The sequence below is a fragment of the Lactuca saligna genome, chromosome 4, assembly GCF_052625555.1.
Source record: "Lactuca saligna cultivar CGN05327 chromosome 4, ASM5262555v1, whole genome shotgun sequence".
Lineage (NCBI taxonomy): Eukaryota > Viridiplantae > Streptophyta > Magnoliopsida > Asterales > Asteraceae > Lactuca > Lactuca saligna.
The window spans coordinates 87977447-88049535 of NC_136420.1; the positions used below are offsets into that span (position 1 = coordinate 87977447).

Consider the following 72089-nt stretch of genomic DNA (forward strand, 5'->3'; position numbering starts at 1 on the left):
GTTTTAAAGGGAAAAATCTCAATTCGCTAGTTATATAATTGGTTTGACACTAAATTTAAATATTTTTCGTACTTGTTGAAGAATATAATTCGTTATCCTATTTAAAATTGAATTTTGGCTTTGACAATGATTGATTGAAGCCCTTTATTGTACTAATTTACATTATTGATATTTGAGGTTTTATATATTTTATTTTGTAATAAAATTTGTTACATAAATAGTTATCATAATATAAAATTGTTAAATTTATTAGTATTAATTTTAGTAAAAATTATTACCATAAATGATTAAAAAAATGTAATTATATGTAAGAACCAATAAATCAATAATACGTGAGGATAGCTTTATTGGTCTGTAATTACATAATTATATATATTTGTTAAACACTCAAAAATTATTTTAACAACTTATCAAAACATAATATTTTTGAACTAAAAGTTTGTAGTTCAGCGGTATCAGATCTATTGGAAAGATGATCATTCCTTTAAGTGGTGGAGGGTTCAAATATTGTTGTGAATATAGATGTAGAATTAAAAGTACGATTAATAGGTTTGTTTGTTTGCCATTCTAAAAAAACACACATGATACTTTTGAAAAAAAAGAAAACATAAGTTGATTTAAATGAGCAATTCCACACGCCCCTTAATATATGAACAACATTCCACATTTATTTAGGATTATTTTCAAAAGAAATATGAGATTCATATATTTTTTTTAACAACCTTAAGTTCATAGGTGATACAAATCAAGATAACATTCGTGATAACTCACAGTATCCTTAAAAAGTATACGGGTTTTATTATGTAACACAAAACATAATGAAAAAAATGTTTCTTTAAATCAAGTATAAATGAATTAATGTGGAACTTATTTGCCTGAAATGAATATTGTTTTCTAACTTAAAAACCCAATTAATCTAATCAAAATTTAATTAGAACGCAACTCCAAGCAATGGCCTCCTTTACCGGCTTCAAAACGGAGCTCACTTTCAAAATCCTTCAAATTTTCAAAACCAAAACCTCAATTTCTTGCTATAAAAACATAAAAAGTATCATATAAAATCAATTTCTTGATGAATTTATATCACATATATATGCATACATACCTTTACCATGGAGAACATGAAGGTGTTTCATAAATGGTATCACTAATCAAAAATGTTGTGCATCGGTCCATTATCAGCAGAATTTTATCCTGAGGACCTAAAATTGCTTAGTGTTAGGTGTTGTTTCTTTATAATAAAATGCACTAATTGGGACAAATAAACATTGACTTTTTATTCAAAATCACCACAAGATAGAAGGTTAAAATGATCATTTACTCTCATTCAAACGTTTCATTTAGTCCAGAAGAAGACAATCATTGTTCATACGGACTTAATGGACAAGAAAAGGAAATAAGAGCTTAATATGGTAGGCTATATATGATGTTTTTTTCTTACTTAATATAGAAAGAACGACCTAATTAATATAAAAAGAATGACCTAACAGAGAAAGCAAAAGAAATAAGGTTTTCACCATTAATTCCTAGCTTTTTACAATTTTGTCATCATTTATTTTTTCCTTCCATTTCCTTAAGTTTGTCGTAATTTTCTCAAATATTTTTTAAACATCATTCATCCAAAGCTCCAAAGATTACTTAATGGGGAAGAAAGACACAAGCCTCAGTCAAATCTATGAGGACTAAATGCACAAAATGGCAAGGTATTTCATTTATCTTTATATCATAACATCATTGCACTTTCAATTTTTTTTTCTTAAAAGGGCATTATACTTTACAAAACCTACCTAATTATAGGTGTGAAATTTGTTTTGTATTTAGATGGTGTTGCTATAATTAGGTAGATTTTGAAATAAAATACTATAAAGGAGAAGGTGAAGTAGGATGTTATAATAAACAAATAAATTAAACTATATTGTTGTTTCTTGCATTTAACCTTAGCTTGATATATGAAATCAATCCACTAGAGTATTTAGTGAATGAGAAATATCTCTTTAAATCAAACATATTAAAATAGGTTTAGGAGTAACAAGTTGATACCTTATATAAAGCAAAGTCAAAACCCTATTGTCACAAGAGGGTCATAATCATACTCTTCACCCGCCTTAACAAATCTACCTTTTACGCGTTTCCTAGTATCAGCTCTAGCTTTACGAGAAGCGTATCGTATTTGTTTACCAAACCTACATGTCACAAGTGTAAATGATTATATAAAAATGTAATCTCTATAGAAGAACTGCAAGTTTCCATTAAAAGTTAAGTTGTTTTCTTTTTTACCTATATGGTAATTGAGTATTTCTATTTTACTTAATGCAAAAAAGAATGATTTATTGGAGAAGGCTTTCCCATTATGTATTAACTCCCAACCTTTATATAAAAATTTCCTTCCATTTTCATTTATTTGTGTATTATAACTTCCTACTCTATTTATTTGTATTACAACGTTGTACTTTTATATTTTCCCTTGTTAAAGCGTTGTATTTTGAAAAATCTACCCAACTATCACATTGTAATTTCAAACTTTTTCTTATTAGGATATTATGCTTTGAAAAAAATACCAAACTACAACATTCAAAATCCCTTTGTATTTGAATGAGATTGCTATAATAAGGTAGATTTTTCTAAAGTACAATGTTGCAATACGAAGACATTTATATAATACAAATAAATGAAAGTGTGTTGCTATTTCATTAATCTAGCAGGTTAAATGCAAGAAATAGCAATGAACTTTCATTATTTGTTTATTATTGTATCCCACTTTCATTTCTTCCTATTAAAACATTGTACTTTGAAAAATCCACCCGTTATAGCAATGTTATTCAAATACAAAGCAAATTTAACTCGTGATTGGTCAAATATTTCAAAATATAATGTCTTAATAACAAAATATTGAAAATACAATGCTACCATTGGGTATAATTTTCAAAATACAATGATGTAATAAAAAGAAATGAAAGTAAGATATTGTAGTACACATATATGAAAAGTAAGTTGATATTTCTTGCATTTAGTAGCATCTAAAGAAAAAGAAAAAGAAACTAGAAGAAGAACATACATTCGTGTTTTCTTTTTCTCATTATATCTCATCTTAGCTTTGTCCCTTGCTTGTGGGCTTGATTCAAAATTCGACTCCAACAATGATTCACGCGTGAGGAACATCGGTGATAAGCCACAATCTTGATAATCTATAGCACTACTTTCTCCAGTAATGTTTGATAATGAAAGGGGCATATTAGGGAATCCAAGGTTCACAACACTTTGATTACAACTTGGATTCATAAGCATGTTGCCACCACCACTTACCGCCTGCAACACATTAGCGGATGCCGCCACTTGTGATGCTGGAAAAGTGGTACAATCTTGTTGTCCGGATGATGTTGCCTAACAACATTTCAAGCAAGTGAATATGATATAGAAGTTAAATGAAAGGTACACAAAAAATGTGAAAGTAGAAGAGAACCTCAAGTGTGTTCTCTATATGACTGTTTGATTCGGTAACTGATAAGTTTTTCTCCATTACAAGGCAATCCCCACCTCCACCCTCAGAAGGATATCTGGTTTGAGCTTGAGGAATATCATTAAACATCTCATAACCACCATCAAAACTCAACGAAACATCGCCCAAATCAACATTGTCACATAAAACTTCACCTTCATTAAGTCCAAGATTGTTCAAATCGGATCCATCCTACGTTTTTCAAGACAAATTTAAAGTGATTCATGATTTTTGCATCTTAAAGATGAATGAAAGGGGTAAGTAGAATACCTTATTCAGGTTTGATCCATCTGAGAAGAAAGGGTTTGGATCTTTTTGATCACAAGATGGCAAGTAGGTCAAATGTGGTGGGATTATTGAAGATGGATTAATGATCCAAGGCTCAAACTTCACTGCTGATGCTAATTCATTAAGAGTAGATGCCACTAATCCCATTTGATCCTCGTTTTGATCACTCACAAGATTTTCATTGAGGTTTAAACTGCTCATAGGATGGAACTGAGGGTCAATACTTGGACCTCCATCACGAATTGTAGACAAAATCTTCAGAAATGCATCATGTGAAGGACACCCGGTGTAGGCATTGAGTTCCTCAATGCTATATCCTTGCACAGATGAGCATCCATTCTCATTCATATCACAAACTTGACAAAATAACATTTTATCGAACAGATGGTGGGCAATAGCCGGCTGCAAGTTACAGTTATCACAGAGGAAGGAACGAGGGTGCCTGCATGATAATGAATTAGCAGAGTGCACGCGGTTGTCGCATTGGAAGCATAATTTTGCTGCATCGGATTTACAATACACCAATGCCCTCGCTACCCTACAGAGATCACAGAAAGCTTCCATATTAAAGTAAAACCCTTCGTTTTTCTTGAACTTTTTTAGATCAAATTACTTGTAATCGTCTGTAGAAATTCAGCCTATCCAGTATCGATTATCAAACCAAAGATCTCAAATATTTAGCACCAAATGTGACAAGAACTAATGAATCTTGAACAGGTGGAGATATTAGAGCTTACTGATGTTGTCGATAATTTATTGGACTGAATTTCCACCGATTATTTAATAAATTACACTTGAGAAATGATGATTTATCATCTCTAAACAGATCTTCCAAGAAAAGGAATATGATCAAAAAAGTTAATTATAAATTATAATCATAAAAATGGGTTCTTTTTGGTTGCGGAAAGTAAATTATTTGATTTTGATTTGAAGAAAATACAACACAAGAGATTTTGATTGAAGAAGAGATGGAAGAAGGGTCGATGAGAGCGTATGTTGTTCATATTTATATACAAAACCTCCGAGTTAATGGGATGACACGTGGACGGTGTGGGTCCAAAGAGTGACATGACAGCAGGTGATGTGGCATTTGAAAAGATCTGCCATTTTACTCGCTCTTCCCAGCCACTAATTATATCTGAGTGGCATAAAGCGTAAATAATTGTGAGTTTAAGGGCATTGTGAATTAAGAAAAATTAGCCACAAAGGAACTGACACGTCGTCCGAGTCATGCGCAGAGAATAGTGTTCTGTTACGCCTGAAGGTCGAGATCATCGAAAATTCACCATGTCTCGGTGACATGGATACTCTCATCGGCTGACGTGGTGTCATGTTTCTGATGTGGATTTTGTTCTATTTCTCATATTTCATCCTAATATTTCTTAAAATTTATGATTAAATTCATGATTATAATTTTTATAAATAATATGTAATCTTCAATCTATGAAATCGGTAGCATTATCATCATATCATCATCAATCTGTGACATGTAAACACGATCAGGATAATTTTATCATTCATAATAGTAATATTTTTATATTGATTACTCTTTATGTTAAAATATAATCTGAAAACATAAATACATAATAACGTAACATATAATCTTAGACTAGTGTGTATATCTCATTATCTTTTATTTTAGAACAAATTATTTAAATCACTGTGATTTGTAAAAATTTCATGTATGGTCTCTATCTTTTTCTTTTTTACGCTTGGATCGTTTCTATAGTTTGTTTTTATTGAGTTTTTTTATCTCTAACCAACATGAATGACTTTTTTGCTTTTTATATTTTCTTTTTTAGTTTTTTATGAATAAAATAATTAATAAATTTGTGGGCCCACTCCCAAATAGAACATTAAGCCTTTGGACCTCCGCTCAGCACTGTCGGATCTTCGTTCACCACCCCAGGATCTCCGCCCAACACAATCAGATCACCTACCACCAAAATGATGTCGGAACACTAGGGATGAACATGGGTCGGTTTGAATTGGTTTTTTACTAAAACGAAACCAAACCGTAGAAATTCGGTTTTTAAAACCATGTAGGTTCGGTTTTTGCATGGGTCGGTTTTTCGGTTTTCCGGGTTAGGTTTATGGGTTTTCGGTTTTAAACCGTGGGTTTAAGAGCGCCATTTTTTTTTTCAAACCTAGTGAAAATACATTGCGATAAATAGTATTGTATCTACTTTAAATATACTAAATATACTAAAATATAGATTACGAATTCTAGTATTATAAGAGCATAAAAGTATTCAAAAGATCAAAGTTTAACGCCATTAACAGTTTGTTGAAAATAAACATAAAATATTAAAGAGATAAAGTCTAATGTTTAAAACTAAAAGTTTAAATCATAATATAAATAATATATATGTCGGTCGGTTCGGTTTTTATGGACGGTTTTATACGTCAAAACCGAACCAAACCGTTATTTTTCGGTTTTTGTAAAATTCAAACCTAAACCGTCGGTTATTGCTTTGGTTTCGGTTATGTCGGTTTTTTCAGTTTTTCGGTTTTCGGTTTGGTTTTTGCTCATCCCTACGGAACACCATATCAACTCTGAAACCCAGTGTAAAACCATGGACCACCGGATCTACGTTGTAACCAACAGATTAACCTCGAAACCAACATATCGACGTCTCTTTCTTCCCGTTAGAAATCATCTTCGCCGCCATCTACTCCATCGGTAAGGGTTAAAGGAGGCGGTGGTTCTCTCTACTCTGTCTTCCTCCCTTCTGGAACCGGAACTGAAAGGTCGCCACCCACCACCCACCATTAATGCCCTACTCTGGCATCGTTGTTTATCCGGTTTCCTGATCTATAAAGTCAGAGAAGCTTAAGCAAAAGGCGGTCGCCACCTACATTGTGCTAACACCACCAATCTACAGTCAACAGTACCGATTTGAAACACTAGACACCAGATCGTGCTTTTCAGATCTAAAACATTTGATGTAGATTTGTTTTTTATTTTCATTATGGGTTAGGTTGGTAGCAGTGGTGACATTTAATGACAGTGGTGGCCGTGGTGGTGTTTGCAAACAAAATCCAGATATGTTGGCGGTTTTCAATGGTAGTAGCGGCGGTTCGATGACATATCGATGACACAAGTGGTTGCCGGAGGTTGTCGGTGGTTACTGGTTGTGACCACTAATTGTTGTTGGGTGGCACTAGTAGTGGTGGGAGTGTGTTGAACTAGGTTCCATAAATTGATAACTTAATCTACTTTTTTTTTTAATTTATAAATAACAAATAAAAAACTAAAAAAGAAAACATAAATAGCAAAAAAATCATTTCATGTTGGTCAGTGACGAAAACGCAACGAAAACAAATTATAAGGACGGTCTTAAAAAAAAAAAAAAAAAAAAAAAAGACCAAAGTTGAAATTTCTCCAAACCATTTTATTATTATTTATGCTAAAATATCATCATCAATATCCTCAACAAATGTAATTTTATTATTATTTAAATCTTTTTGTTATTTCATTTAAAATTGATTCGATTTTTCTGCGATTTATAGTTCTTGTACATGCTCAAATTTTATTTTGTGGTTTTTTATGTAATTTTTTGTTAAATTTGTAATTTTCTACAAGTTATTTGAAATTTGTTGTGTTATGTATGTTTCGATAAATTAGAGCAAGTCCAACCTTAACATCAAATAAAACGCTAAACTAGTATAACTTTAACACTAAATTTCGTCTTCACTCCTACCGCATGGTATAATCTTCCCCTCAAAAACATATATTTTATATATTAATAATAAAATAATACTTTTATGTATAAACAATATAATATTGAAGCAAAACGAAATGGTTGAAGAACAAACAAAGTAATTCTTTTATATATAAACAATATAATATTGATTATAAATTTTGCCGGTCCCATCATTTTAATGGGTTACTGTTTAAAATCACAATTTTACCGTTTGTTTTTGGAGCTCTTTTGGCCAGCAAATCACCATTTTGCCGGTCCATTATGGGGGTGGCCGTCTTAGGATGTATGGGTAGTGCTGCCACATTGGTGCTTTAATTGTGAAGGCAATCTGCACGTTCAGTTCAAATCCATTTGGAGTCCAAGGTAAAGTAAATAAATAATGCCAGTAAAAAATTTTAAAATTTTAAAAGTAAAGGAGGATGGTACCATCGGAATTTTTTATTATGTAAAGGAAAAGGCCATTAAACACACCCCACTACCCAAAGAACCTAACAAGTAACAAACTAATAATAATATCAATATCAATATTTTTTATATTTAAAACTTTTTTAGAGACAAAATCATTAATAATAATATCAATATCAATATTTTTCCACATATCTTTCTTGATGTACATAACATAGTCAAAACATTTAATATATTTCTTGTAACATTGAGAATTTTAAATAGTTTTTTAATAATTTCAACTTTGAAAAAAAAAATCATTGACGCTACAGTAATAAGTATAGTTAAAATTCAATATGCAATAAAAAAAATTTAGATAGCAATCTTTTTTTTAACAAGCTCTAAGATTTCAAATGCAGATATAAACACATTTGGCAAAGTAATTTGCAGCACTTTGAGTTCTGAAAACAAATATTTTAAATCTACATCACTTATGAAAATTTTGTTCTACAACATTACTATAGCTTTTTTAAAGGTCAATATGACTTTAATTTTTTGAATCATACAAAAAACCAAAAAAATTTCAATAGTTAATTGTTTAAATCTAGTTTCTAATGAAGCAATTGTAATAAAAATATTATGTTGTTCTTTTTTTTATAATTTAAATAGAATATAAGATAATAATAATAAACAATTACAATAATAAATAAAAAATCACAATATCATTACTTCAATTAACATTTAACTTATCTAATAACAATATTCTCAATTCCTTCAAAATATAATAAGTCTAAATGTTACACTAGCTAGTAACACTCCAAACATAAAGCTATCTAACTAAATTCTTGTTGGAGAAGAAACCTGAAACTTGATTGCAGATGACATTTACGTAACTATCCTCTTGTTAATCTAAGTTATGAATAATTTTCTATCATATAACCATATATGACACAAAATTAACAACTTATAAAAATAGCAATAACAAACATGAACATAAAAAAGTATAGATCACTAGTTACCGAATTGAAAGTAATTACCATTGTTATGACCGACCAAAAGAATTGATGCTAGCTAGAAATAGCATATAGCAATTATAGCACATCAGCTTATGAATTTAAAAGATTTTGTTAAGCTGAAATTTTGGTACATACTAAGACTATATGAAATAACCAATATAGATCGAGAAGGTTTACCTAATTAAGGTCACTTACGCATCATGAATCACATTAAAGAGTACAATGTGCCTATCCATCGGAGATCAAATAACCATGTTAAGATCAACCAAACAATAGTGATAAAACAAATAAATAAATAAATAACAAAAAAACAAAGAAACAAAGAAACAAAGAAAAAAAAAACAGAAAACAAAAAACAAAAAATAAAACATGTCGGATTTTTATTTTACATTTGGTACCACCATATTCCCTAGTTCAAACCACAATATCTATAACCATTTTTAAAATATTAAAACTAGCCAAGGACACTAATTCTATCTTTGGGTTACATGTTTATTGTTTCTTTTGACCTGTAAATCTCACTTGATGTTCCTATGTATGTTGTTGCATGTTACAAGTTTGTAACAAGCCAAATATTCACCATTACCACTGCTTATATCTTTTAACCAAAAAACAAAGTGTATAAACATTGATAAAAATCCAATATAACTATGTGCTAAAAATAAAAATTAGCATGCATTATAATAAAAATCGGTAGAAATAACACGATAAACTCTTATAATTATTAAAATAAACAAGTATGTAACAATGTACCGTGAAGTTGAAACATTTGAAGACAAAATCTAAAGGCAATATCTAGTAAAATATTGCATTTTAGGCATCACAAATAAAATGTTACCGAAATATGATCGAGAAAAAGATGAGTTTATTGTAGGGCTGACAATTTTCGACACGACCCGCAACAGGACCCGCGACACGACACGAAATAAATGAGTTTGAGTTGAGTTTTTCAACCCGCCAACCCGTTTATTAAACGGGTCATATATGAGTTTCTCAAAAAATAAACGGGTTGACCCGCCAACCCATTTATATTCTTAATAAAAAAATTAATATATTTTTAAATGTATTTATGTATCAAGTATTAATATTTAATAAGTATTATATAATATATACCATTGATTCATAGACCATTTGACTATTTCGACATTATGACTCGTGCTGGATGGTCTAAGGTCATAAGTCATAACCAATAAGGCTAAGTCTGTAACATGTTTCTATGAATGTTTTTAATTTTCATTTGAATGTTTAAGGCTTAAATGTCTAAAATTCTGACCCACGAACCCAAATCTGACCTACGAACCCGCCAACCTGTAAACCTGTATAAATAAATGGGTTGGCGGATCATATATGAGTTTATGTTCCAAACTCGTGACCCGCCAACCCGTGATCTGTATATTTAAATAGGTCGTGTTTGGGTTGACATATTTTGACTCGCCAACCCACGACACGCCAACCCGAACACGACACAATTGTCAGGCCTAGTTTGTTGTAAAAAGAGTTAAAGATGGATTAATATATGTAAATACACATATTTTATTGTGAAATGTACAAACTGTAACATCTCAAAGAAAGAAAAAACGATAAAATTTTTCACTTTTCAAACACCCAAACATACACCAAATTGTTCCAAATCAACAACAGTAAAATATTCTTAACATCAAAGTAAAATCAAATTTTTATGTGGAATAAAATCAAGGGGAATGTTGCACAATCATATCGGGTCCTTCCCTTTCGAGCCAGAAGTACTTGAAATATAACTGTAAACACAAAGCTTAGTAAGTTTCCCAGAATACCACATACCATTCAATACATCAGGCCTCACCTATCATATCGGTCCTTGCCCTTCATATCACGCCCTACCCAACATACAAACGCGCCCCACCCAATATACAATAAGGGCTCAGTCTAACATACAAAATGGGCCCACCCCAGCATACAAAATAGGCACTGCCCAAAATACAATATAGCGAGAAGACTCATCTGTCTTACGGGATCAACTAAAATATAACTCACTGACATGTAAACGACACTATGATACACCTATCGAATCAAACAATGTCCCATCCTAGACTAACTTCCAAAAATAATCATTTTGACCATAAGTCAAACCAAGTCAAAAGTCAATAGTCATGGTCAAAGCCAATGATATGCCTTTCCATTAGCTGACCCTCATGTCATAACCAACTCATAGTCACATCATGAAAACAAATTACACCCGTTCTCTAACTCAGTTATGATTCAACTCAATCAGCTCTATTCATAAACAATCTAGGTGTTAGATTAGGTATCTAAGCCAATAACTAAATTAGTATAATCTTGAAATATTAGCAAAGTTCATTTTAGATTGCCCTCAAAAACTAATAACCGAATAGAATAACTTTTGGAGAGAGAGACTGAATTAGTGATTTATTATATGGTTAATAAATTGGAATAAAGAGTTTATTAATATATTATATAATTAATATATTATTAAGAAATAATAATTAATTAATTTGGAATTAATCAGAAATTAATTGGAATTAATTTTGGGATCAATTGAATTAATTAAAAGTGCAATAACTGATTAGTTATTTATTGAAAGTTGAAGCGGGAAAGTTTTAGAACCCACATGATAGGGGTGGATGGAATTTGGCTAGGAATAGCCTAGAAATTTCATTCATAATGCTTAGGATAAGGAGATAAGGCAACTTGATTATTATATTAATTAATTTGGGCTTTATCCCAAAAACCTTAGTTTTGGCCTCAAGTTTCCTTCAGCCATATAAACCCCTCCCTGGCTCTTATTATTTTTGTCCACTCTTCCTCTCATCCCCATAGAGTCGAATTAATGTTGTAGTCATCTCTCTCCTAAAGTCTTCTAGTTAGTAGGGTTTGGGGTGTGAACCATTAGAGACACGATATTTATGGTGCTTGCTTTGTAAAGCTTGATCAAGAAGGAATTATTGTTTATTTACTATAATACACAAAAGGTATGTAATTTCTATAACACTTTGATAATTTCAAAAATAGTTACATACTTCTAGGGTTCTTGATATTCAATAGTTGTTTGCAAATCATAATGAGATCATAGATACTTTAGGGTGCATGTGAACTTAGGGTTTATGTTTTTCCACCAAAAAGATTTTTTATAATATATAAAACTCATCAGTGGTATCAGAGCCATGTTGCATAAAGTTGAATAGATCAAAATTAGGGTTTATTAAAACTAAACCCTAAGGAGGTATTTTCGAAAATTCTTTAGGGTTCTTGAAACCCTAGCCTCTACCCTTAAGTTTTTCGATTTTTGCAAGGGTTTTAGAAACCCTAACCTCCTCCCTTATTTTCGATTATTTATAGGGAAAGTTAGGGTTTCTTTATTTGATGATTATTGTTTTAATTAGTTAAAATATAATAATTAAAATTGGATAGCCCCAATACACTTATTTTTCGAAAATTTAGTGGGGATTGGATTAGGATTAAATTTAAATTATTTGATTAATAGTTAATAGTAAATATTTACTTATTCCTCATGAGATTTAAATTAATTTAATTAATTGTTAGTTAAAATATAAAGATTAAATCTTAACTGGTTTAGTTTTAAATTAAATTAATATTTTTATTAATTTCGAAAATTTAAATTAAACCTAGTATTTTAGAAAAGTTTTAAAATACTCCTTTTATATATATATATATATATATATATATATATACACACACACACACACACACATACACACTAAGTTAGTCAAATCGCTAATATGCATCATTCATGAAGCCAAATTATAAGGGGTATTAGGAAACTGTCTATAAAATGGTGGTTGAATGGATGTACACTTTCACCTATCGCTTCCTTGTTTGGTGGAAGGTCGTTAGTAGAATGGATTTGATAGGACATAATCACATTAAAATACAATGCTATTAAAGTACTAGAACACTTTTTTAAAAATCCCACTCTAGTTACTTTATGAAGCTACATCACACTGAGAAATTAAGGAGACATAGATCACTAGTGTAAATGACTGTATGGTCTGTTTATGCTTATGTTTATGTATTAACGATGACATACCAACGTTATAAAAGGCATAAAATACATTTCTTCGAAAATGCTTTGATAACGTATTTATCATGCTTTTTTGGGAGCAAATTCTGCAACATATTTCTTTAAAAGATACTCTAATTTTCAAAATAAAGCATGAACAAATCGGTGTTTTCTGGCCGTAAAAATAGAGATGTCACAATATGGATTGATAGTTGTTATGTATTTAATGTTTGAATACCCCAAGGGTAGTCTGTGGTACTTGTATGAAGACCATGGGGTTAGCCCATGGCACTTGGATATCAGACCATGGGGTAGCCCAATGCACTTGGATATCAAAAGATGACGGTAGCCCAATGCACTTGGATATCAAACCATGAGGGTATCCCAATGCACTTGGATATCATACCATGGGGGTAGCACATGACATTCCAGGTAAAGATTATTGGGTAACCCATGACAACTATATGTATGTTGCATGGTATTCTATAATTATATGCTATATGATAATTTGGGAACTCAGTAAGCTTTTGCTTACAGTTTATTCGAGTGTTTTCAGGTATTTCTGGTACTAAAGGGAAGGGTCTGGCTTGATGGCACAACATTCACTCTCCAGCATTTTTTGCATTTATTGATATCGATACTCTGATATTTTGACATGTCTTGATGTAATATATCTTTGGAAAAAAAACTTGTGATTGTGATTCCTATTTTAAAAATGAAAATTTTTATCTGGTTTTTGGGCTGTTATAGCCCTCAAAGAAGAATGAGAATTTATGTTGGACATGAATCTCCATTTATAGTAAAAGATTTAGAATCGTCAACTAGTTATTTATTTACAACTAGATTTGATGATTGTCATTTTGATGAATCGGGTTTTACAACATTATGGGGAAGAAATAAAGAAGTTGGAAAATAAAGTCTCTTGGAATGAATTATTACTTTCAGTTTTAGATCCCCGTTCAAGTCAATGTGAACTTGAAGTGAAAAAGATAATTCATTTACAACATGTAGCAAATCAATTGTTAGATACATTTACTGGCCCTAAGAGAGTAACAAAGTCTCATGTACCAGCTGTAAATATTCTAACTAGAATTGATATCCCAAAAGGAAAAAGTACAACTACAAATGAATTTAAGGCACGTCTGAAGCGTGGAAGACCAACCAATTTCAATTATAAAAATCCTCGAAAACGGAAGGGAGCAAATATAATTGATGGCCTAAAAGAGAAAACATAATATCTTGAAAACATTAGTGAAGCTCTAAAAGAGACCAATGCCACAACAAAAGAAAGTAAGGTACCTGCAAAAAATGAAAATGAAGAGGTCTCAATAAATTATGTCAAGACAGGAATAATAAAACCGAAATAAGACAGACGTCAACGATAATTTTCATATCATGTTGCGCGCAATATTATCGAAGAAAATGAGGATCTTGAACCTAAATCTATAGAAGAATGTAAAAAATAGAAAATATTGGCCAAAATGGAAAGATGTAATCGTTAAAGAGTTTAATTCTCTTACTCAACAAAAAGTGTTTGGACCTGTAGTCTATACACCAAATGGAGTAAAACCAGTGGGACACAAATTAGTATATGTGCTTAATAGAAACGCTAAAAATGAAGTTTTAAGATATAAAGCAAGACTCATTGCACAATGTTTTACCCAAAGCCCCATAATTAATTATGAAGAAACATACGCTCCTTTGGTTGATGCAATTACATTCTGTTATCTAATAAGTCTAACAACACTTTCAAAAATTAAGATGCATCTAATGGATGTAGTTACCGCTTATTTATATGGTTCGTATGAGAATGATACTTATATGAAAATCCAAGAAGGGTTTAAGATGCCAGAAGCAAAAACTTATAATATTTGAGAAGTATACTCGGTAAAATTAAATAAATATTTGTATGGATTGAAACAATATGGTCATATGTGGTCTAGTTGTTTAAGTACATTTTTATTGAAAAAGAACTACAAAAATGATCCAATAAGCCCATATGTATTTATAAAAAGATCCGGATCAGAATTTGTCATAATTGATTTTATTGTAGATGATTTGAATATAGTTGGAACTTGTTAGGTCAAACCTCAAGAACGATTTGATGAAGATGATGTTAAATATAAGAACGAACACAATAATGAAGATATGATTGATGAACAAAACATTTTATTCAATAACATGAGGAAATTACAGTATAAGAAAAATATTAAAGTAAATCTATTCTACCTAAGAAGCCTCATTATGATTGGCGGTTGCATCTTGCTTCACTCTTAACCCTAATAATAAATATTGCATGACAATATATGGGGAATAAAACAAGTCTTGGGCCTATTAACCTACACATCATCAAGGGGGTTCATTGTCATAATCCATGGAATATTTTGAACCCTACATTCTCCCCCTCAAAGTATGGAACGGATGACAAAGCTTCAACTTCCAAAACAAGCAACTAGCAAAATAAGAAAGGATATCGTAATGAGGAATATCAAAAGCGATCCACGAATCTTGATTCTTTAATAGTCTTCAAAACAAGTTCTAGGATATATAAATACGAAAACCAAGCAGTGAAGTAATGTTTTTAAACTTCATCTTCTAATGCAATCCCAAAAATTTTCAAGAAATCCAAACCCGCCATAAAACTCATTTCGGAATTAAGAAACAAAATCACTTCTTGTCTTTGAAGAACTCCTCCTCCAAGTCACAATGATCTTCAAATAAGCTAATGATATAAGCCACCAAAAAATATCATGTAACAAACCAAATTTAAGATTCATAACGTCACTTGATCGAGAAATCACTAAAAGTCAGATATATTCAAAAGCTTTAGAATAGTTCAATGTGAACTTCTCTGTAAAAGCTTTAGAAGAGTTCAACGAGAACTTCTCTATAAAAGCTACATTCATATCGCTACCGCAAGCTTCATCAAAAATCTTCAAATTTGAAAAGTCACAAATCAAATTTCGAATGGTCATATCAAATTCCCCCTTTTTATAATTAAAAAACGTGATTATAAAACCTTCAAATGGTCATGAGAATGATCTTGAATTGGATAAACAATTACTATGCTCCCTCGCGACAAAATGGAATAAACAATGAAGTTTAAAATCCGAAATAGTCAAAAATTTTGACGTCATTGCAAAATAAGACCTTCCAAACCACCAAGACTTGTTGGAATCCATAATTTACTATTCACGAAAAAAATATGTTCATGAAAAATCCAAATATGTTCATCAACCCTTAAATTTGTAAATATTTCAGAATATTGGGCTAAAGTTGTCACTTTGCTGAAATTCAGGGGACTTAAATGGAAAAACTACATCATCTTCCCCTTAATTTGTAACAATTTAGGAAATTTAACTAAAATTGTCACTTTGTCAAATCTTTGGGGACCAAATGTGTAAATCTGCAGTCTTCTTGATCGAATAAGAACATCAATAGCGACTCGTAATCATGAAAACCAATTCCGAACACCAAATAATTTCGATCAACCCTTTGGTTCCGAGCAACCAGTTCTTTTCCGATTGAAGATCTAAGTTCTGATTCCGAGCAGTCATCATAGACGTTCCGAATACGACGCTTGTTCTGAATCATTCCGGCCAACATCACAATTCTGAAAGCTAATTTCGAAATCGGAGATTGGTCCTGATTATGAGAACAAGTTCCGAATGCTTGATGAGTTTAAGTTCTGATTGTGAAACATCATTCCAACTGCCAAATCGTTCATTACCCCATTGTCCAAAAAAACAACCACTCATCGATTCGATTCAAACACGTGACAAACACCAAACCAAATTTCACAAATCGAATTCCATATTTTCAACCAAAATAACATTTGTTCTTCATATCTTCTTCATCGGTTCTCAAAAAAATCAGATTCACTGATTTTTAGATAAAAAATGTAACGCCCGCCGCTTTAAAATAGCCAATTTAGAGACGATAAACATCAAAAATGACTTTTTAACATCAAAGCTAGTTTCAACAAGAGACCAAGAATACCTTCTCAAACATTCAAGCACAAATCGAAGACTTGGCCACCGCTCTCAACAAGATGGAACAAAGGGGAAAACTTCCATCTCAAACCGAGAAGAACTCCAATGTGAGTGCAATAACTTTGAGAAGTGGGAAAACACTTGGAGAAAGCAACCCTAAAAGAGTTTCAAGAGAAGAAGAAGATGAAGTCGTCATGGTTGAACCTTCAAAAGTTGTAGCTCCCCCAAGGGAACCGGTTGTGCCAAACGTTGATCAACCCGACTCTTCCAACAAACCCATCAAACCATTGGTCATACCACCTCCCTTCCCTTTTCGGTTAGCCTTTTTCAAGAAGATAGAGGTAGAAAATGAATTATTTGAAACTTTTCGCAAGGTCCAAATCAACATTCCACTACTGAATGCTATTAAGCAAATTCCAAGTTATGCAAAATTCCTCAAGGATTTATGCACCAAGAAGAGAAAATTCAAGGCAAATGAAAAGATTCAAGTCAATGCAAATGTGTCTGCGATTATCCAAAAGAAGTTACCTCCCAAACGCAAGGATCCAGGAATATTTGCTATCCCTTGTACCATTGGTGATTTTCATGTCGAAAGTGCTATGTTAGATCTTGGAGCCTCGATCAATGTGATGCCATATTCGGTTTTTCAATCTCTCAATGTTGGACCTTAATCATTCAATTAGCAGACATGTCAAGTGTGTCTCCAAGAGGAGTGTTGGAGGATGTGTTAGTACAAGTTAATCAACTTGTTTTTCCGGCGGATTTTTATGTCATTGATCTTGAAGAGAAGACTCCTTCCAAATCATCTATGATCCTCCTTGGAAGACCTTTCATGCATACCGCTCACACAATCATTGATGTCCATAAAGGAAAGATAACTATGGAGTTTGATGGAGAAACCATTCACTTCAACATCTTTGAAGGAATGAGGTACCGTAGTAACATTTCTCCATTGTATCGGGTTGATGTGATTGAGCCAATAAACAGGATAAGCCCTAATGTATGCACAGACAAGATAATCATGGAAGATGATTGTAATCCTAAGAGGGAACCTCAAAGAAGATTGGATCCTCCAATGATGGAAGTGGTCAAGAAGAAGATAATTAAAAGGTTCAAAAGGTGCAAAGAGAAGAAAAAGGAATTTCATGACAAGCATATAACCCAAAAACACTTTATTCTGAGTCAAAAAGTTCTTCTTTATCATTCACGCTTAAAGTTATTCCCGGGAAAATTGTGATCTCGATGGCATGGACCTTTTATTGTTATAAAAGTGTTTGATCCTAGTTTGGTTGAAATCAAGAGTTTGGAAACAAACCAAATCTTCAAAGTGAATGGGCACTATTTGAAACTATTTTATGAAGGCTTTGACACGGGAGAATTCGACAATGTAACAATGGAAACACTGATTTACGAAGGCTGACGGAAGCGGGGCTATGTCTTGGCAAAGACGTTAAATAAATGCATTGTGAATAAATAATTTCCTCTTGAGGTTTTGGGTGTTTCTAAACTTGAAGTTGGCCTAAATATAAGCATATAGAAGTCTTCCAGTGATTTTGGTGAAGTTTGAAAAATTCCAAAAATTTGACTTTCGCGCGGGTGCCCGCGCAGACTTTGCGCGACCGACCCCAGCCGCACAGGTCCCGAGTTCCAAATTACACCAACATGGGGTGCTCTCTGATTGCTGCGTGGGAACCGACGCAGCCGTTGCGCGATCGACCCCCAGCCGCGCATATTCCGAGTTCCAAATTACCCCAACATGGGATGTATTCTGACATGTGCGCGCGGCTGCCCCCCACCCACGTAAAGTTTGCGAGGGTACCCGTGCAAATATGTCATTTCATAAGAAAATTTCGAGCCATTTCATATGCGTCCTTTGTGTGACCAAGATTTCATCCATGTGTATTTAGGCGGCCAAGAACTCCATCCAAGCATCATTATGCGATCCATGTGTTGCTTCCATACCATCCTTGCGGGCCTCCTACATCTTGATCCCGGTATGATCCTTCCTTACTCTCATCCTAAGCATTGAGGACAATGCTTAATTTTAAGCTTGGGGTGAGGTAATCTAATCTTTTATTTTTATTGCATTTAGGTTGTATATAGTTGCATTTAGAGTTAGTCATTTAGGGCATTCATAAAAATTGCATAAAAAATTCAAAAATATTGCATATTTTCTTTCTTTCTTTTCTAATTTTCATACTTTTTAGATGCATTCTAGTTTAATTTCATGCATTTTTGTTCTCTCTTGTCTTCTCATCCCTACAGGTACCATAGCGCAGAGTCATAAGTATTGAATCATAGATTGGTCCTGGGTCTTGATATGGAATTCCTTGTATTTGATGAATGGGGCACGTTTTGAGCCTCACAGACCACTTTGAGACCACTTGTGTGGGGGTCAGATGCAGGTAGCTTGATTGGGTCTAGGTGCGGAGGGATGTGGTTGGTCATGCCAATGTGTGCGAGCAAAGACTAGCCCGGTAAGGTATTTTGAAGACATTGAAGATATTGAAGACTCGCATCTTGGTTTTGGAGGGAGTACCCCTTAGTACTCCCGAGTCTCGTCCGAGCCTTGTTTAGTTAGATTCTCACCGCCTTTTTAGGATAGGTTATCATTTTTCTAGGGATCTAGAGTAGATAGTTAGATAGATTTTGTTTATCACACCTTGCATTGAGGTGCTTGATGAACTTTGAAGTGGGTCCCCCAATTCACATCTTTTGGGACCAAGTCTTTTCGGTAACACCCATTTTTGAGTCATTCCCACCCTTTTTAGTTGATCTTGGCACATTGTCAATGATCATTAGGTGTTCATATTAGCCTCTATCTATCACTCAATTTTCACTATTGGAGTCCTATGTTACTTGGTGAAAATCCTTAGACCTTCCAAGAAGCAACACAAAGAATGAAGAAATTTGAAAAAGTGAAGAAAATAAGAGCCTATTAAAGATGATTCAAGAAAAGCAACAAAAACAAAGAAGAAAAAAATGAAGAAAAAGAGCAACACAAAAAGAAGAACAAGATTCCAGGTTCAAGACTTATGTTATATATCTAGTTTGCAAAAAAAAAAAAAAAAAAAAAAAAAAAAAAAAAAAAAAAAAAAAAACTGGATGTCAAGCATTAAATGTGATTGAAGACCCAATAACAGAAGTTCAAGATTGAAGATTTAGGTTGTTAGGTTTAGATTTAGGTTAAGTATAATTTTTATTATTTTATTTTATTTTTGATTTTTGGTGAGAAAATGCCCCGACGATGACTGTAAAGGATAGTACAAGGGAGAAGCCTCTGAAACCGGATGTTTGCCCGGAGGCCGTACTACAAAACCCTATTTCGTTATTACACACTTTGGCCTGACAAATTTAGGAATCATAGTGTGTGAAGAGGCGCCTTTCCTTCGTGCACTATGCTCTACATTGGTGATTTAAAGTGCCCCCACTGGGCGCATCTCTGTTTCCTTTGTCTTGCACACCACGACCGCATCCAGTCGTGATCTATTCGCCCATCAAGTGGTTGAGAATGTGGTTTATGGCTCTAAAGCAGGGAACATTTTGAAGATGCGTAGGGTCCATGAAATACTAATTTTGACCATGTTGACTGATGTTGACCAAGTTCTATGGTATCTTTCTTTTTCCTTTTTAGATAGTTCATCCCGAGCTCATTTTTAGTCTTGTTCTAACTTGAGGACAAGTTAGGTTTAAGCTTGGGGTGATTTGATAGCTTATTTTATTTCCTTATTTATATTAGTTTATTTTATATTTTTAGATCTTTTTATCATTAATGCATTGTATTTTATTTATTTTTCTTTAGTATGGATCGTACTGGGTGCTTGTTATGTTGCATGAGATATTTTGTAGGTTTCTCGGTGCTTGTTGTGGTTGCGGGTTGATTGGAGACGGGCTTAGTGGGCTCCCGAGGCATTATTGGGCTTGGCGGAATCAAAGAGGAAGAATTGGGCTTTGAAAGTTATTGGCTTAGATTATTTAGGCTTGTGAAGATGGATCATAAAATTCAAATTTTGGGCTTGGAGCATCCATTTGGTGGCAAAATGATGATTGTTGCATTTCAAATTACATGGACAAGGAGGGGGACCAAAGGAATCTTTGGTAGTGGAAGGGTGGAGTGGCTTGGTGGACCAATAGCATTATAGCAACATTTGCGTGAGTGGAATTTTCGTCGCGCGGGCACCCGCGCAACTATCCAGTTTGGGCATTTTGGTCATTTGGCTTGCCATAACCCTTGGGGATCAGATCTAGAAGCTCATTCACGATTTTCCACCATTGGAGACCTGCAAGAGGCGATTTTGGGAGCTAGAAATCATTTCCTTTCATCTTTCCAAACCTTAGGTAGTTTCTTTATGCAATTAGATTATTGTTCTTGTTACTTTGTTGCCATGAGTGGCTAATACTCTTATTTGGTTGACTTTGGCTGAAAACCAATGAATGTTTGTGGGTTTTGAAGGATTTATGTTGATTATCAATTTATTCCATGTTTATGATTCTATTTTGCAATTCTTATGCTTATTTGATGCTTTGATCATGAGCTTAGTATTTGATTGAGCAATGGTTGATTTATTTCATTGATTTTGCATTGGATCATTGAATTTATCTAAAACAAAGGCTTTATGATGATAGAAATCGTCTCTAGCTTATGAATCATATCTCCTTTATGGATGTGTACGCATTTGACATCCTCTAGGAATTGGGGATTCCTTCATTCTTAAAGCTAATTGATTTCTTGGGATTAATTGCTTCATTGACCCTTGATATTAATTAAGAAGGTCTGTAGTGGGCTTCCCCAACCTCCATACTACCTATGAGGAATCTAGGAATATCATGCTTCATGATTGCTATAACCAATTTGGGATGAAGGATAAGCTTTGTATTAGATCCTAATGATAAACACACAAATGTTCATTGTGTTGAATTGCCTTAGTTAACCAATTATTCCCAACCTTTGAGCATCTCATCAACTTGCTTAATTGCAAGGTTTTTAGTTATTCAAGTATTTTAGTTTTCAAGTAATCAAACACCCCCCCTTTTATTTTAATTGTAGTTAGTTAGTTTAATTTCACTAGTTCTATTGAATTGCATTGGTGATTGAATACAACCATTTCCCCGAGGATCGATACCCCTTTTTACCATTATATTACGTTTATTTAGCAATCAAAGGGTGTAATTTTCTTGGTGGGCTTGACATCCCAACCAATAAACAAAATCGGTGTTTTCTGGCCGTGAAAATGGGGATATCACAATTGGTATCAGAGTACTAGTTTAAGCGAACTAGGAATATGGATTTATTTCTAGACTTAAACTTAGAATGCTAGGCGATGATTGTGAGGAATGTATCTAATAAATTTAGGTAATACACCTGAATAAACACAAGCACTAGCTTATTTTAGGGAAAATGCCTAACATGCTTTTATGTGCTAAATGATTTATGATATGCATTATGTGATCGGATCTATGGTCTATTGCCGACCGGATCTGGAAATTTTATGTGCTCAGATTTCTAAACGTTTGAATTACGGAATTAGAACTGACATGTAACTTTTCGGAGTGATAAGGAGATTTACACGTCGATCGTAAATAAAATCTTTCTTATCTAAATTCCCATCACTACACACCGAACATTTAAATTGGTGAATAGATCGAAATGACAAGAACCTGCAATGGAGCCGGGAACGCGAATGGAAACAGGAATCAACCACCAGTGATTGAGCAAATACATGTTGTAGTAGCCGCTCCTGAGCCAATCACGATGGCCAGAGTGCAAGCGTTGATCCAAATGATGTTGGATCGTCAAATGGAGGAAACAATGTGTTTACTTCAACAAAATTGAGAGGAGCTTATGGTGCCTATTGAACAGCCCAAGCTGAATGACGGGCAGTCTAAAGAAGGGAATGATAGTAGGATCGTTGGTCAAGCTGATCCACCGGTGATTAGACTGAACAATCAAGATGATGAAGTCGAGAGGAATTGATGCAAGTACAAAGATTTTCTAACTTCAAATCCATCGAATTTCATTGGGAAGGAAGATCCGATCGGATTCATGGATTGGATCTCAGAGATGGAATTAGCCTTCATGACATATGGTTGCAAAGGCAAGCTACAAACCACGTTTGCAGTACGACAGTTTAGAGGAGGCGTTGTTCATTGGTGGAACACCTTAGGGAAGACTCTAAGCCCCAATAAGCCCCTGCAACTGACTTGGGTAGAGTTTTTGGTGCAATTCAAGTGCAAGTACTACTCAACCCAAAACCTACTTGATCTAGATAACCAATTCCTAACTTTGAAGAAAGGAAGCATGTCTATCGATGAATACACCAACAACTTCACGAACAAAATGAAGTTTGGCTTGCACCTTGTCCCAGACGAGCTGACAAAAGTCGACAAGTACGTAAAGGGACTTCCTTGGGAGTATGCGATGGCGGTACGTCAGGAACCTACTCTAGAGGCATCTATCTAGGCTGCCAAGTCTGTTGAAGATATGATCAAGGGAAGAGCCGCCAACAAGGTTGAAGTTGGCAATAAGAGAAAGTTTGAAGGACCCACAAGGTCCGACGAGAAGAGAAAATTCTCAAAGTCTGGGGAAGAAGCACAATGGTGTGACAAGTATAAAAGGAAGCACATTAGGAGATGCTCTAAAGAAATGACATGCTTCAAATGCGGGAAGATTGGTCATTATGCCAATGAATGCAACACCAAGAGAGAAGTATGCTTTAAGTGTGGTGAGGAAGGACACTTCAAGCAAGACTACCCAAGGAAAGAAGAAGCTGCAAAGCCAAATGTACCGCCAAAGCCAAAGGCAAGAGCATTCCATATGATCCTTGATGAAGCAAATGACAATGCAAGGAATCAGGGATGAGAACTGATATCCGAAGATCAAGTTATAAAGTAGTCATACAGTTAGTATCAGGAGGTGTAGCCTATTAGAGGCATAGTCTAGGGTGAACTTGAACATCTATGTAATCGTTTCAAGGAATAATATAAAACATTCGTTTTGCTATCTGATGTGCTAAGCTATTATGTGATTTTCTTGTATGGTGATTTGGAAAAACTGCGAGACAATACTTGGGATGAGTATGAGTAGGTGTGAATGATAGTAAAGGCCTATACTACTAGAATCACAAGACTCACACTTTGATCAGGGAAAGTCACAAGGTTACCAATAAGCTAGTAATTGATTTTGGGTTATTCAAGTCTGTCGTTACCATCGTTTCGGTAATGACTGAGAAGATGATTGTTATTCTGACCCTAGAGGTCATATTATATCGAGTCCGACTAGGATGAGTGTGTTACATGGTTTAGAGAACCATGATCAATGTAGCATCTGAATTAAGCCATATGGTTGAAGTAAAATCAAAGCGATCAATAGAAGTATCATGATCATTGTAAGATCTTGTAGATAGAAGTGCTACATGTTAGAATGTGATTATATCACATTAGAGCATGAAGGAAGTTGTCTTCAAGTTTGGAATTTGACTCTAAAAGACCTGAGTCTAAGCGTCGCATCATACGACGAGATGTCATTAGAACATGACCCATTGGTCCATGGTGGTAATCAAAGAACTTATCATAAGTTTGTTAAGAAGAAGGAGTCTCCAATAAGGAATCGATTGTGACTCGAAGGTCATGATTGGAAGACTAACGTGAGATAGAGAGTGGGTGCACGATCGAGTACTACTTGCAATATATAGATACTGATTCGAAGGAATATAGAAGTTATGATTATTACCTAGGATGAAGAGATAGTGTATGGAGTCATTATACAAGCCCTGTTTTGTTGATGATTCCGGGACGTAATCATCCTAAAGGGGAGATAATTGTAACGCCGCAACTTCGAGTTAGTCAATTTAGAGACGATAAGCGTCAAAAATAACTTTTTAATATAATATTATTTAGAATAAATAATCTTAACCAAGTTATAGTATATGTCACAAGGGTTCCATAAATATAAAGAACGTCGAAATCCGAGTTATAATGAATAAGTTATGACCTGTCGAAGTTTTACAGCAAAACCGGCACGACACCGGGAGATGTAAATAGTGAATTTACGATAGAGGACTTTTCAGCCTTAGTGATCTAAAAAAATTTGTAGTATACGTTAAACCGAGAACATACAAAAAAAAGAACGCTCAAATCTGACTTCGTATGAGGAAGTTATGAATTTTCTAAGATTTGGCACAGCAGTGCACGACCCGAAACTCGAATTTTAGTTCGAGCGGTTTTTGACATATGCGACCTAAATGATAGTTGAAGATCTCATTAATAGGAACTCAACGATAAACAAACAGACGAAAATGGAGTCTGTATGTAGAAGTTACGAATTTTACGCGGACATTTAACAGTATAATATCATCCTACTGTTAAATTTAAGATCGGTCGAGAATTAGCCAACATAGTCTAAATGAAGGTTGTAGATCTTGTTTTTACTTACGTGTGAATATAAAGAACGTCGAAAACAAAGCTCGTATGCGAGATTTAGGATTTTTCTAAGTCGGGAGGGTGCTATGCAAGTTTGGGTGACGTGACGCGATCACAGCCGTTGCTTCCTCCCCAAGGCTAGCCACCAGGTCGTGAAACCTGGCCTGGAACTCAACGAGTTTGGGTGACGTGGCGCGATCACAGCCGTTGCTTCCTTCCCAATATCTATCATTAATCATATACTCTTTCTCCTTAACAAAGAGTTTTTTCCCATGAGGTTTTACCGATTAAGATTTTAACGAGACATTATATGATCGTCATTAAAAGGGAATTACTACCTCCGTCCCATACTTATTGTCTACTTTTGACTTTTAAAGTCTTTATTCTTCAACTTTGACATTAAATATTTTTGTTCTTGATTTATAATACTTGATGCAAAATATATAAATAGATTATGTTTTAAATGTTTTTCGTTGTTATAAGTTTCATCAAGTTACACATAACACAAATTAAATTATTTAAGGTCAAAGTTGATGAATAAAGACTTCAAAAGTTAAAAGTAGACAATAATTATAGACAAAAGGAGTATTATTTAGTAAATGACTATTAGATTCCTCATATTCCTTTATCACTCTCCATAATTAGTATGCATGATAAGAAATAGTATTATGAGTTTTATGAGTTTAGTTATCCACCACTATAGTAAACATTCATAACATACCTCATATTTTATATTCTTTATATAGTATGAATATTATCCTCTATAATAAATAAATGGTTGTTTTGTCACTTGTCATACTATCATTCAATTTGTCAAATATAATTTTATAATTAATTTTTTTTTCCATATGTCAAATTATGACTTTTTCTGTTTTATTAAATTCCATATAATATTTTAATATAATAGTTGTAATAATTGTAGTAATAAATGAATATCAATTTTATTATTGAACTTACCTTTTAATTTCAAAATTCCAAAAATTAAAACTCATTAGTTTATTTTTTTATTTATTTAAATTTAAGAGATAAAAAAATCAATTTTAATAATTCATTATATTTCTTATTTTTTTATAAATATAAACTTCTTAAATATTTAGATTTTCATATTTAATTTTTTTAATTAACTCATATAATATATGAATCTTACATCTAATTAAATATTATACATTTAGGGCCTGTTTGATAAACGTCTGACCGAGTCGGGTCAGACGTATTTTGCTGACTCGGTCAGCTGTTTTGCATTTGATAAATCAAATCTAGATGGCTGACTTGGTAAGATGTACCTGAGTGAAAAAGCTGGGGAATTACAGCTGACTCATAATCGTTCCATCTATGCCCTTGCCCTAAATTCCTTTCAGCGCCTCCAAAAAAAAAAACTCCTTCCTCCTCTTTCAACGGCAACAACAATCAGCACCAACGCAAGACACTGGTACCCCTCCCTCTTCATTCTTCTTCCATCGTGACCTACACAACAACATACCCCATATTGACATCTCCACATCAAGCCACATCTTTCCGGTCGGAATCATCAAACAGGTAACTTTTTTTCTTCTACTACCTCATCGTTATTTCTCTTCCATCTTATTTTTTCTTCTGTTGTTTTGTTAATGATTTTTGAAATCAGAAAATATTTATGTATAAGATATGGAATCAGAATCAATTCTTCTATTCTTCTGTTAATGATGTTATGAAATTTGAAGTTTTCTGTGTATAAGATATGAAATCAAATTACTTTTTTGTTCTAATATTACAAATTCTGAATTAGTATGTGAGTTGGAAGTTCTTTTTGTAGTTCTTTGTGAAATTGTTTGGGTATATGTGAATACAATTGACCTTAATTGGTTATGTAAGCTGTGAAATCATGCGTTAATTATTATATATATATATATATATATATATATATATATATATATATATATATATATATATATATATATATATATATATATATATTTGTTATTAGGATGTGAAATCTTAAAGTTATGATGATTGGTTTGTTGTGTTTTTTTTTGTTATTAGGCTGTGAAATCTTAAAGTTATGATGATTTAGTTTGGAACAAAATTTGAAAATTTTTCTTGTGAAATCATGTGTGTATTGGTAATGCTGTGATTTTTTTTGTTTATAATCTGTCAAATCTTATAAACATGTTGTGCTTTTTTTTTGTGTGTGTATAGGCTGTGAAATTTTATGTTTATAGGCTGTGAATTTTTTTGTGTATAGGCTGTGAAGTTTGTTTTGTGTATAGGCTGTGATTTTTTTTCTTATAAGCTGTGAAATTTGAAAGCCATTGGCAATGCTGTGAATTTTTTTTTGTTTATAAGCTGTAAAATCTAAAAGCTATTGGCAATGTTGTGAATTTTTTTTCTTTTTTTTATAAGCTATAAAATCTGGAACTTTTTTTTTGTATAGGCTTTGTTGATAATGTTGTATTTTTTTTGTTTATAAGCTATGTTGTTGATTCATTGGTAGAAAACTATTTTAATGTTTTAGGATGTTGGTTTGGAACCAAAGTGAGGACAAAACTTTTCTTGATGCATGTATCCATGAACTAACCACTAATGGCCGTGAGGGTTCCGGGCTTAAGGCTAGTTCATGGAAGATAGTACGCGAAAAATTGATGAACGAACACGGTAAAGAGGTTGATCAAAAGCAAATGAGAAACCACTTTGACTACTACAAATCAAAGTATGTTGCTTGGGTGAAACTGAAAAACAAAACCGGCAATATATATGACCCTATAAAAAATAAATTTAACCTGGCTGATGAACAATGGAAGGAAGAGGGGAAGGTAATCTTTTTATAACAAATACTATTATGATTATTTTTAAAAATAGTAATATTTATAAAAATTGTAAACAGTTAAAGAAGCACGTGTTGTCATTGAAAACTAAACCCCTGCTGTTTTTCCTGATCTTTGCACCCAATTATTTGAAGGGTCAACCTCAACCGGCTTTCAAAGTTGGGGGCCATCTTCTACACTCCCTCGTCCTGTAGAAGAGTTTACTCCCCATGATTTTGATGATGATGTTCCAATAGAAACCTCAACACAACACGTAGGTGCAAGTGAAGAGTCTTCAGGGCGTTGATGATTTTGATGATGGAACTCTTGTACATGCGGTTGTACCTGTTGATCAACAAACTCGTTATAGAGGAAGAGGAAAAGGAGAATGATTTCAAAATGTAATAGGAATTTGTGATTTTGATATGATATTCACTTTTGTTTGGGCTGGATGGGAGAGTATAGCACATGATTCAAGAGTTTTGAAAGAAGTTGCATTTAATTCGACTTCTGGATTTCCATTTCCTCCACCAGGTTTGTAATCTTTATATAATTTTTATTATCTATCTTCTTTATATAATATGTGTCATTATATATTATGTCACATTCGTTTGCAGATAAATATTACCTTTGTGATGCCGCATATACAAACACTCGTGGGTTTATGGCTCCATACCGTAATACTAGGTATTGGTTAGCCGATTTTCAAAGAGGCGGACCTTTAACTAAAGAAGAAAGGTTCAATTATGCTCATGAACAACTTAGAAATGTTATTGAGCGTGCTTATGGTGTATTGAAGGCGAGATTCCCAATCTTAAAACAAATAGCTCCTTATCCTTTTACAGTGCAAAGAGACATAGTCATTGCTTGTGTCGCGGTCCATAATTTTATAAGGAAATACAATATAGAAGATGACTTGTTTAGAAATTTTGAGGAGGACACTATGGTTACTCCTGACGTCCAAGGTTGGGGAATTGATAGAGAAAACATACAAGGCATAAAATGGGGTCCAGAAGCCGTTGAATATATGCGTGCTTTGCGTGATCAGATTGCAAATCGACTACTTTCACCTACTTTACATTAAATTATTATGTTATTTTAAATTTCATTATGTTTTTATTTGAATATTAAATGATCTATGTTTAATTTACATTTTGTATGATATTTTTTATTTGTGTGTAATTTACATTTTGTATGACAATATGTATGTTTTTATAATTATTCAGTAACTTAATACATCACTATATATAACAGAAGGGTAAAATGATCATTTTTCATCACTCAACATATTCAGGATGTACAATCAAACAACAAGATTTCTTACTCAGTCAGGATTTCTTACTAAGATAGACCTTTCTCAGTCAGCAACTATCAAACGGGGCCTTAGATTGTTTTTACCATATTAAAATAAAATTCTTTACAATCTCATTTTTATTTTATTCTTTAATATAGGATCATATTTTATAATAATTTTGCTATGAAGCTTCCCCTAAAGCTAAATTTGTGATACCCTTTTCTCTAAAAACAAACTCGCGAATTTAAGAGCCTGACTTTGATGAATCAAGTATCAACCCCCTTCCTTGACGCCAAGATCTGTTTTCTACTCTTTCCGTCTCTTTCAACTTCAAACACTCGTTTTCTCTCCCTTGAATGATACACAAACTAATGAAAGTCTAGAAAACTGCTTGATTTTTCTTCTTTTAAGGTGAGCGCTCGAATAAGATAAACTAATTGCAATACATACAGACATGGATGATTACACGAAGGACGATGTTTCACAGCTGATCAAGAGAATTGGGGCTTTTCTATCCGCCAGAATGTCCGAAATATTAGATACCCAGGTGCTAATTTCATTTTTATCTTTGCAAGTTTCTTGTTATTGTTTCCCATTTTCCGCAGGCTTGATCTTACTGTCTCTTTGATTTTTATCGTAATTTGTGGTGAAATCCAAATTGGGGTTTTTCCTCTGATTACATAATGATGGGAATTTGACGTTTGAGAAGATAATCGAAATCGGAAAGGTTGATTTAGGTTATGCAGTTTAATCAAGAGCAACATTAGTAGTAACAAATTGTACGCCCCAATTCCCATAAACATGCGATTCCATGGTGTTGTGCTCACAATTCAAACCATGATAAAACAACTGTTTGTATTCCAATCTCAACACCATTTTGACCTCTAGTGATCCAATTGTAAGCCTCATTTTGGTTAGGGTTAATGCAAGAAGCAGCAACATATACTTCCATACATTTGTTTATCATAACATTCTACTTCTATTTCATCCTATTTCAACATCGTACCTTGAAAAAAAAACTACCTAATTATAGCAATGCCATAGTATTTCATAAATAAAGCAGATGTTACAAGAGAAAGATTCTAGAACTAGTAAGGACTAACTTAGTAAACTACCTTAAAATTCTGAAAATTAAATATGAATCAATAACCAATTGAAGCTTAGGCAAAAATTGAAAGCTAAGGATTATAAGTTATGTTTACATTCTTATACAATGACTTGGTTAATTTTTACCCATCATGTGACAAATTTAAAGTTATATTATATTGATTTTCGTAATTGGACAAGTAAATAATATTTACTCCATCACAAATATTGCTTTCCAAACATTTTGAGTATTTCTTACTTTTTCAACATTGCATATTTGATATACAATGTAAAATACATTTTGTTAACTGATGCTTTATGAAGAATAATTTACTATCATCTGCACTCTAAACTCTTTTTTAAGCAAAAATAATAATAATAATAATAATAATAATAATAATAATAATAATAATAATAATAATAATAATTGCAGGATTTGCGATCTGTTTGGGCTTTAGTGGCTGTTGTTTGTACTGTAATTTTTACATGGAGGCTACTCTTAGCACCTAGTGGGCCCCACGGGAGACAACCTAAACCTCAACCTCCTTCTCAAGTCAATACTCAACCAAATTCAAATCTCTTGCCTTCATCAACACAAACTGTAATTGATGACCTTTTTCAACCTGTAAAGGTATATATTTTTTTTCTATAAAAATCTTATTTTGAATTCTTTTGGGTTTCTTATAAATTATGATTTATTCTGCTTGTTTTTGCAGCCTACTTTGGGACAAATAGTTAGACAAAGATTAAATGATGGAAGGAAGGTATCACACACACACACACACACACACACATATATATATATATATATATATATATATTCATATTGAATAACTTTTGTATTTACTGTAGGGGAAATTTCAGAAAAGCAATTGCACTTTCACCATTTTATTGATATAGCCACTGAACTATTACCTTTTTTATGATTGTTAGTTTGTTACAGAAAAGTCCCAAACTTTTGGGAAAAGTTTCATTAAAGTCCCAAAAGTTTTTTTTTGAACAGAAAAGTCCCGATTATTTAACATTTTGCCCAAATTAACGAAAAATTCCTTTTCTATATTTGAACAGCAAATGACAAGTTATATGATTTTCTCAAAATAATGGGACGTTTCTGTTAAAAAATTTTTTTTTAGGACTTTATTGAAACTTTTCTTAAAAGTTTGGGACTTTTTTGTATATTTCCATATTATCATATAAAATAAAAATCTTTGGTTGATTTTGGTGAAGGTAACTTGTCGGTTGCTTGGCATTATACTTGAGGAAAGTACTCCAGAGGAGCTTCAGGTTGTGACTGTGATTCATTTTTTATATTTTTATTTATTTATTGGGGGGGGGGGGGGTTGTAAATGTTTGTTTATTCTTTTTTCCGAATTAAATGTGTATTTATGCAACAATGTTTTACCTTTATACCAATTTTTACAACACAGTGGTTTTCAACAAGGACTATGCAACCAATTAATTTATCATATTGATATTTAGGTAAAATAATTTTGTATCTTATAAATGCTTTCTATTTGGAAAAAAATTATTATTAACAATTTTCTAGACAAATTTTTTGATTGTATACCTAATAAGTTGATTTTGTTTATTATTATCTCATTTTAAATGGTCATACTAATAAAATAAAATAAAAATGGGCTCATGCAACAACTTTTCACACTTTTACTAATTAATGCAACAAAGTGTTTACTTTTTAGACATGATTGAACATGGTTGCATATTTTGTCTAAAAAACCAATTTGTTTCATTGTTTGCATAAATAAAAATGAAAAACCTAATCCTTATTATTTTTCATACATATTTCAATCATGTGATTTATGCTTTTTCGTTATATATTATTGTAGAATCAAGCAACTGTGAGATCTTCGGTTTTGGAAGTTGTATTGGAGATGACAAAGTTTTGTGACCTTTATCTCATGGAAACAGTTTTAGATGATGAAACCGAAGTATGATCATCTATCTTACCCACTTTCTTTTTTGACTTTGACTTTGACTTTGACTTTGACCGAGACTGATCTTAATGGGACAAAATTACAATTTTTTGTCCCACCCAAAAAGGTGGGACATGGACTCGCTTTTGATTTCTCTGTTGTGAAAATGACATAAACGCCCTTATCATCATCAGCATTGATTATAATTTTCTCAATCTGTGCAAAAGACGCCAATGCCCTCCTCATCCTCAATATTGAAAATAGCCCTAGGTAACTTGTATTGGGATTTGGGAGGAAAATATTTGAGGAAACGGCATCATATTTTGGGGAAATGGAAGATTAAAATAAATGAGGGCAAATTTTGTAAAAAAAAAAAAGTTAGGACTTAATGGGGAAAGCTTCATTTCCATGATTTTCTCTGTTAAGTCGTTCTTTCTGCATTAAGTAAACACAAAGTAACTGTGTTGGCAGAAAAGGGTTTTAACTGCATTGGAAAATGCCGGCATTTTTACATCAGGTGGCTTGATTAAAGACAAGGTAAATTGTTAAATACCATTTAATGTATTATAATATAAATATGATATAATATAATATGAAATTGCAGGTTCTCTTTTGTAGCAAAGAAGTTGGGCGGACTTCTTTCGTTAGACAATTGGAGCCCGATTGGCATATAGACTCGAATCGTGAAATTTCTTCTCAATTGGCGGTATATTTATATTTATACATGTTTTTTAATAAATTAGTAACATAAATGCAAAGCAATTTTCACTGTTATAATTTGATAGATTTTTCAAAGTATATTGTTCCAATAAGAAGCTAATTAAAAGTACAATACAAAATACAATGTTTTAATGAAAAATTTGTAAACACAATGCTATAATTGGGTAATTTTTTTTTTTTTTTTTTTTTTTTTTTTTTATAAATTTTCTAACATGGTGGATTTTGTTTTTGGTGTTTTCGTTTTATGACAGAGGTTCATCAAATGTCAACTCCACATTTCACCACTTAAAACCGAGCAAATTGCTCCTAATGTTTTCAGTTCTTCATCTTTGGAACAGTTCTTTGGGGTTTGACTTTCTTGAATAAGTCAACGATGCAAATATGTACTTTTTTTTTCAGTCTCTTATAAGATCCGATGTATACCCACAGTCGTGATGGATGATGTATGTGCAATAGTTTTGCTTAAATTTCTATAAATAACACTAACATTTCTTTACCCACAATAGCAACATACTTGTATTTCTTTTTATTGATAATAGCAATATGTAACAAATAAAATATTGATAGCGAAATGTAAGCACTTTCTATTATCGGTATTAAATGAATAATCCAAAAACAATTTTTACCACTATAATAAGGAAAAGAATTGAAACTGCAATGTTATAATTGGGTAGACTTTTCAAATTACAATGAATAAGAAAAAGTATATTGAAATTAAGTTGTTTTTTATATTTAACTCGATTACAATTACAAAGATGCCCTCAATCGACTAAACCTTTCGGCTTCATCAGTTCGACCCGAATTCTTCAAAACCCTAATAATGCTCGAGTAATCTTCTTGGGTTACTTCAACTTTATATCTTCGAGTCATCAACTGAAAAACCCGTAAAGCCTCATCCACCAATCCACCTCTTTCACAAACACACAAAACCGCTTTAAAAGTAAACCGGTTTGGCAAAAACCCATGGGCCATCATCTCGTTAAAAACATCAACTGCTTGTCGATAACAAGAAGCAAACCCGTACGCCTCGATGACTGCAGTCCAAGTCATCGAACCCTTCACCGAAACCCCCTCAAAAACCCTAATCGCGGTAGAAATTTCACCGCAAACACTGTAAAACTTTATAATCTCGGAACAAACAAACGGAATCGAATCGAAGTTTTTCTTCAAAACATGCCCGTGTAACTCCTTCCCGAGTTTCACCGCCCGTAGTTCACTGCAAACCTTAAAAATTCTCGAAACCGCCACCGAATCCGGGCGGTGTTTGGATACCGCCATCGATCGAAAAACCCTAATCGCATCATCGAACTTCTTCGATTCCATATACGATTCGATCATAACCGTCCATGAGATCACATTTCTTCTCTCGAGATGATCGAAAAGTCTAATGGAGTAATTATGAACACCGCATTTCGAGTACATCATCATTAATGATGTGGTGATACCGATTTGTTTAACGAAATTGTTCTTGATTGCAAAACAATGGATTTCTTTACCCGATTTTAAAGCTTTGAGCTTTTCGCAAACGGGAATGACTGTGTTGATGGTTACTACATCGGGCTTGAACCGTTCTTGTTGCATCCAAACGATTGATTTCAAAGCCATGTCGAACCGGTTGTTTGCAGCGTAACCGGACATGAGTGCGGTCCACGAGATCGTGTTCCGTTCGTTTGAATTGTAGAAAACCGTTCTTCCCGACATCAAATCACCGCATTTGGAATACATATCGATTAAACCGGATTGGATAGGCAACTGTTTTGAGTACTCTTTTGTTTTGATTATGTATGCGTGTATTTCTTGACCGAGTTTTCGGGATGAAATATCACCAATCACGGGGAGGATTGTGGTTAAGATAACGGAATTTGGAGGTATTTGTTGTTTTAGCATCAAACGGAAGTGATCTAGGGCTTCGATTTGAAGCCGATTGTGTGCAAAACCCGCGATCATAGCTCCCCATAAGACCATGTCGCGTTGATCTTCGCACATTTCTTCGAATAGTTGGCGGGCGAGTTTGATTTTATGGCATTTGAAGTACATATCGATCAAACAAGTGGTTACGATTGAATCGTCTATGAATCCGTTCTTGATTAATAGTCCATGGGTCTTTAAACCTTGATAAAGGGCCGAGGATCCACCCAAACTTTTGAGCAAACAAGAGAATGTGTAAACATTCAATTCGATGCCTAATTCCCTCATTCGTGAAAATGTTTCGAGGATTTTATGATGGTTCTTACCACCCACAACCACATTGCCCCTGAGCAATGCGTTCCAAGGGTAGACACTGGATGTTGGCATTTCGTCGAACAGGTGGTGAGCATCTTCAACCGACCCACATGAGGTGTACATATTAACAAGCTTAGTTCGTAAAAACTCGTTATTTTCAAGCCCATTGATACGGATATGAGTGTGAATCACTTTCCCGATGGATAACGACTTCACTCGAACAACTGCCGCGATGAGTTCGGAGAATGTAGTTGGGTTTACAGGCACACCGCGTTTTTCCAAGTAATCCAATATAGTTAGAGCCTCTTTGAGCTTGTTTTGCTTGGCGAATCTTTGAATATCTTTATAAATGGCAATAGGGTTCTTGGTGTGGATTGGTATCGATGACGGGAATAGATATTTTTCATCGAAATCTCGGTGTTTTTTCCTTGTGGGTGTTTGAGATTGAGATTGAGATTGAGGAGAGACTGTTGAAGATTTGATTTTGAAACTGGGGTGATTCTGGTTGCTTAGAGTGTTCGCCGGGAAATGGTGGAGATGAACGGTTGTAGACGAAGGTAAGAAGAGGTTACAGAGGCCTTCCATTTCGGTACATTCAAGCAGACCTATCCCATACATAAACATATGTTGTTTCTCGTTTTTACTGAATGAACCTCGTAATTATAGTTGATTACTATTTTACTATAGATTCAATCTGGAATAAAAATGAATTTCTGTTTAGTTATACTTGTAAATTCTAGAAATCAATTTTTTTTTTTTTTCAATTCTTTAATAAAGATTTGAACATTATAAACGTTTTAACAAAAATTGACATTTATTTTATATAATTAATTATTTTTTCTAAAACAAAGTATAAATCTTAATTCCATTAAAACACTATTCTTTTATAATTTTTTTGTTATCAATTTAATGTTGTAAATCTAATTTTGGGCTTCTAGCAATACTTTAAAAAGAAAAACAAAGATTACCAGTTTGAGTTTATAAATACATCAACACTCATCTAACATTGTTATTAATCGAACTACCAAACTTCCATCAATCATTTTACATTAGCCTACCGTTTTATTATCACATTATCATCCATCTAAATCTCAATGAATTCATTATATATATATATATATATATATATATATATATATATATATATATATATATATATATATATATATAATGAATTCATTGAGATTTAGATGGATGATAATGTGATAATAAAACGGTAGGCTAATGTAAAATGATTGATGGAAGTTTGGTAGTTCGATTAATAACAATGTTAGATGAGTGTTGATGTATTTATAAACTCTTTTAAACTATTGCTAGAAGCCCAAAACCGTTTATAATAACAATGTTAGATGAGTGTTGAAGTAATTTTTCCTCCCTACACAATTATTCAACCACTGCACAAGAAATAATTTAGAATTAAAATTTAGTCGTGTGGACTTACATATAAACAATGAAAAAAAAATTATAAGATTTTTCATCTGTACGTTTCCATTCTTTCATTTTGGAATTTGGATCTTACCCTACAATGATGATCAAACCTATCAACACATTTATCACAACTTCTGTAGTGTTTGCTATACTTTCGAGCCTATAACAAATTAAAAGCAAGATTTTAAATAATTTGTCCAGAAAATCAACAATCATATCATCAGAAGTTGAGTATACAAAATACGACTTCAGAAATCGAATAAAGTTTAATAAAAAATGATTTTTTTTACGGAAAATAGATACCTTAGCATTGCATAGTGTACAAAATAAAGCTTCTTCCTCCCCTCCTTGTTGCATATCTTCATCTTTTCTACAATCCTCTATTACAATACAACCACAAAAGAATTCCCAAACTTTTGAACAACAACCTGAGCTACAGGATCATAAGAGCTGAGTCGGCAGTGATTGGCCTCCTCAATGGCTGCATGGGCATGTTCATTTCGATAATCACCACGTTGTTTTGTGGCGATGTTTTCCGAACACATATAGACTTATCAGACTCCAATGTAACATTGGTAAATGTGATGAACTGTGGATTGATCCCTATGCTTGGCAACTGCAACAACAATATTACATTATTGAAAGCCAAAAAAACAGCCAAACCATGCACAGTAGGCCGCTATAAACTGTGATTGTGATATCACATTCATCATACCTCACAGATTTACTAAAAGCATATTAACATACATAACTGTGGACTACAACTCCACAGATAAAGTCAACATGCTACATCCTTTTTTTGGCTATTCCAGAGCCATAATTCTAAAAATTAAAGGGAGTGCAAAAGCTACCAAACGGGATTTCCATCAGACTAACCCTAAATAAACCCAAAAGATCATTAAACCAGTAAAATCGAATACAGTAAGTTCGGTTTCCAAAATATCATAGTGCGAAATCTATAATCACATAAGATACCAAACCTTTAAATACTTATAAGCAATACTAAAGTAAACTAGTTAAGAAGCTCGAGAATACTTTTATGCCATTTCAGTATCCTCAACGTCATTTCATGAATCCTATCCAAGCTATATGTATGGTAAAATATAAGTGTGAATCTATTGGTATAAGTGTATATGATAAACCTAGGTTCTTTATAGAGATTTACATACCGTGAGTGCCTCTTTCATAGTGATTGGAGCGCTAGCGGCCGCCATTGTGGTGGCGAAATAGATCAAAACGACGACTTATCACACAGCGGTAACAATCAAGAGGGTAATCGATTAACTTGAATCATGAGAAGAGACTGTGGAGCTGACGATCGATTGTAGAAGAAGAAGAAGAAGAAGAAGAAGAAGAAGAAGAAGTGAATTAGAAATGATATTGAGTACGATTTAGAGAAATTTATCTTTGAGTCTTGAGTGAAATCAGGAATATTAATTATCTTCCATAATTAACTATGTAAAGATTACTATAATACCCTTAACTGATTTATTTATTTTTTTTTCTAAATTCTTATTGGTACATTCATGCACACAATAGTTGCTAAAACATTTGAACCTAGCTCTCTCTCTCTATCTCTCTCTCTCTCTCTCTATATATATATATATATATATATATATATATATAAGTATATGTTTATGTGACTTTTTAACTTTAAAAATAAAAAAACCACAAATTGACCTGTGAATATTATTTATTTAAAAAATATCATAAAATGACAAGTGTCAAAACTTATTAGAAATTGATATGTGACAAAAAACATTTATTTATTAGAGAAGATTTCCAACTTTGTTAAGTACTGATTTTTTTATTTTCATTTAACAACACAAAAGATGCTTTTTTTTTTTTTACATTGTCTTGTCCAATTTTTATTCTAAAAACACTAGTGTTTTATTTTTTTGATTTTGATATTGTATTTTTCAAGTCAAAATGAAAATTCTAGTAGCTGCAAAAGTGTTGATTAAATTGTCAAAATTGAACAAAATTGTATGTTTTCAATTAAAAAAAAGTATAATGTTAAAATTGTAAAAAAAATACATATTGTGTACCGTTTACTTTAATATTTACTAGGTGTAAAACTCGTATATTACACGAGTTAATAAAAAAAATAAAACATTAAAATATACATAATAAGTATTTTTAAAATAAATTTATAAGGAATGAAGAAACATATTAATTGCAATTTATTATAATAATTATTACATTTGATATTATATATATATATATATATATATACATAAGTATAAGATTATGTGTGTGTATATATATATATATATATATATATATATATATATATATATATATATATATATATATATATATATATAAGTATAAGATTATGTGTTTTTTTTTTTTTAATTTTAAAAATTAAAAAAACCCATAAATTGGCATGTGAAAAGTATTTATTTAAAAAAGATCACAAAATGACAAGTGTCAAACTCATTAGAAATTAACATGTGACAAGAAAACATTTATTTATTAGAGATGATTAATTGCAAGACATATATACTATACGTATTGATTCAGAAAAAAAAGTTAATAAATATTTTTTTTAAAATAAAGTTTCGAAATTGAGAAGGGAAAAAGGTATTCATTGAAATTACTATCATATTCATTACATTTAATACGTTACATATAGAAGTATAACTATTGTATGATGTTTTTTTCAATTGAAAAAAATCAGAAATTAACATGTGGAAATTATTTATTTCAAAAATACTATAAAATAACAAATATCAAAACTTATGAGCGATTGACATATAACAAAATTGATGTAAACTTATGACTAAGAGCCCGGGACATGAATTTAACTGAAAAATGAAAACCATAAATGTAAGATTTTAACCTATGGACTAAATTTACAGATTATAAAGTACTCGAGGGACTATTTATGTAAAGTCATAGGCTTTTTTCCATTGTTATTGGGAAATTGGGAGGTAGAAGAACGGCATACTTTATTCCATAGCCGTTCTACGCAGAGTCGAGCCTCGAGTATTCAAGAAACGCGTTACAGAAGCCCATTAGCAATGGAGGTCGTTTGCCCCATAGATGCTCAATTCTCTGAGCAAATCGCCGTTCTACTCGAACCACCTTCACCCCTTCAAGTCCAGGCAATCTTTCTCTCTTTTTCTCTCTCTGACTTATTTATCTCTCTCGATAATTACCATATGAGAATGTAATTCGTTAACTTAATAAGCTGCAGGAGTATTTCGATGAACTTATAACAAGTAAACAATGTAATGGGATTCAAGTCAAACCAACCAATGACTATGGAAAAGGTACCCTTCCTCTTGCTTTTGGCGGAAACAAAAAATGACACCTTTTTAACCTTTAAGCATTTGTTAAAACCATCTAAGAAGAACCTAGATTAGTATTTTTACTATGCATATATGCTAAGGATGTTTGTCTTTAAAAATACGATGATAACAAGCAACGGAGAGTTATTCCATTCTTTTGCACACCACCTGTTTGATATATTGCATAGGAGAGATGAATAATGAATTGTCATCTTTGTAATTATGTATCGAACTCAACAAATCCTAAACTATTCGTTCTTAATTACCTGCAATGTAACATTCTGAAAACTGGAAAAAACTTTCAGGCGTTTATGCTGACATGGAGTTTGAAGAAGACGACCTTATTTTGAAAGATCAAATGCTTTTCGGTGTGCAACATTCCTCAAATAAGGTTCCCACTCATTTCTTTCTTTGTTTTTGAACGAATCATGGTTTTTTTTGAACACTTTACATTACCAATCCTTTCTCTTAGCTTAAACATTTCTTTCTTGTAGATTGATTGTCTTGTCTGTAGTTTCTGCTTCCAATTTATTGGGTCAATAGAACTCCAAATTGGGAGGAAGCTTTATCTTCAGGGTTTAGGGAGCCCAAAAGATTGTTCTGATTTAGCATCCAAAGATCAGTTAGAGTTTCAACATTGCTCTTCTACCACATCCAGAAATAGATTTCAGCTTCCTACTGAGAGTGTAGAGTCATTAATGCATGAGAAATTAGCATTGCCATATTCAAAGAAATTTCCATTGCCTTCTGTTATCAATTGCCTTGGGGGATGTAGAGACGCTTACTACTGTAGGTGAGTATCCTAATACCTTTTCTTGCTTTTATTTTTATTCTTAATTAATCATCCATCAATATTTGAATGTTAGAAACATAGTTATTCAAATGATTCAAATTAGATCATTGATTGATTGTGTTAACTAACACTTAGATGACATGACAATGACATATTTGAATTATTTGTAGCAAATCTTGTGCACATGCTGATTGGGATTTATGTCATTCTATACTTTGTACTGGAGATGGGTCAAAATCGTTGTCCAAAAAGGCACTTTCAAGATTTATAGAACATGCTAATGGTAAGGTTGAAATGTTGTTATATCCATCTACACATATTTTCCCTTTTTACCCCTCGATTCCTAAGCTTTTTTCTCTTTCTATCAGAGACAAATGACATTTTTCTTCTTGCTGCCAAGGTAAATTCTTTTAAAGCTCATATTTTCACTTTTCTTCCCTTTTCTTTTTGGCTAAATGCAAGAAATAACTACAATTCATTTACACACTTTGTCCATCTAAAATGATATACATTTTGAAAGATCAAGGCTTTATGACATATATTGACAAAATATGATTAACATTTAACAAAATAGATTTTTTTTTGCTTCCATTTTCAGGCAATTTCTTCTACAATCTTAAAGTACAGGAAGTTAAAAGCAGCACACAATAAAGAGAAAGAGAAGAATCACATTGCTGAAGTTTTAGGCAACCACAATTTTTCTCTTCTTTTAAATGCTTGGAAGCCTTTATCAATGGGATACAAGAGAAGGTATATATATCAAAATTTTCATCTCTCTTTTTTGATGATAAAAATACTTATCACTACATTACACATGTGAATATGCAACAACTCTCTTAGGCCCTTTTCATCATTGCAATAACAAAATCCATTTATTTCTACCATGTTACATTCTATATCAATGCAATTACATACACCTTTTAAACTGGTAACAATTTTATAACTTTAGGGTGGAATACAAGAAATAGCAACATACTTCCATTTATTTGTTTATTATAATATCTTAATTTCTATATTTTTTTTTCTTATTAAGGGATTGTATTTTAAAAAAAATATTTCCAAATGTAGGTGGTGGGACTGTATTGCATTGCCTGATGATGTTGATACTTGCGACGAAGCTGCTTTTAGAATGCAAATAAGACAGCTGGCATTTGAGGTCAATCCTTGACATAATAAGATATTATTATAATTATATTATAAAAATAAAAATAAGTAGAATCAGAATTTCGTAAACCTTGTATTGCTTTTGCTTCTGTGGTCAAAACTCTAATCATTACTTTGACTTTTTTTTAGTCACTGGAGCTTTTAAAGGAAGCAATTATCGACGAGGAATGTTTGCCATGTATCCTGGACACATGCTTAAATTTTTTATACATTATATATATATATATATATATTATATTATATTATATTGTACTCCTTAATCTTAATTCAGTGTTCTCCCTAGAAATCTTTGGGCATATTATTGGCATGTTTGAGCTGAATAACCTGTAAGTTTTCATTCACCTGTCTTTCTTTCTATTACCATTTAATTACAAATTTATAGCAATTTTCAGAAACTTTTAATATCATCAATATATGCATTATTATGAATGTGACATTGGGTTTTGTATATGAATATGATAGTGATTTGGTTGTAGCATCTCCAGTGGAGGATTACTTTTTGTACATAGATGATCTACCCGAACCCAAAAAGGTTAGAATCAGATTAAAACAATATATTTAATTAATTAATTAATTATTAAATGTATCTTTCTGTTTGTATCTTTTTTGCAGAAAGAAGTTGATGAAATTACACAGCCTTTTCTTGATGCTCTTGGGGAGGACTATTCTGTTTGTTGCCAAGGTAATATAATTGCAAGAAATAACAAAATAATTTTATTTATTTGTATTATGCTTCCTATTATGAAACTTTAAATCAACCATTTTTTCACAGCTATAAACATGTAGTTTTCAAAGTACAGAGTCCTAAAATTGAATGTTATGCTGAAGTAAAATGTATTAATAAGACAGTTTGAAAGAAGAATGATGTAATAGAAAGATTCAAAAAGTAATACGTTATAATAAACAAATAAATCAAACTATGCAGTCTAAAAAACCGCTTTTTCATGCTCTGTGAAAAAGGTTTAATTGAAAAATCATTATTTTGCAAAATTTTAATTTTTCAGGCACAGCATTTTTCCCACTGCAAAGCTGTATGAACCATTCGTGTTGTCCCACTGCTAAAGCTTTTAAACGTGATGAGGTAAATACATGTTTTTATATTATTATTATATATGATTGCAAAAAATTATTTATTAAGTGCAAGATATGACAATGTACTTCCATTGATTTGTTTATTTGTTTCTTCCTATTACAACATTCTACTTTGAAAAATCTACCCAAATACAAAGTAATCGACTTTTCAAAGTATGATGTCATAATAAGAAAAAAAGATTAATATAAAATGTTTTTTTTTTTAAAAAAAAAAAATTGAAAGTTGGATGCTAATATTTTCTCCTTCAAAATTATAGGACAGAGATGGCCAAGCAACCATACTAGCATCTACACCTATTAAAAAAGGAGAAGAGGTTATTATTATTATTATTATATAGCATCTTATCTGTATTCAGTTGTAATAAAACTTTGGATTTAACTTTTTTTGAAAATGTCAGATTACCATATCATACATAGATGAAGACCTTCCTTTTGAAGAGAGACAGGCATTGCTTGCAGACTACGGGTTTAGATGCAAATGCAACAAATGTATTCAAGAACAGCCATAATAATTCTTCCCTTTTTGTATTAATATATACTTTTTTTTTATATTATTTAGGATCTACCGATTTTGGACTTATACTTAATTATTTTGTGTCGATAATCAACTTTTATGAATTTGTGTAACTATGTTTACTTTTTTTTTTTTTACTAATCTATGCAACTGTCATCGCTTATGAATCCGTACCATATTCTCATTGAGTTTAATATTTCGTATTTTGGTCTTGAAATGAAACATCGTTGGATATTTCCTATGCTTTTTTGCATAAATTGATAAAAGGTTAACATGTTGCGTTAATAAAATCATATAGTCCGTAATAAAATTATGTTTATTACGAGTATAGATTTGAACTGTGGTGCATATAAATGAAAGCTTGTTGCTAGTTTGTACATAAAATTGTATATACTATGTACCGTCTTATTTTTCAAACTAAATTTTTATTTTTAAAAGATAACATACATTTTTTTCAAGATAAGGAAAACTATTGTTTGAAAATCAAGATACAAATATCCAAATCAGAGTATATAAAATAAAACATGCATAGGATAGATAATCTTAAATAAAGTTGAAGCAATAAATTAAAGATTAAAAATAAAAGGTTATTTAGGATAGATAATCTTAAATAAAGTTGTAGTAGACGTAATGACAATTCTGTTAATATAAAGAACGATCAAATCTGATGAGTAAGTTATAATCTATCTAAGTTTCGTGTTCAAACTGATACGACAACATAGGTTGCTTATTATCATAAGTGATCTAAACTAAAGTCGTAATACTCATAATTAGGAAAGCGTGCATATAAAGAACGCCTATATTTGACTTCATATGAAGAAGTTATAACTTTTTGAAGTTTCGAGTGTGACACTGTACAACAGTGTGCGACACAAAAATCAAAATTAAAATCTGTTGGTTGTTAGACAAAACAATGTAAATGAGAGTTGGAGATCTTATAAATACAAATGCATCAATATAAAGACAGTAAAAAACAGAGCTCGTATGTGAATGATATAAGTAAAACTTCGTCCCTAGTTTCGAAACGCGGCGAAATCTGTTGAGATTTGTAAAATTGAAATATATTGAGAATTAGCCGATGAAGTCTAAATGAACGTTGTAGTACCCGTCGATACAAATTTAGGGATATAAAGAACGTCGAAAACGAAGTTCGTATGGAGAAATTATGAATTTCACAGTGTTATTTATAGTCTAAGCCTCCTTGAACTGAAAAACGAAAAATAAGTTGAAAATTAGATGACGAGGTCTAAATGAAAGTTGTAGTACTCATCGATAGCTATGCGTGGATATAGATCGTATGCGAAATTTATGACTTTTAGAAAATAAATTCAGACGACCCAAATCTTGACACATGGCATGATCAGAAACACCCTTCTTCCTTAAGGATTGCAAGCAGATTGTGACACGTGGCTTAAGGAGAGGCTGCCATATCACTAGGCATGGTGTACCCCTTCTAGAAGTCTATATATATGGTTGATTTTTTGCTCTTTGTCACTCATTCTTCTCCCAAACTCTTTCAAAATTTCCCAAGGCCTTAAGGTCTGACTTTAGTAGTTCTTAGGTGTTAGTGGCAAAGCTCTGGAGCTCTAGAGAGCTCGAAAAAATAGAGCTTTCGATTTCAAAGTTTTTCCTGTGTAATGTTCGGTTTTTCGTTAAACAACCTGTAAGTTGAGTTATGCTTAGCGTGATTTAAGTATAGCTTATATTTTTGTTCGTAAATGTTATTATGAACTTATAAGTAAGATTTATCAGTAATACCAATTGTTATATTGACCGATCTACTTATGGGAATGATGTCAAGACAATATCAGCGAGATGTTTAAAGCAGATTTTCCAAACAATATACCTTTATATGCCAAATGGATCCTACCTCCGAATACGATCTTACCTTGTTATTTCTTATTAGCTATACGTCGATGTTCTTTTGAGATTATTGATAGATCTGATAAAAACATTATAACGATTAAACTTTATAAATGCAAATGAATACTAAGACTTAGTAATATTCGTGTCTAGGTCATTTTAAAAGGGAATTTGAAGTGTCAGTCACAGAGATGACTTTCCCATGAGTCTTCCATCTATATCAAGTGAGTGCATAGTTACTTTCATGAACATGATTTTAATACATAGTCTTTGTAACATCCATAAAAATTCAAGACAATTTAAATCTTTTTAAAACATTTAAAACCATTAAGTTATTATAGTTTGTTTTCAAAATAGTTTAAACATCAGAGTATCCCCATAATCAAATCATAAAATCATGAAATATGAGGAGCTGTACGATCATACCTTCGCCTTCCCGCGATCATCAGAAGTACGCGAAACAATAATCAATAAATGTAAGCTCGAAGGCTTAGTGAGTTACCCCCAAAATACCAACGCCATACATATATAACCATATCATATAACATATAAGAAAACAACATGCATAATGAGCCTTCAGCCTGACTGGACTACCTTGCAGGCCTTCAGCCTATCTGGACCACTCTCCGAGCCTTCGACACGTCTGGACTGCCTCGCAGGGCCTACAGCCTATCCGGACCGCTCACCGGGCCTTCGACCTGACTGAACCCCTTTGGAGGGCCTTCAGTTTATCCGGACCGCCCTGGGTATGTTGACCTTCAGCACAAAGCATGACCACCTCACCCAACCCCCAGTCAAATAAACATATGCACATAGATATCATACGCTAGCATATATATAACAGTCAAACTGATGTAACAAATCACTAATCATAACAACATCCTATAACCATGATACAGACCTAACCAGTCACTAACCTATCATCATCCTATATACCAGAATATCGACCTAACCAGGTCACTAAGCATGTCACCATCCTAATTACCAGGATGTAAATCAATAAGCATATCATGCAATAACCCGGATACAAATCCGTAAAGGGACGACATTGGTGCCTTCGACCCTGTTAGTATAGCGAGGATAACTCACCTGACATTGCTGAAGTCCCACGGATAAAACTCCAGCTGCTGGTTGACAGATTCCCAAACTGTCAACATCAAACAATACCCAATTAATAATTGGGTTCCAAGCCCAAGGTCCAACCCACACTCCAAAGGCCTAAAAATCATGTAATGGGCCAAAGCCCAACGTATGGCCCAATTTTCCAAATTAGGCCCATACCTCTACATGGTCTTTCCTTAAGGCCCTTCCATTTATTCTATTCCAAACTCTTGGTATTCCAATGGACCAATATCTTATAATCATCAAGGCCCAGTTATGGCCCATCTGTGGCCTAATTTTCCAAATTGGGCCCAAGTCCTTCACATGTGCCTTGTCCTAGAGCCCATCCAATTATTTTGGTCCATTTACTTGTTCTTGGATAGCCCATCAACAATCCAATCACCATAGCCCAATAGAAAGGCCCCACTCAAGGCCCAAGTGAAATTAGGGTTTTCACATAAAATGACGATTATGGTTAACTGTTCCTACTTAACCCATTAATGACTTAATCCATTAAGTCCAATATTGTATTAGGTTAATTTGCCAATGATTATTAATTAATATTTTAACTTTATTAAATAATTCCAGTGCGGGTCCCGATCAATCCCTAAAAATTAAGGTTTCATGACATTAGGGTTTCCAACCCAATACTAGCCTATTAATCAAATGGTTGGGCTTTTAGGTCAATTACGGATTCATTGGGCCCATTAAGGTTAAACAAGTTAGGCACTACCCACTACCACCTCGGGTAGTGGTGGTCAACGACGGCGGCCACCACTTTGTGGTGGTGGTTATGATTTTTGGCTAGAAAATTTCCAAGCATCCCAAAATAACAAACATACACACAAACCACACAACCACCCAAGGTGGTGGCAGAATGGCGGCGTGAGGTGGCAACCACCACCTCACAACGGTGATGGGTTGATTTCTTTGATTATTCGGCCGTACAATACATTTTACATCGAATACCCAAATAAACACACACATAAAATAACACACACACATAAAATAACACACACATAGCCACCCTTGTGGTGGCCGGTGGTGGTGGTGGCTCTCTTGTGATTTCCGGCCAAATAACCACACAACCTTGACTGAAACATGCCCAAAGATGCACAGACGTTCCCGTAATAGTAACACCACCACCCACCCAGGGGCATACGGTGGTGGAAGTGGTTGAGCTTGGCGGCAGCAGCATCGGTTAACGGCGATAGGAGAATAGGGATAAGATAGACTCAACCACAACCACAACAACCTCCGCTGTCGTCAGCCTTCGATCTCCAAGGCTGAGTGATAACGGTGGCGACTTCATCTTCATCGGCAACAAACACGACGACATCAGCTTCGGGTTGGAAGGAAACGAGGACAGTCGTTGGAGTCCACAACAAACAACATCAAACTGGCCGCTGGCATTGGCGGCGACTTCGATTTCAATGGTTGGGCACATCAGCGGTGGTAATGCAACAGTGGAAGGAGGTGGCGGCGACGACTGAAATACAGTCAATCTAACAAACGACGACAGCGACAGTCTCAACTTTGGTTCCGGGTGGTCCTCATCGCCAACAACAAGAGCTTCAATGGTGTTTTGTGACTCGATGGTAGTGGGGGGTGTAGCGGCGCCGGAGATCGGAGGAAAAAGGGGTGGTGACGGCTGGAGGTTAAGGTGACGACTGCTACTAGGGTTAGGGTTCAAGAGGGAAGCGACGAGTTATATACCCTGCTCATAAGGCTTTATCCCATAATGACGCCTTTAGTCCCTCATTCTCATTTCCTTTCAATTTAAATCCTTAATTTACCATTTAAACCCCTCATTATGAAAATCTTTACAAATTAAGTCCGAAATCTTACCAATCAGCCCTCCATTTTCGAAATTCTTTTCAAAGCCAGTCCATAAATTACCCTTTCAACCCACAAGATCTTAATTATGACATATTATACCCTTCCTTCTCTTTTTCTTTCAAATTAACTTCAAATTTACCCAAATAGCCCCTCCTCTACAAAATATTTTCAATATAAGTCCACGAACTACAAAACGATCCCGATTGATTCCCTTTATCCATATGTTCAAGTATTCTTTCCACTACAAACCTCGAAAGCACTCTTTAGTCCTCCTAAACAAATTATAATGCCAATTACACACTTTTTCACCAATCTCTTTATTTAATTATATTCATATATCGGGATAAAATAATACTTAAAACACATCTTCAACTTTTAGATATTGTCTTGGAAACGGGGTGTTACAGTCTTTATTAAAAAAGTATTAATTATCCGTTGAAAGTTTATTTGTGAATTAGTTGCTTATTATTTGGAATATTTGCTAAATGTATATCTAATAACGTATAATACGTGAAGCATAAATGGTTAATTATGTGTTAAAATGTCTGTGATATTGTTATATGATAATCTTAAAAATAAGTATTAGTAAAAGATTACTATATATTAAAATACTTGGTAGTATGTGCTTAATATATGCGCTAAGTTTATGATAATGTTATATAAACAAAGTTAGATTAAAAGTTAAGTTCAAGTATCATATTCTAGTTTAAGTTTTAAACTAAGATGTCTAAATCATTTTTAGATCCCATTAAGTTAAGTGGATGTAGTTATTGTTGGGTTTTAGTATACTACAACATCCTATGGTGCACATACAACCCTAAATGCTTTGGATCTATGTTTTCTCTAATTATACATGCAATATTTTTTCCAAAGCATTAAGCCTATAACTAGCATACAATTGACATAAACAACATAAAATACTAGTTAGGCATTTACCTCTTTATGTAGCTTGTAGAACTTGTTGTATTTGGCCTTTAAGAACTTAGCACCCCAAGTGTGATGCCTCAAACAATTCACAACACACCTAGGACAAAAGAGAACTTGAGAAAGATGTTGCTAGCTCCAAAATTGGCTCTAATGAACTCCAAGAACTCTAGTGTCTGATTTTGGGTGCTAAGGGAGTCCTTTTATAATGTGGCAAAGTCTAGGGTTACATCCATGTAAACCCTAATGCCCATGACCTTTCATATTACTTAGGATCCATGGGTTAAACCTCCATGGACTATCCATGGACTACCATATTGGTTTAGCACATCCTAAATAACAATTGGCCCACACTATAATATATTATTAAATTACAAGTAACCTCTTACTCAAGTATCCATCCTATCAAATTGTCCTGGTGATATGCAACCCAAAATGGACCATGCTACTCTCGGGTCAAGTACATACCAATTGTAGTTATGGGCTTAGACACCCAATACAACAATATCCCACTTGGATAAGTCTAATAACTATTATTGCAAGTACGACTTCAAAATCCCGACTAGCAATCGTAGCTCTTAAAAGTCGTTGACGAACTCTGACCTAGTCAATGACATGTCCATTAGATAAAGGATCATATATTCCTCCATTCTAGATATCATATGGACATGAGACATGGATTATAATCATTGTCTCTGTCCATCTGTTGTTTCCCGATTTCCGATTTATGACGACCGACTAATTGAACAAATCAAATTAATCCAGACTTAGCCAAATACTTAGGGTTGTCATCACTAAATCATTGAGGGGACTACATATATTGCTTTAATCCATCTAAGGGTGAAAGGAACAGATAAACTTCGACTCATATGCTTGCTTGTACTTACTCATCAAATAACACACAACAATATGTTTTATAACACCAAGTTATTGGTGCGTTTACATATGTCAATGTGCAACCGACTTGTAAATTACAACTCACATGTCGTGGTTTCAAGAATATAAGATATTATCATCTCACAATCACTCGTGATAAAATCAATGAAATGATTCAGATGAGCGTGAGTTTAATCCAATACTCAAATCTTATTGCAGAAGTACTCATGCACACTGAAACAAACTTGTGCTATGTCTAAACGCCTTTAGACAATCTACAGATCCATTCATGTCAGTCTAGCTTCAATACCTACTTCTAAAGTATGATCGACTGTGGGTAGTTTGAATAACCTAGTTATTCGGAAGTCAAAACATGCAAAGTGAAATGCAATAATAATCGAATCCAATATGGTCTCAAAACTTTTGAATATAAATAAAACACCTTTTACCTAGTTACCATATTTATTACACTATTATTCATTGTATAATGTTTTGATTGATCAACTTAATACTTGAATTAAAACAATAGTGATCCCATGCTCCAAGCATGCACACTATGTTTTACCTATGGTCCTTACTTTGTGAAATAGATCAATTGTAAACATTTCCAAGGACACTCATTTCATAATTCCAAATCCTTATCGTAAATGTAAGAATACCAAATTCTTGTCATTTATTGTAATCTGTTAGATTCTAAACTTATATGCAATCATCCTCTTGTAATGACTATGCAAAAAAGTTACAGAGACGTGGCAACAAACATTACAATGTATTCTAATGGAGAGCAATTCCATGGAAACGAAGTCTCATATTCAAAGTACATTCCTATGAACATCCTTCTTGCGTTAAACTTTCTAATCTTACATAGATTTAATGAATAACTTCCACCTATGTAAACATTTCCATATTCCTATTTTGACTATAACTTCTGAACAAGAGTTGCCTCTTTTCAGAATATGTTAATATGGTCCTTCCAAAATTTACACTATACTTCCAATTTTCCATGAGCGATCAATCCTTGGTAAACCTCAGATTGTCCTCGACAATTGCTTAATCATTTTAGTCATATCCAGTTCTAGTCCTTTTCCCTCTTAATGCCCTAGGCATTTGAAATAATGGAACACTTAAATATTATAGCATATGCAATCGATCCTATACCCAAAGCATATGGTATACGACTCATAATGTATCACATAAAGATGTGATACTCTACCAGTCTCTTGCTACAATATTTCCACATATAGAATTTCCTTATGTTGAACTATTTCAACATAACATCCATATATGTTCTTGACAAAATTTGATTAAAATATCAATCTAAGATTTTAGATTTGAAGTGAAGTATGAATTCCTCTCCCTTAATTATAACAAACCAACTTTTCAATCCCTGCAACTGTGTAATTTGAAACTTTTGTTTTCTATAATTAACATTGCGAACTTGCAATACTTACCATAATTATTACACTCCCACTAGCATAATAATTATATTCTTGTTTTCATAACACTTATGCTCCCACTAGCTTTCACATGTACCCAAAAATCAGCTGGACCTCTAGAAATCAATAATTGTTGATTTTCTTACCAAAGTTCATATTTCTGATACAAGATGATTTTATAAGACTTTATCTAGGCTTCTCAAACTCATACACTTTTCCTTAGATAGCTTACATGTGTGTCTAAAAAATTTTAGAACTTACAACAATAAGTCTCAACTGTTTAGACCTTTTGCCATTTCTCACAATTCGAACTATAAAGAGGGATGTCATAATCATAATTGAATTTGAGAATGCAAATATCACAATTTATATCTCCTTAAAATCTACTTAGTGAATGCGTTTCCTCACAATCATTTTCATGAATTGGAGAGAAATTTATGGTGTATGTGTTCCTATCCACGTGAATTTGTCAAAACCATGACCATAAGACAAGTTTAGTGACAAATCCAAACTCATACGGACTGAACTGGTTCAATCTTAATTTCTTGCCACCCGAAAGCACGAGGGCCTACCATTGTTTCTAGGTTGTTATGCAACCAATTGAGAACTCTCAGAACTCACATGCATAGTCAACTTTAAGTGGAATAGGTACAAAAACAAGAATATGTCAACACGATAGGTTACAAACCTCAAGTCGTGTGCTAGTGATTAATAACAGGTTTATTCTTGATTAGTTCTTGAAACTTTTCAAGATCTTTAAGACTCCCACTAACCTCTTGACATATTAGTTTCTCTTTGTAAAGAACATTACTTGACAAACAAATATTCAAGAGTTAGTGCAGTTTCTTATCAAGACAAACTTTTCTAACCATCAGTCTTAGTTGATCTTTGTTTTATCCAAAACATCACAACTTACCAATTTCAAATGTACAAGGGTAAGTAACATTTTACTCTACATTTGATATTTGTTATAAACCTTTCTTAAGATTATGTCACTCAAGGCACAATCTTGGAGTGCAACTCTAAGACTTGATTTTGGAATGAAGTATGATTCATCTATTTGATTTAACCATTTCTACAATTCATGATTCCTCTTCTTATCCATACAAATGCACTAAGATTTCCTTAGAGAATCAATTGTGATATGGTTTTCATAATTATTAAGATGATCATAAAACACGATACTCAAGTACTCTCATTTCTTTTCAGATTGGAGAAACTTTTATCTTTCTGCCTAATTTGATTCTTCTTATTCGCTCTGCTGTACATTGAAACTTTTCCAATGATCCAGAATTACACTTAATCTTGTAAGTATAACCACATTTACTAAACTTTAGTGCATAATGACAAATAGCCTTATTGTTCCTTGTGGTTGACCTGACCAGTGCACAACAAAGTATACTTGATCCCTCAGTCATTCACTTGACTCACATATATATTTGATCCCTCAGTCATTCACTTGACTCACATATATATGTGAACAAGGAATCAGTCTAAATTTCCCAAAGACGAAGGTTCTCATCCATCACACAATACAAGTTTCACGATCCCAAGTTTCTGGACAATTGAAACTTGGATGATGAGAATCTTTCCTTATTTGGAAAATTTTGACACTACCACAAACGAAAGAATCAAATCCATTTCCAATATTGTTATCAATGGAAACATATAAGCAACAATTTTTCACAAATGCCATTGTAAAGAAATTTAAAATAAGATAAAATTCAAAAAATTTCTTTATTTATAAAAGTGCAGAAAACTTGTCCTTACAATGCAAATACAAATGAAAACTATATTGTTATCTATTCCTAAGCAATATATCATAACTCTTAAGTAGCAGCTCAAAATTCTGATCATCGATCCATGCGATCGAATCCATCTCTTCGTGATCAGAATCAACTTACTCTTCTTCTAAGCTTCCTTTCGTTTCTTCGATTCTACAAAACATCAAAATGTAATTACATTACATCATGTATTAAGAATATCCAAATAGGAACTTATTAGAGTTAGATAGTGAACTTACCTAAAGTAGAGTTAAACATTTTGACATTATCATCTCTTAGATCTCTCAGGTAGTCAGGGCAACTTTGCTTCCAATTTTCCTCTAAATGGTAGTAGAAACAAATGGTTTCTTTCGCATCGGCACATGAGACAATCTCAGACTTAGCCTTTCCCTTTCCCTTGGAAAGAGAAATCTTTTCCTGGACTTCCATTGTTTCCATTATCAATGTCCATGGAAGCTTGGGAAATTGATCTTCCATTCAAATTTTCTTTACCAGTGCCCCAAATCATTTTCGATTCAACAACAATTAGCAAATATGTAAGATCGATAAGGGTCATGTCGTGATCTATCACATAGTAGTCTTTAACAAACTCACTATATGACTTGGGAAGTGGATGAAGAACCAAGTCAACAACCAACTTCCTTGGGAACATGACACCCAACATTCTCAGCTTGTCAATATGCAGCTGCATGTCCAAGACGTGAGCACATACATGCTTTCCATCTTCATGTTTTCTTGCCAATAGGGCTTGAGTGACCTTGAACTTTTCAAGTCTTTGAACATATAGGTCAGGGAGAATTATTTGAGGAGGTGGAGGAATGAAGTATGATTTTGGGGAACATCATCTTCACGAGGAAAAATTTTTCTAAAAGATTCGGAAAGACCATAGTTGTCAAAACTAGACATCTATGGGAGAAATTCTAGTTTAGTTGATTTAAATCCTTAATATAACACCCAAAATGAAATATTAAGGCTAAGACCCAACACACTATTTTACAATTCGGAAGAGGGATGCCGTAATCCAATTGTAAAATATTTGAAGGTAAGTAAATGACGATTTACCAATTTTCACCATGGAAAATGAAATTGATTATTAAGTTTTAATTGGTTTGAAATTCCTATATCCTTTGAGATTCATTGAACTTTTCAATGACATGTTTAAACCTCAATTGTGCCCTTCAAGTTTGTGACTGGGATGTCGAGGATCACAAACAAGGTGTGAATAACCATGCAAATTAGCTTGGTACATCCAATGTTACAAATCACCTAATCAATGTGCCGGTTAACTACACACGCTCCATTGATCTATGATTAACACCAAGCTACCCTTTTCCACGCACTGCTAGTCCCAGAATAGTGTGCCGGTTAACCATACATGCTCCACTAACGACTTAACAAGGTGCAAAGTGCAATTTCATGGGATAGCACCATATTCACATTTTTCCTAAAGTAAATAAGATTAGGAATTTAATAAAAGTTTAGTTACTTTATAATTATCATTATACTTATAATGAGAATTGGTGTCCTATCCTACCCGTTCGACTAACGAACCTCTACCAGTCAAGGAAGCGGTGGGTGAGAGTGGACACCCATTAAACTACCATTTTACAGGTAGTAACCTTATACCCCCTTATAGATTGGCTTCGTGAATGAGGCCTACTAATAGTAAGACTGACTTAATCTTATACATATATAAATATTAACTTTTAATATTACAATAGTATAAGGGTTGAATTTTGACTTTTAAAATTCTATGGTTTGGAACTAAAATAATCATAAGGGTGACTTTACAAATTCCAAAACTTGAGGGAAATTTTTGAACTATTCAAAAACTTTTGGTTTCTATGACTTATAAGTTCAATACATTTTTAATGGAAAAACTTTTCATGTTCCATAACTTGAGGACAAGTTATGGAAGACTTTAAAACCATTTAAAAGAAAGACTTTTCGTTTTTCATAACTTGAGGACAAGTTATGGAGTTCATAAAAGGCATTTAGATCAAATATTCTAACTAATAAAAATTATCAAATAATTTTTCTATGATCTAGTTAAACTCATAAGTCAAGATAATTCATATCAACAATTTACAAGAAATTAGTCTAGCATATAAACTAATACAATCATGAAACTATGACAATTATCTTTTAATTGGATGAGCATGATCAATACCATATCAACAAAATCAAATTTTATGAACTAAAATATTTTGTGGTAATGATCTTAATCCAAAACATGCCAAAAATCCCAAAAATATACCATCAGAAGCATCAAATCGCCGAGTGCATGGAGATGAATCGCTGAGTTGACCTTATATTGAGTGGACTCGTCGAGTCAGCCAGTGGACTCGGCGAGTTCATCAGTCATTGGCCAGAAAATCGATTTTTTTTCAACTTTGAAAATTAAGCCATGCATCAAATATAATAGAAAACAACCCATGGATCTGATACTATTGTTGGGTTTTAGTATACTACAACATTCTATGGTACACATACAACCCTAAATGCTTTGGATCTATATTTTCTCTAATTATACATGCAATATTGTTTCCAAAACATTAAGCCTACAACTAGCATACAGTTGACACAAACAACATAAAATACTAGTTAGGAGTTTACCTTTTTATGTAGCTTGTAAAACTTGTTGTATTTGGCCTTTAAGAACTTATCATCCCAAGTGTGATGCCTCAAATGGTTCACAACACACCTAGGACAAAAGAGAACTTGAGAGAGATGTTGCTAGCTCCAAAATCGGCTCTAATGAACTCCATGAACTTTAGTGCCCAATTTCGGGTGCTAAGGGAGTCCTTTTATAGTGTGGCAAAGTCTAGGGTTACATCCATGCAAACCTTAATGCCCATGACCTTTCATATTATTTAGGCTCCATGGGTTAAACCTCCATAGACTACCATATTGGTTTAGCCCATCCTAAATAACAATTGGCCTACACTATAAGAATCATTGATTTACCAAATCAATCCCCATATATTTAATTAGTCTCTTTTGATAACATAATTAATTCCAAATTAATTCTTGATCAATACTAATTAAATGATATGATTTCATATTAATATATTAGAACTTATAATATATTAATATAACGTGTTAGTGACAAATAGTCACGGGGTGTAGTTAATAGTCAGTTATAACAAGTTTTGAGGAACTTAATAATTGTTGGTTAGGTATTAGCATGTGACGAGCTAGAAAGTAGAGTAGGTTAAGGAATGAAGTTCATGTTTTTGTCAACTAACCAGGTGAGTAACACTACTCTAACACATGTTGTTTTTGATAGCTGTATGTTACAATATGTGAATTATATTGTAGTATGAATGATTCAATACCATATCGTTGATATTGTGATGTTATAGAGATACACACGTACAATGGGATGGTATGTTTATACCTGCAGGTGAATCAAATGAGGAAGTGGTGTTGTTGATGTAGCACATGTTGACACTGTGTTGTTTGTTGATGTATCACAGGTTGACACTATGTTATCTGTTTATATGTCACCGTTTGACACAATGTTATTTGTTGATGTGTCATGAACTGACACAATGTTTTCGTTGATGTGTTACAGGATGACACAATGTTACTTGTTGATGTGTCACGAGCTGATAGGATGTTATTCATTGATGTGTTACGAACATCAATAATGATCTGTGTGGTAATTTTTGAGTAACAGTTTACGGTTTACTTGTGAAGTTGCATCGATACCTTTTTAGATCTCTTTAGGGAGGTTTGTGATTATAATTGTTAATGAATTACTTGATATATGTGTGATATTTATGTTGGGTTTTTAGCATACTAACACTCCTAAGTGTACATGCAGCCCTAAATACATTGGATCTATGTTTTCTCTATTATACATGCAAATATGAATATTCCAAGGTATTACCCTATCTAGTATACAATTTTATGTACTAGGATAACGAAAACTAGATATAATACATACCTTGTTGTTGTAACTTGTCTTCATGAAGCTTGAGTGCCTAGTGCCCCAAGTGTGACACCTCAAATGGTTCACACAACACCATGAACACTTGGAATAACCATGAGAAGAAGACACTCCAAGCTCAAATTGACTAGCCCTCACATATGTATCACTTGTGCCAATTTCTTGAGCTAAAGGGATCCTTATATAGTGTGCACATTAGGGTTACACCATGTAACCCATGACTTTACCCATTCCTTATGCTCCATGGGTTTTAAACTCCATGGAGTGTCCATGGGCCACCACATGGGTTAAAACCAACATAAGGAATCTTGGATCATAAGTCCACATATATAAGAATGAATGATTTACACAATCAATCCCCATATATTTAATTAGTCTCTTTTGATCACTAAATTAAGTCCAAATTAATTCTTGATCAATAATAATTAAATAACATGATTTCATATTAATATATTAGAACTTATAATATATTAATATGTCACAAATGTCTTCCTCTCACAAAATAGTCTATCCAAATGTCTCGATGCCATGCAACCTAAATGGACCATGCTGAGTTGGGTTAAGTCTTACCAATTATAGTTATGGACTTAGACATTAATCCAACAGTCTCCCACTTGGATAAGTCTAAAACTATTATTGAGTATGACTTCAAACTCCGACTAGCAATTGTAGCTCTCAAAAGCTTCTATCAAACTCTGACGTGTTAACTGAACTCTGATCTTGTCAATGACTTGTCCATTAGATAAGGGATCATATATTCCTCCATTCTAGATATCGAGACATGGATTATAATCATTCTCTCTGTCCATTTGTTGTTTCCCAATTTTCGGTTTATGATGACTGACTGATTTTACATATCAAATCAGTCTTGGCTTGGCCAAGCACTCACATGTATCATCATTAAATCATCGAGGGGCCCACATATATCGCTTTTATCCTGAAGGTAAAAGGAATGGATAAACTTCGACTCATATGGCTTGCTCTACTACTTTTTGAATCATACACAAAGGCATTTTTTATAACACCGAGTTACCAATGCGGTTTCATGCAATCAATGTATAACCAACTCATAGTACCAACTCATATCTCTAGGTTTGAAGAATATAAGATATTATCGTCTCATGATCACTCATGATAAAATCATGAAGTGACTCCAATGAGCATGGGTTGAATCCAATACTCAGAACTTATGAGCACTCATGGGTGTTGTAGCACCACTTTGTCCAGCATCTTAGACCTCTATAAGCCAACCCATGACAGTCTTGATTCATATCTACTTCCAACATATGACCGACTGTGGATGGTTTGAATAACTCAGTCATTCGGGAAGAATGACCTAGTTTATTCTGGAATTCAAAACATGCAAAATGAAACACAAAAATAATTGAATCTAGTATGGTATCAAAACCTATGAATATAAATAGAACACTTTTTATTTATCACCATACGGATTACTCATTATTCATTGTTTCGGTTTTCTTAACTTTGTACTTGAATTAAAAACACTAGTTGTCCCATGCTCCAAGCATGTACACTATGTTTTTCTATACAATAGCTTTGCCATAGACTAAGTATGCACTCTATGTTTGTCTATGATCCTTACTTTGTGAAATAAACCAATTGAACATAATTTCAATGATTCTAATTTCACACTCCCAAATCCTTACCGCAAATGCAGGAATTCCAAATTCATGCCATTTACCGAAATCTGTTAGATTTTAAACTTATATGCACAGATCCTATTGTAATGACTATGTACAAAGTCACAAAGACTTGTCAAAAGACATTACTGAGTACTCCAATGGAGATCAATTCCATGGGAAACATCCTTATTGCATTAAGTTTTTCTAATCTTACACAAATTGAATAACTTCCGCCTATGGAATCATTTCCATATTCCCGTTTTGACTATCACTTCTGAAGAAGAGTTGCCTCTTTTCAGAATATGTCAATATGGTCCTTCCAAAAATTAACACTATACTTCCAACTGTCCATGAGAAACCAATATTTGGTAAACCTTAGATTGTCCTCGACAATTTCTTAATCATTTTAGTCATATGCAATTCTAGACTTTTTCCTCTTAATGCCCCAGGCATTTGGAAAATTTAGAAAGGATAAATATTATAGCACATGCAATCGATCCTGTACCCACAGCAAATGGGACACGATTCATGATGTCTCACATAATGACATTATTCTAGACCAGTGTTTTGCTACAATATTTTTATTTGCCATGTTTTCAAAATTTGACTATGAAGAGGGATGCCGTAATCATAATCGAATTTTGAGAACGCAATATATAGAATTTTATTAAGTTGAACCAAACCAACATAAAATTCATATAAATATTCTTGACTAAGATGATTAAAATCTCAATCTAAGCCTTTTTAGAATTGACATGAAGTATAATTTACTCTCCCTTAATTATAGCAAAACAACTTTTTCCCAATTGAAACCTTTTGTTTTCTATAATTAACATTGCTAACTTGCAACACTAACAATAATTATAAAGCTCCCACTAACATAATGATTATTAGCATAACACATATGCTCCCACTAGCTTTGACATGTACTCAGAAATCAGCTGGACTTTTAGAAGTCAATACTTTACTGGCTTTCTTACAAAGTTCAGATTTCTGAGACGAGATTGCCTTGATAAGACTTTATCAAAATCATACACCTTATCTTAAATAGCTCACAAGTGTGTCTAAACAATTTTAGAACTATGAAAAGGGATGACGTAATCATAGTCTCAATGGTTTAGATCTTTGCTATCTGCTTCAAATCTACTTAGTGGAAGTGTTACCTCATCATCATTTTCATGAATCGGAGAGAAACCTTATGATGCTTAGACATTAATCCAATAATTTATGTGGTTATGTGATTAATGTTATTGTAGTTGTTATTCACTAAGTTTTTTTGCTTACGGTGTTTGTTTGTGGTTGTTTTGCAGGTTAGATGTGGTAGTGTCCGACTCAAATTTTGTACTTGTGGCCAGTACAATCCCTGGTGATAACTTCTTGTGCTCCAGAGAACCAGGGTACACCATAATGTTTGCAAAAATTATAATTGGTAAAATTGTTCCTGGGTTATGCTTGGTGTGAAAATCTAGGCGTTACACACTGTGAGGCCGGGGAGGTCTCAGTTGGATCGAATATATGGGTCTTTGGTTTTAGGGGAAATCACATGCCACGACGTGGTATGATATTGATCACGACGTGGCATGATGATTAAGTGATTGTTTGTCTGTATGGACGCTACGGCGTGACAAGTAGGATGCCACAACGTGGCAAGTGGTGCATCCCAAGCCCATAATTTTTGGGATTTCCTTTGTATTTAAGCGCTTTAACTCTAGGTTTACCCCATATTCTTCAGCCTCCATTTCCCTATTTCAAAACCCTAGCCTCCTTAAAGCTTTTGGAGCTTATTTTGAAAATTTTGGTGATTTCGAAGGAAGAAGGAATAAGTTTGGTGCATAGATCCAACAAGCAATCCATCCCCATCCTTGTGTGCATCTTCTGGACCATTTATAAGTTCTCAAGTTCTCTTCTTGATGATGTCTTCCTTTTAGATCAAGTTTATTTGGTATGTCTTGGTCCATAATTGAGTTTTGGATGGATAAAAGTGATAAATTTTGCAGCCTTATGGCTTGCCTTAGTCGGATCTAGGTTTTGGACTAGTTTTAGTAATCATGTATGAGCTTTAGGTTCCTTTTCTCACATTTTGACCTAGTTTGGGGGAAGGACATGCATGGGTGCCATGATGTGGCAAAAATGGAAATCGCGACTGTTTTGTCGGGAAGATCCCACGACGTGGCCAAAGGATGGCCATGATGTGGAGGTCAACTAATGTTGATTTTGATTGTTACTAATTAACCGGTTTGACATTTGGTAAAATTACTAGTCTTAGAATGTGGACTAAGGTTTGAACTTGCGTGCTTTGATAGGTGGGTTGTAGTTTTGATTTTTGAACTTTTCGAGCTGTGGTAGCTTGATTGTGAGGGTGAGTTGAGTCTTCTCACTATACTATGTAGGATGGTAGCTGTCTTTGTAACTCTTGCATTGTGTGTTGGCTGGCCCCGTTATGTTGGGCGGGGGCCCGTTATGTGGGTGGGCCCGTTATGTATGTGGGGCCTGATGTTATGTATGATATGTGGTATTTTTAGGGCCCACTAAGATTTATGCTTATGGTTTGTGATTTAAATATTTTAGGTTTTCTTATATTAAAGGAGGGGTGCGGATCGATTGCATCACATCCATTGGTGATTTTCGCACGTAATAACTTTTTAATGATACTCTGATAAATGTTTTGAATTAAATGGTTTTATCTAGATCTTTATAGTTGTAATTCGAATAAACACTTTTATTTTTAGACGAAAATTTTGGTTTGAAATCTGGGACGTCATAATATAGTTTAATCCCCCTTATGTTAATATCCATTATCCATTAAGTGTTTCACACATGTTAAATTTCGATACCTTGAATATGTTTTCTAAAGATTACAGTAGGAAGTGTCTTCGTGAAAAAAATATAATTCATTGTTGTTTGAACATATTTTATGTCAATACTATTGTCCTTTCGAAGATCTTGGGTTTATGAGAAGAACCCTAGAGGTTTATGTTTCGTCCAACCACTTTGGATATATATTTTTCAGTTGAATGACACTAGTTTTATATTTGTATATTAAATTAGATACTTTATCTTTCATTAGTTCACACTAAGTCAAGTTGTGTCATTAAACTTAACCACACATATTCTTTATTGGCTTCATGTAATGGAATTAATTAAGTATGAATGGAAGATGTGGTAACAAGATTTTACTTCTGAAAGTGCTAGGATTGCATTACCGCATCCAATGTTGCAAAACTCACTACACGTTATTGGTTAGTCAGCTGGGGAGTAGCAAGTATTTGGCCTTGACGAGGAGTATTTGGCTGGTGTAAATTGTAAAGAAACTAATTTTAGGAAAATTTTAGATATGAAAAATATCATAAGTTGTTAAAGTTCATAATCAACATTTTAATCTTGAAATCCTTGAGGTGAGAGAGGGGAAAACATATATGATACTGATACATTTGCTTTAGTTTTAGGCTAGAATGTTAGATGAAGTATAATATATATATATATATATATATATATATATATATATATATATATTAATCTTGAAATTCTTTACCTTTTGTAATTTAAAAGATAATTTTTAAATTTTGACCGAGTTCCCAAGTTTAACCGAGTTAGCCCAAATTTGATAGGGTTGGTCCAAGTCTAAGTAGTTTTGATCGATTTCCTTTAATCGCCTCAATCGAAGGCTGATTCCAAGTACTTGCTAAGTTGGACAATTTTTACAAAATTGTCTCAATCCATACGTATATAGCTAGTTTGAGGTCAAGATTTAAGCAGATCAAAGAAGTCAATTTGTGTTGGTATCATCGATCTAAATCATATACATTACAACTTCATTGTTATACCTTTTGGATTAACAAAAGCACTAGCAACATTTATCAACCTACAGAATAAAGGTTGTTAACTATTCATAGACACATCTATGATTATCTTTATAAATGACATGCCTATTAAAGATGAATGTCTCAAATAAATCAAAGGGTAATGATGATTCTACAAACTATGCTCGTGACGATTATTCTGATGGAGGGTTTCTTATTGTTGATGTTAGAAGTATAGTTGATGAATAGGTTCTTGATTCATATTTTCAGTTATCACATGTGTTCTCATAAATATTGGTTTATTACCTTTGAACCAATTCACACTGTTGAGTCAGTTCATTCTTCTGATGGTTCCAAATGCAAAACTAAAGGCATCAACACTAGCCCTTTTAAGATGTTTGATAACATAACTCGAACTTTAACTAATGTACAATATAATAATACGATAAAGAGAAATATTATATTATTAAGTGTCTATAACGACAATGGTTACAAATATTCATACGAAAACAATGTTTTGAAGATCAAAAAGGTTCTAGAGTTATGATTAAAGTCGAATTGAGAAAGTCTGGTGACCCCTACTATGTTTGTGACAATTCATTAAAAATTAAGTTAACAATTTTGACAACCTCTCCTTTATTTCAACATGGAAGGTATAAAAGGGTGACATTCAACAATTAGATTTTGACAAAATCTATTGATACATCCAAGTTTGGTATTCAAGTATAAGTCTTTAGGTACTTTTAGCACTACCTATTTTTGGTTTCTGTTAAAGGTTGAAGGTCCATTTTGTTAAAGCTTGGTTTATTGTTAATGTGGATTTTGCTAATGATGCTCCTAAGCCTTAGTTTGCATGGAATTATGTTGCCGAGCAAATGTAACTTTTTAGGAGTGTTGCATTTGTGATGTGCAATTTTTGCATGTTTTTTTATGCTCATGTTTTTCATCATTTGTTATTGAGTTTTATTTATCATTTAATATCTTAAATTTACCATTTAATAGATGATTATTTTAAAAGATAATTAAGACTCATTTATTGAGGAATGTTTATCATCTATGAGAGTTTATTTAGCATTATTAAGAAACTTTGTATTATTATTATTATATAAATCCTATTAGTCTTTTTATTTGTTCATAGACATTGTAACATGCCTTTAGTACCAATTTTTCAAGGATTGATATTAATTAGTGCTTTGTAGTTCTCTTGGTTTTGGAAGGCTCTACATCAACATAGCCACAAAGATTGACATTAATTAGTGCTTTGTAGTTCATGTTGATTTCTTACTTCCAAACATCGTTCATCTTATAACACTCTTTACCTCTGAGAAATGTTACGTATGTATAACAATTGAAAACGTACTTTAAAAAAATTCAACATTTGCTGATATTTAAGAATCCTTCTAGCTACTTTTTATAGTATTACACACATAATACATGAATCTAATCACCCACAACTCCCTAGAAGATCAATTACTTCATTGTATACAAATTACTATTAACACCACTTGGGCATGTGATAGAAAACTATCAATTAAGAATACTTTTCAAATTTTGAATTTTGATTTGTACATATTTAGTCATTAAGTTTTTTTTCCATCCATATTTACTCCTTTAACTTGTTAAACTATATACATTCAGTCCTTATGACCAGCTACTCCAGGTTAGTCGGTAAAAATGGCTTAATAGGGTAATATATTTTTCACTTGTACACATTTAGTCCTTAGTATTTTTGTATATATTTAGTTCTTAATATATATATATATATATATATATTTGCAAAATAAGTCATTTTTGTTTTTGTACTCATTCAGTACGTATGAATGATTACTTAAGGGTTTTCTCATAACATCTTATGTGAGACAATCATTAATGAAGTATTTGTGACTTTTGATGCTTATGTTCATCATTATCTCGACTACTTGGTTGCTTAGGTAATGTCATCTTCATACGATCTCATATTTTAACGATATTTATATCCATGCGTACGTATTTTAGTCGACTATAATTTTCGTTTAAATTACTCCCATTAAAAAGTAATATATTTTTACTTACGATTGTTATATCCATATGTTTTTCTATGAACGTATGTATGAATGTTTTTTTTTTTTTTTTTTATAAAATCGTAAGTAAAAATATATTATATTTTAACGGGAGTAATCTTAACGAAAGTTGTAGTAGACTAAAAAAACGAACACGTGGATATACAAATCGTTAAAATCTGATATCGTATGAAGAAGTTACAACGTTCAGAACATAAGATCTAAGCCAAACCACAAGACCTACGCAACCAAGCAGTCAAGATCACGATGGATATAAACATCAACAACCCCAAACACCTCATCAATGATTGTCCCATGTAGATGTTGTGAGAAAAACGTAAAAAAATCATTCATAAGTACTGAATGAATATAAAAAACAAAAAGACTTATTTTGAAATAAAAAAATATTAAAGACTAAATGTACACAAAAATAATAACGACTAAATGTGTACAAAATGATAAATATATTATCCTATAAGACATTTTTCCCTGCTAACCTAGAGTAACCGATCATAAGGACCGAATGTTTTAACAAGTTAAAAGGGTAAATATGGACGAAAAAAACTCATGACTAAATATATACAAATCAAAAAATATATTACCCTTTTAAGTCATTATCTTTTCTTTAAACTGATTTTGGTTGGTTTAAAGGTTTTAACAGTTATTAGAATATAAAGGCTGTTTGATATGTTTTAGCCACAGGATCTAGCTACATATTCAAATTGTTTGATACCATAAATAAAACATTTAATTCTATATAGGACTCATAGTAGATTTGATAAAGACTGTCAAAATTAACAACTATCAAACATCTTTTTTTATTATAAATATATGTATAAATAAATCATATTTCTAAAAGTGATAAATTTTAATGAATTATTTGTAAATTTATATTGCAACTTTAATACTTAATTACATCAAATAAGATTTTTTTAATTGCCTATTAATAATAACATTAACACACTTGTCATTTCTAAAACTCAAGGGTCTTAAAACAAAGTTGACTTATTTCGGTTTCTTGACAAAGTTTTTACCCGTTATCATGTGCAAATCAAATCAAAATGATTCATTGAACTTTCTTCAAACAAATTCAATCTACTTTCTAACCATTTTCCTTTCTACCTTGACATACGTTAAAATGCGAAGTTCTCGACCCAGTAAAATCCTAATTAGTTCTCGATTAAAAACCCTTCTTTTCGTCCCATCTATTGTATTTCTGATTCTTTATCTGTCGTCTTCCTCGTTTTCTGGTCATTCAAACACTAGAATCTCATTACACGATGATCAAGAATCGACCTACGTACCCACTTCCCTTGATCATATCGTTTTTGGGATTGCATCCACCGTTAATGCATGGCCAAAAAGGAAAGAATATGTTAACATGTGGTGGAACCCTGATACAATGCGTGGTTGTGTATTCATGGATGCTCCATTGGATAATGACACCTTACTTGATTATGATTTTGTCTTCCCTCCAATTTGCATCTCCAATGATACCTCAGAGTTTCATTATACATGGAATGGTGGTCTTCGGTCTGCTATCCGTGTTGCTCGTGTTGTATCGGAAATTGTCGCCTTAAATCATTCAAATGTTAGGTAAATTTTATTATCTCGTTATCATCTATCGTGAATTTTTTTTTTCTCTCTCTCTCTCTCTCTCTTTTGTTTTTGTTTTTTTTCTTATATTCCGTTAATTATCATCCCCATAACCACCTGAAAACAACAATGACGGATTCACGACGAATCGGTTGCTAAAAGCTAGAACAATCTTTTGGTAATCCATGGTTAAACTATTCGGATGTAAGATGAAATTTATCATTTTCCTAACTAAAAGATCATGCATGTTTTTCTTATATCTTGTTGGTCATTGTGCCTATCAGTATTACAAAATCAGGAAAAATGACGGATTTAGATATGTCTGTCGCGAAAAATACATTAAAAGTGGATTTGGTCTGTAACTTTCAAAAAAATGTTTTAGCAAGGCCTTTTTTTGGTATGCCTATGTTAAAAAATCCGTTTCTAATAATTAGAGAGTCTTTTCGTTACGGACGGAATCGTTTGCTAATTAATGCGTTGCTGAAGTGTTACATATTTTTGAGTAGTGTATGCTTTTCTTTTTTGACCTTTTATGATAGAGACATATATAGATATGGATCCAATAAGTTGCTAAAATAAGACATCAACTAGGTAATTGGTCATTGACTTTTAATGAAGTTGTCGCTAATAACTAACTAGTATTATCCTTTTAGCGAACAATGAAATCGTTGCTATTCGTCGAGTAGTGACAGATTTTGGTTTATATATACTCAATATATATTCTAGTAGCACATAATCTACATATTTGACTTTTTATGTTATAATTTAGGTGGTTTGTGTTTGGGGACGATGATACTTTGTTCTTTCCAGAGAACTTGGTGAAGACATTGTCGAAATACGATCATAACCTATGGTATTATATCGGATCAAATTCAGAGAGTTATGTGCAAAACCGACATTTTTCATTTTCTATGGCGTATGGTGGGGCCGGATTCGCGATAAGTTATCCATTGGCAAAGGTTTTAGCGAAGGTTCTTGACTCGTGTTTGGAAAGATACGCACATTTATATGGTAGTGATGGTCGGATTTCATCTTGTTTAGCTGAGCTGGGTGTTGCAGTGACCATTGAACCCGGTTTTCATCAGGTAAAGTTTTTTAATCTTCACATAAAACTCTCGTATTATGATCATTCAACACCATATTATGATCTTTTTTTGTCATGCTATAAATATAAATTAGATGGATGTCACTGGAAACGCGTTTGGCTTATTAATGACACATCCAATGAAACCGTTGGTATCTCTCCACCACCCCGAACGTATAGATCCTATTTTCCCACATATGGCACAAACAAACGCCTTACATCACTTATACGAAGCTGCAAAAGTAGATCCTCAACGAATCCTGCAACAAACAGTATGCTATGATCGTTGGTATTCATGGACAATTTCGATTTCATGGGGATATGCGATTGAGGTGTTTGGGGTTCATGTTCTTCTACCAGATGTCCTTCGTGTTCCTGTGACATTTCAACCATGGCAAGGGACTCATACTTTTAAAACATTTTTTAACTTTGACATGAGACAACATCATCTCGACCCTTGTAGAAGAGCGGTTGTGTTTCATTTTGATCGAGTGTACTCACAGAGAGAGGGGATTACGAGTGTCTATAGAATCATGGAAACACACAATTGCACATTTGGTATGACTTCTCCTAGGAGAATCCAAGAGATCAAGGTGTATTCACAAAAATTAAATCTCGACTTGAAACAAGTAAGATTTTTCTTGACTGATTGCGTTATATTTCGTGCCAAATACAAGAAAATATCAATGAATGTTCTCAAAATTAAAGGACTAAATGCAAGAAAAATAACATACTTTCTATTATTTGTTCACTAATACATCTTATTTTCATTTCTTCCGATGGTCGTTTTTTCAAAAGAACAATGTTATAATACTATACGAAGAAATAAAAATAAAATGCTATAATAAATAATTAATAAAATATTCAGTCTAATTTTTTTTAAATGCATGTTTCAATTTAAAGGGTCAAAAGTTGTCTACAAATCACGATTATAATGTTTTATGTTTTTTTGGGAAATAGTTGCAGGCGCCTAGACGACAATGTTGTGATATATTGCCTTCATCGTCAGAAAAATTAATGGAAATCAACATTAGGGCATGTCATGAAGAGGAACTAGTATATAAGCGACCATAACATCAACCCTCGTTCATTGAAGACAACAAAATTCAGTGGTAAGTCATGTACATATACATCGAAGAATAGTGAACATGCACACTTGTGTTTAACAAACAACAACGAGCCTTTGACCCTCAGAATACGTTCGGCATTCAAAATTAGGTGATCATGTTATATACAAGTCATGGACTCGTTTAGATAAGTCTCTAAAAGGATTTGTTCATTTAACGAATAGATTTGTTTGAATACAACTTAAGTTGTGAGGTCATTTAATTAGAATCTCTAGTTACAACTACATGAATCAATGAGTTTTATGATACTTAAAGAAATTTGTTTATAACAACAATTTTTTTTTATGCATAATAATTTATGTTTTATAAATTGCTTTCATATAATATTTTAAAACGCAAATTATAGTATATGGAGAAAATCTGTTGTGTAGGAATCAATTCTTATAAGTAAAACGAAATGAGCTTGATACAATACAACAAAAACCTTTTTTTTTTGGTTTAATTAAAAGTAGAAAAAAATAACCATATTTATTTTGGTTTTAAGAAACAAAAACCATATAATTCTTATTTTTCTATTTGAATTTTTTGGTTTTTATGTTCCATAAGATCAATTTTGTTTTTTATTTTATTACAAGGAAAAGGTAGAGTTATATACAAACAAGAAAATCATAGATATAAAAAGACACAATATTTATTGTAGTTCGGTCAGTACGACCTACATCCACGTGTAGGATGTAGTATTCTTATATTCACGAGATTAAAAACGGTAGTACAATACAATTGAAAACTCTAGCTATCAGTCGTTGCATATAGACAAAGTACACACATTACCCTAACTAGAACATGGTCAGTACCCCGCACCCCATGGGTTAAGTGTTTGTCGTGTACGACTTATGATCGGTACATTTAACATGTATGGTGCCATTTTCTTTTACTAAAAAAATGAACTCAAGTGAGTATGATACATAAACATGGATAGTAAAAACTTTATAATATTCTTGAAATTGACTAATAACCCTAATTTGATATATCCTAACAAAATCCTTACAAATAAATTTTTTGCTCTCTAAAATTCACCAATACACAAACGATTGCAAAATTTTTCTCACAAGATCGATATTGATAAATACACAATAACATCCATTTATAGTGATTAGAAAAAAAAATCTTTAATTATGTGTAACACCCATAAAATCATGCCAAATTTGAACTTTTAAAAACATCTCAAAACCATTAAATCATTATAACCTTGTTTTCAAAATGTATAATATCAGACTTTTCCCAGAAACATAAGCAAAACATGAGGAGCTGTATGATTACGCCTTTTCCTTACAACGATCTCCTGATGTACCAGAAACAGTAAACTGAAAAATGTTAGCCCGAAAGCTTAGTGAGTTCCCCCAATATACCGATACATTGCACATAAAACATATATAAATAACATCATGTACTAGTCCACAACTTTACAAACTGGATTAACCTTGGGCCCACAGTGTGAGTCTGGATTGCCTTCCGGGCCCACAACTCACATCTAGATTGTCATCGAGCCCACAGTATGAGTCTCCCTCAGCTCGTATCTTGAATGCTCCCGGGTTCGTTGGTTACTGCACGGAGCAATATCACCTCAATCCATCCCACATAATATGTCAACATATAACACAACTAATGCACATACAGATAATCACATAATACTACAGGTAGTCCTACAGATCTACCTAACTGGCATAGTAACTAACATGCAACACTAACTTATACTCATCATACTACAAACTACTAGGATATCATATCCAATGGACCGGCCTTGGTGCCTTAGACCCCTTTAGTATAGTGAGGATAACCTACCTCGCAACTGTCGACTCGAAAGATAAGCTCAAACTCTCGGATTACCGTCACAGACTCCACCACCTAAATTCACCAAAGAACCATACTTGTAAATTTCCAATTTCCCAAAATGCCCCAGTAGTCAATTAGTTAACCCTTGGTCAAACTTAAAGTTAATAGTCAAGGTCAACAATCCATGTTGACCCGACTCGTCGAGTGCAGCCACTGACTCGTCGAGTCCTTCCAGAACTCGAGGAGTCGTGAAATCCCCCACTAACTCGTCGAGTTTTCCTTACAGATCGCCGAGTCACCCTACTGACTCGTCGAGTCCATGCAGAAGTCCATGCACAACAATCTTCATCGGACTCGCCGAGTTGACCATGCAAATCGATGAGCCCCTTCAATCCATTGTCCATTCAGATGCTTATTAAGCCATTTTAAGGTTACATATTGCAAATCCAGCTTCCTAAGGCATGTTTATCACGTAAAGTTGCAAACTTTACGTGCATGCAAGGCTCTAAAGTCTTATAATGTCAAAAGTAAGCTTGAAATGGAGTTTTACACTTAAAGAGAGGTTTATACTTGCTAAAGCTGAAAGCTTTATGGACTAAGATACCAAATAGTGTTCAGATCTGAAGTTACAACTTTAGATCTTAACTCATACCCAAGAATAGCCTCATAATATACTATAAAAGCCCTAATTTTTAACCAAATGGGATCTAGAAGGAAATGAGGTCAAGGTAACAACTTGACACCTTCCAAAAGATGCTAACTAAGGTAGATATTAGATCCCCACACGTTCCTTGCTCCTAGCTACTTACTCTCCAAGCTCTTTTCACTAAGATCCACCTTCTAAAGCTTAAAACACACAAGAATGAAGCATACACACATATTAGGGTTTTTTGGACTCTCAAGAGGCTGTAAGGGGGCTAAAAGAGGCTTATGATCCTTTAAATAGGGTGCAAAACCCCGGAAAGTAGGGTTTCATCCTCCAACTCCTACTTGTCGAGTCCTATCTTGGACTCGGCGAGTAGGTCACTTAAACATGTGCCCCAATCCGCTTCTACTCGATGAGTCAGTGCATCCAACTCGTCGAGTAGACCTTGAAATTATGAAAATTAAAGCCATTAAATTATCATATGAGAGTCGGGGCGTTACATTATGAGAGACAATATTATACATTAGCTTTTGCACCAATCGAAAATATGTCCAAATCATGATATATTGTTTTTTTAACTGACTCAAATTTATTACTACTAGCTAAAAGCTCTAAATTTTATTACTACTAGCAAGAAGTTAGAAAAAAAAGAACAATTGCATAGTGGTAGCTAATATTGAGTTATGTAACCAAGCACCCTAAGAAATTCAAGCATTGTGTTGGACTTGGTGAATGTTTGAATAATATAAGTCCTTCTGGAAAACCAGAAGGAAGGAGATGACTCATAAGAATCCTTGATGATGGAATACATTTGAAGAAAATGTGAAGATTTTTAGAGTGTGACTTGGATTTTGGTGACCAAGATAAGTTACTCAACCCGAACAAAGTGAAGAAACTTGAATGAATATTTTAAATTGCTAAGTGTTTAGAGTAGGGTGATGGCCTTTAGGACCCATTTAGTTA

At 33.1% G+C, this 72089-nt stretch overlaps 7 protein-coding genes across 7 annotated transcripts; 5 read left to right on the plus strand and 2 right to left on the minus strand.

The window, feature by feature from the left end:
- Positions 1-2056: 2056 nt before the first annotated feature.
- On the minus strand, positions 2057-4348 carry LOC145038670 (putative zinc finger protein CONSTANS-LIKE 11). Its single transcript, XM_078986952.1, has 4 exons — positions 3767-4348; positions 3461-3688; positions 3056-3381; positions 2057-2183 (listed from the first exon to the last, which is right to left on the minus strand). The coding sequence occupies exons 1-4, from the start codon at positions 4346-4348 to the stop codon at positions 2057-2059; spliced, it is 1263 nt and encodes a 420-aa protein (XP_078843078.1).
- Positions 4349-16960: 12612 nt separating this feature from the next.
- LOC145039860 (uncharacterized) lies at positions 16961-17572 on the plus strand. Its single transcript, XM_078987866.1, has one exon. It carries the CDS (start codon positions 16961-16963, stop codon positions 17570-17572), a length of 612 nt encoding a protein of 203 aa, XP_078843992.1.
- A 10952-nt stretch (positions 17573-28524) lies between these two features.
- Positions 28525-29183, plus strand: LOC145039861 (uncharacterized). The gene is made up of 2 exons (XM_078987867.1): positions 28525-28633; positions 28717-29183. The coding sequence occupies exons 1-2, from the start codon at positions 28525-28527 to the stop codon at positions 29181-29183; spliced, it is 576 nt and encodes a 191-aa protein (XP_078843993.1).
- A 423-nt stretch (positions 29184-29606) lies between these two features.
- LOC145042336 (peroxisome biogenesis protein 22-like) lies at positions 29607-33626 on the plus strand. The gene is made up of 8 exons (XM_078990728.1): positions 29607-29940; positions 30913-31110; positions 31196-31243; positions 31707-31763; positions 32324-32425; positions 32882-32947; positions 33015-33116; positions 33382-33626. Exons 1-8 carry the CDS (start codon positions 29848-29850, stop codon positions 33481-33483), a joined length of 768 nt encoding a protein of 255 aa, XP_078846854.1. The 5' UTR covers positions 29607-29847; the 3' UTR covers positions 33484-33626.
- A 142-nt stretch (positions 33627-33768) lies between these two features.
- On the minus strand, positions 33769-35980 carry LOC145042335 (Pentatricopeptide repeat (PPR-like) superfamily protein). Its single transcript, XM_078990727.1, has one exon. The coding sequence runs from the start codon at positions 35975-35977 to the stop codon at positions 33878-33880; it is 2100 nt and encodes a 699-aa protein (XP_078846853.1). The 5' UTR covers positions 35978-35980; the 3' UTR covers positions 33769-33877.
- A 3730-nt stretch (positions 35981-39710) lies between these two features.
- ATXR2 (histone-lysine N-methyltransferase ATXR2) lies at positions 39711-43766 on the plus strand. Its single transcript, XM_078990729.1, has 15 exons — positions 39711-39891; positions 39984-40059; positions 40383-40468; positions 40572-40870; positions 41041-41153; positions 41239-41270; positions 41469-41620; positions 41939-42026; positions 42164-42212; positions 42306-42360; positions 42497-42566; positions 42647-42716; positions 43039-43115; positions 43384-43440; positions 43525-43766. The coding sequence occupies exons 1-15, from the start codon at positions 39808-39810 to the stop codon at positions 43633-43635; spliced, it is 1419 nt and encodes a 472-aa protein (XP_078846855.1). The 5' UTR covers positions 39711-39807; the 3' UTR covers positions 43636-43766.
- Positions 43767-66038: 22272 nt separating this feature from the next.
- On the plus strand, positions 66039-68654 carry LOC145039863 (uncharacterized). The gene is made up of 4 exons (XM_078987868.1): positions 66039-66496; positions 67266-67581; positions 67676-68209; positions 68541-68654. Exons 1-4 carry the CDS (start codon positions 66039-66041, stop codon positions 68652-68654), a joined length of 1422 nt encoding a protein of 473 aa, XP_078843994.1.
- Positions 68655-72089: the final 3435 nt, after the last annotated feature.

Coding starts and splice junctions, on each gene's coding strand:
- LOC145038670 (XM_078986952.1), bottom strand. CDS start 4,348: ATGGAAGCTTTCTGTGATCTCTGTAGGGTAGCGAGGGCATTGGTGTAT. Junction 3,689..3,766: donor ATGGATCAAACCTGAATAAG/GTATTCTACTTA, acceptor TGAAAAACGTAG/GATGGATCCGATTTGAACAA. Junction 3,382..3,460: donor ATATAGAGAACACACTTGAG/GTTCTCTTCTAC, acceptor AAATGTTGTTAG/GCAACATCATCCGGACAACA.
- LOC145039860 (XM_078987866.1), top strand. CDS start 16,961: ATGGAACAAAGGGGAAAACTTCCATCTCAAACCGAGAAGAACTCCAAT.
- LOC145039861 (XM_078987867.1), top strand. CDS start 28,525: ATGATATTCACTTTTGTTTGGGCTGGATGGGAGAGTATAGCACATGAT. Junction 28,634..28,716: donor ATTTCCATTTCCTCCACCAG/GTTTGTAATCTT, acceptor ATTCGTTTGCAG/ATAAATATTACCTTTGTGAT.
- LOC145042336 (XM_078990728.1), top strand. CDS start 29,848: ATGGATGATTACACGAAGGACGATGTTTCACAGCTGATCAAGAGAATT. Junction 29,941..30,912: donor CCGAAATATTAGATACCCAG/GTGCTAATTTCA, acceptor TAATAATTGCAG/GATTTGCGATCTGTTTGGGC. Junction 32,426..32,881: donor TTTTAGATGATGAAACCGAA/GTATGATCATCT, acceptor CTGTGTTGGCAG/AAAAGGGTTTTAACTGCATT.
- LOC145042335 (XM_078990727.1), bottom strand. CDS start 35,977: ATGTTTATGTATGGGATAGGTCTGCTTGAATGTACCGAAATGGAAGGC.
- ATXR2 (XM_078990729.1), top strand. CDS start 39,808: ATGGAGGTCGTTTGCCCCATAGATGCTCAATTCTCTGAGCAAATCGCC. Junction 40,060..40,382: donor AACCAATGACTATGGAAAAG/GTACCCTTCCTC, acceptor AAAAACTTTCAG/GCGTTTATGCTGACATGGAG. Junction 43,116..43,383: donor AAGCTTTTAAACGTGATGAG/GTAAATACATGT, acceptor TCAAAATTATAG/GACAGAGATGGCCAAGCAAC.
- LOC145039863 (XM_078987868.1), top strand. CDS start 66,039: ATGCGAAGTTCTCGACCCAGTAAAATCCTAATTAGTTCTCGATTAAAA. Junction 67,582..67,675: donor TTGAACCCGGTTTTCATCAG/GTAAAGTTTTTT, acceptor AATATAAATTAG/ATGGATGTCACTGGAAACGC. Junction 68,210..68,540: donor TAAATCTCGACTTGAAACAA/GTAAGATTTTTC, acceptor TTTGGGAAATAG/TTGCAGGCGCCTAGACGACA.